Genomic DNA, 72,089 nt, shown 5'->3' with positions numbered 1-72,089 from the left:
TTAAATCTGTATAATGGCAAAAGGCTCTATTTTGAACAGTGGCTGTGCCTCTTAGGCTACGTTTACACAGGCAGCCCAATTCTGATCTTTTTTTCACTAATTGGTATTTTGCCCAATCAGATCATCTCAGAAAAAGATCTCATGTGAAAAGTTTGATGTGATTGGTCAAAAGACGAATTATTGCAAATAATATACACTTGAGGACTTGTGAGGCGTCTGTTTCTCAAACTAAACACTCTAATGTACTTGTCCTCTTGCTGAGTTGTGCGCCTAGGCCTCCCACTCCTCTTTCTATTCTGGTTAGAGCCAGTTTGCGCTGTTCTGTGAAGAGAGTAGTACACAGCGTTGTACCAGATCTTCAGTTTCTTGGCAATTTCTCGCATGGAATAGCCTTCATTTCTCAGAACAAGAATAGACTGATGAGTTTCAGAAGAAAGTTCTTTGTTTCTGGCCATTTTGAGCCTGTAATTGAACCCACAAATGCTGATGCTCCAGATACTCAACTAGTCTAAAGAATGCCTGTTTTATTGCTCCTTTAAACGGCACAGCAGTTTTCAGCTGTGCTAACATAATTGCAAAAGGGTTTTCTAATGATCAATTTGCCTTTTAAATTGATACACTTGGATTAGCTAGCATAACGTGCCATTGGAACACAGGAGTGATGGTTGCTGATAATGAGCCTCTGTACGCCTATGTAGATATTCCATAAAGATCTGCTGTTTCCAGCTACAATAGTTAGTTACAACATTAACAATATCTACACTGTATTTCTGAACAATTTGATGTTATTTTAATGGACAAAAAATTTGCTTTTCCTTCAAAAACAAGGGCATTTCTAAGTGAGCCCAAACTTTTGAACGGTAGTGTATATCAGAATTGGGCTGCCAGTGTAGACGCAGCCAGAGTTGACTGCTGGAAAACCAGTTTGGATTTAAATATCATTTCGGTATAATGGGTGTTTTGAGAGGTTTAATGCCTTAATATTTAATTGCGTACATTGATACTTTTGTCTCTAATCCATACATTTTAAGCCCCTTAATGTTATCATTAGCTCAGATTTTGATAGCTCACAGTTCAATATCCATAATAAATAAGTATGGTGACAGAGGGCTCCCTTATTTTACTCCTCTTGACAATTCAAAGTTCTCAGAGAAATAACTTATTATTTTACACAAAGGATTGTTGTACAGTATTTTTACCCTGCATATTAGAGTTTCTCAAGTAAAAAAATTCCAGGCACTTAATAACAGATTCTGGACGTACTGTATCAAAAGCTTTCTCAAAATTTTCTAAATAAATTATACCTGGATTCCATGCATTTTCAAAAAAGAAAATTGTAGTTGTCTAACGTCTCCAATATTTATTCCTTTTAAGAATCCCGTCTGAGTCCCGTCATGAGGAATAATGTCCTGTAGAACCTTTTTTAATTCTGAGCAATACATGTTGTCAATATTTTTGCTTTGCCACATTGAAGGGTGAGGTGCCTCCAATTTTGTACTTTGTACTGCCCCTGGTGGTTCCTGCTTCAGTAGGAGAGAGATCGGTTCCTCTTTTTTTGTGTCTGACAGTTTGCCATTTATATACGAGTAATTAAAACATGATAGTAATGAATCTTTCAGTAGTTCATAAAATGTTTATCTCTCTATTGGAATGTGATCGAGGCTAGGGGTTTTACCCATCTGAAAGGAATCAATTGTCATCGATAATTCATTTTGTGTAATTAGACCTTCACAAGAATCTTGTTTTTTGTCACATAGTTTAAAACAAATGGTAGAAGGATATCACAACTCATCGTGAAGCAAGGTTGGATGAACTTAACAATAGAACATATATTTACAATATTTTACTTTCTCATTCAAAATCTCCTTTGGTGAGAAGGATTTCTCCAATGTTTAACTATTTTCTGGAGGTCTTTTTTTTTGTTTATATATTGAAGGTTTCGTCATTTTTTGTTGTTCTCCATCCAATTTGTTCAGTTTTCTTTAGATAAGTGAAACTTGATCTTTCCTGATTAAATTCCTCAAACTTCATTTGTTTTGTGTCTAGACTTTTCAGTGTTTCTGTAATACATTTATCAATACCATTGATGTGTAATGTTAGATTTTCTATTTCTGTTGTAAGTCTTTTCTCCATTGACCAATACCATTTTAGTTTTTTGGGATGAATATTTAATTGAATGGCCTCTAAAGTCATCCCATACAATAAGTGGGTCCACTGAACCTGTATTGTGCAAGAAAAAGTCTTATGAATTCCTTTGTTTTTGTTAAAGTACTGTCAGTCAATAAACCCTAGTTAAATTTCCAATATGTTCCAAATGTTTCTTTGCAGTTCTCATCATTATGTTTCTCTGTTTAAAATCTAGCAAATGAACTGTTACGTTTCAGCACATAAATTAGCGCAATCATTTGAAAATTGAACATGTGAATCTGGAAATTTATTTGGTCATGTTTATTAATCTCAACTCAATTTCTCAAAATTTGGCAGTGTTTATAGTTATGCTACTCTGACAAAGTTCCATCTAAGCAATTTCTTTAGACTTATTTTGAGTATGACTCTTGTATAAAGCATTAATGAAACACCAGCATGCACAAAGCTACGGCTAAAGCTAGGTGATGCAATCTCATTTGAATGGTTTCTGGGCTTGTATCAGTGGGAAAATGCCAGTAAAACCAGTGGTGCATTCCTTTAGGGTCATCTTAGAGTTACAGTCAAGTATTAACATAACAACACCACCAAGCATTCACTCTGATGACATCATGCAAATGTCCTTTGTTCTCAACATTATTTTTGACAGATTATAAACTGATTACCCACAACTAAACACAGTGGCAATTACACTGTGGATGAGCATTACTGTTCTTCAGGCTTCAGTAAAGGAGCTATTCTGGCAGACTGGCAGCTTTAGATTTCAGTTGTGACTTATAACATGGGGGAAAACAGCTACCTAACCTTTACCATCAGTGTTGCGTATTACGTGGTGCTTGAAATCTTCTCCAAGGGCAGAGTAGTATTCATGGAACAGTTTTTCATCCAATGTCACCTTTGCCTGTAAAATGTACTCCAATGCTAAATATGACATATTAAATTGGATGCGTGTAGCCCAGAACAAGATGTGTGTTGGCAGCTCCTATTCTTGCTTTCAGGGGCTAAGTGTGAACTCTAATAAGGCTCCTGTTGTGTAGTAGAAGAGAAAATCTCAAGCTTTCAACAGAGAGGTATCATTAATTTGTAGCCCGAAGAAATGGTTGCCTTCTGACTGAGGCCCAACACCACTGTGAGAAGTGTATGCCCTTGGATGAAAGTGCCCTGTTTTGAGCATACAACTATAGTCTCAAAAATGATCAACCGGTTGCCCTATTGTTCAAAGAAATGGTCTGAGGCCAGGATTCTTCCAATTGCAGAACGGCTTTCCAGATAATGCTTTCAGAAGTTCTCACAATGTTCTAAGCATAACTGGGATGTTGTATGATAATTTTTGTCCAGAAATGCTGTGAGATGTACAGTTGAAGTCGCAAGTTTACATACACTTAGGTTGGAGTCATTAAAACTAGTTTTTCAACCACTCCACACATTTCTTTTTAACAAACTATAGTTTTGGCAAGTCGGTTAGGACATCTACTTTGTGCATGACACAAGTCATTTTTCCAAAAATTGTTTACAGACAGATTATTTCACTTATAATTCACTGTATCACAATTTCAGTGGGTCAGAAGTTTACATAAACTAATTTGACTGTGCATTTAAACAGCCTTGAAATACATCCACAGGTACCTGTGGATGTATTTCAAGGCCTACCTTCAAACTCAGTGCCTCTTTGCTTGACATCATGGGAAAATCAAAAGAAATCAGCCAAGACCTCAGAAAAAAAATTGTAGCCCTCCACAAGTCTGGTTCATCCTTGGGAGCAATTTCCAAACGCCTAAAGGTACCACGTTCATCTGTACAAACAATAGTACGCAAGTATAAACACCATGGGACCACGCAGCCGTCATACCGCTCAGGAAGGAGATGCGTTCTGTCTCCTAGAGATGAACGTACTTTGGTGCGAAAAGTGCAAATCAATCCCAGAACAACAACAAAGGACCTTGTGAAGATGCTGGAGGAAACGGGTACAAAGTATCTATATCCACAGTAAAATGAGTCCTATATTGGCATAACCTGAAAGGCTCAGCAAGGAAGAAGCCACTGCTCCAAAACCGCCATGAAAAAGCGACATGGGGACAAAGATCGTACTTTTTGGACAAATGTCCTCTGGTCTGATGAAACTAAAATAGAACTGTTTGGCCATAATGACCATCGTTATGTTTGGAGGAAAAAGGGGGAGGCTTGCAAGCCAAAGAACACCATCCCAACCGTGAAGCACGGGGGTGGCAGCATCATGTTTTGGGGGTGCTTTGCTGCAGGAGGGACTGATGCACTTCACAAAATAGATGACATCATGAGGAAGGATAATTATGTGGATATATTGAAGCCATCTCAAGACATCAGTCAGGAAGTTAAAGCTTGGTCGCAAATGGGTCTTCCAAATGGCCAATGACCACAAGTATACTTCCAAAGTTGTGGCAAAATGGCTGCAACAAAGTCAAGGTATTGGAGTGGCTATCACAAAGCCCTGACCTCAATCCCATAGAACAAAGTAAAAGCAAAACTGAATAAGCGTGTGCGAGCAAGGAGGCCTAAAAACCTGACTCAGTTACACCAGCTTTGTCAGGAGGAATGGGCCATAATTCACCCAACTTATTGTGGGAAGCTTGTGGAAGGCTACCCGAAACGTTTGACCCAAGTTAAACAATTTAAAGGCAATGCTACCAAATGTAAACTTCTGACCCACTGGGAATGTGATGAAAGAAATAAAGCTGAAATAAATAATTCTCTCTACTATTATTCTGACATTTCACATTCTTAAAATAAAGTGGTGATCCTAACTGACCTAAGACAGGGAATTTTGACTCGGATTAAATGTTAGGAATTGTGAAAAACTGAGTTTAAATGTATTTGGCTAAGGTGTATGTAAACTTCTGACTGTATGTCAACTGTATGTAATGTATTTCTAGAAATGTTCCTTGGGATGGAAGTATGCTCATGGATATGCTTTTCATGCATTTTTCAAATGTCAGGCCATGATCAAAGGTAACACAAGCCATTTTTAACAACAATTGAGAGTGTTCTGACATGTTCATAAGCTTGTTATGACCAAGAGCATCATGAGGCTATCATCTGCACAGCATGCAGAGCAAGGAAAATACATATGTTTATTGATAACATTTCCAATGAGTAACGCAAAGGACATTTTAGAGCAGAATCTTTAATGCCAAACTCAACTTTATTTGCACTCCGATTTGTCATCTAGTTGGACAAAGGAATGCTTCTCAGCCAATTTGTCAGCTCAAATGTGATGACTCACTTGCGATAAACGTGAGATTCCTTGTGATTTCTGCCTTCAATGTAAGCTCCCCTTTTCTACTGACTTCTCCGGGGCAATGGCATCTTTCTCAAGGCATTGCCTCTGGTCCTTTATTTCAGCAATTAGGCCAGAGACACACTGAGACGCACAAATACGGATGGAATCGTATATGACGTACATCATTGTCCATCAAAAGTACAACTCAAGACAACTATTTTCAGACGATTTGCCGCCATCAAAAGATGGACCATCTCATTCTCACTCCCATTGGAAAAGCATTGGGTCCATCTGAAATACTCAGACACAAAATACTCAGACAACAGTGTGTAGCTAATTCTGGTGGCAATATCTGAACTGTCCAGCAATGTTTTTGCTGCTCCAGGAGAGAATAGTTTCTTCAATGATGCAAGAGCCCACACCTGCCCGACCATCCAGCATCACTACTCTGGACGGTTCTAACTTAGAATATGTGGACAACTACAAACACCTAGGTGTCTGGTTAGACTGTAAACTCTCCTCCCAGACTCACATTAAACATCTCCAATCCAAAATGACATCGAGAATCTGCTTCGTATTTCGCAACAAAGCATCCTTCACTCTAGCTGCCAAATATACCCTCGTAAAACTGACCATCCTACCGATCCTCAACTTCGGCGATGTCATTTACAAAATAGCATCCAACACTCTACTCAACAAATTGGATGCAGTCTATCACAGTGCCATCCGTTTTGTCACCAAAGCCCCATATACTACCCACCACTGCGACCTGTATGCTCTTGTTGGCCTTCGCTTCATACTCGTCGCCAAACCCACTGGCTCCAGGTCATCTATAAGTCTTTGCTCGGTAAAGCCTCGCCTTATCTCAGCTCACTGGTCACCATAGCAGCACCCACCCCATAGCACGCGCCCCAGCAGGTATATCTCACTGGTCACCCCCAAAGCCAATTATTTCTTTGGCCGCCTCTCCTTCCAGTTCTCTGCTGCCAATGACTGGAACGAACTGCAAAAATCTCTGAAGCTGGAGACTCTTACCTCCCTCACTAGCTTTAAGCACCAGCTGTCAGAGCAGCTCACAGATCACTGCACCTGTATATAGCTCATCTGTAAATAGCCCATCCAATCTACCTCATCCCCATACTGTATTTATTTATTTATCTTGCTCCTTTGCACCCCAGTATCTCAACTTGCACATTCATCCTCTGCACATCCTACCATTCCAGTGTTTAATTGCTATATTGTAATTACTTTGCCACCATGGCCTATTTATTGCCTTACCTCTCTTATCCTACCTCATTTGCACATGCTGTATATAGATTTTCCTACTGTATCATTGATTGTATGTGTGTTTATTCCATGAGTAACTCTGTGTTGTTGTATGTGTCAAACTGCTTTGCTTTATCTTGGCCAGGTCGCAGTTGCAAATGAGAACTTGTTCTCAACTAGCCTACCTGGTTAAATAAAGGTTAAATAAAAAATACATGTACACAGCAGACCCAATGCTGACCTCCCATAATTGATCTGTCCCATCCACCTGCACAGTGGTGTAAAGTACTTAAGTAAATATGCTTTAAAGTACTACTTAAGTCGTTTTGGGGGGTATCTGTACATTACTATTTATATTTTGGACAACTTTAATTTTTACTTCACTACATTCCTAAAGAATATGATGTACTTTTTACTCCATACATTTTCCCTGACACCTAAAAGTACTCATTATATTTTGAATGCTTAGCAGGACAGGAAAATTGTCAAATTCACACAGTTATTAAGAGAACACCCCGGGTCATCTCTACTGCCTCTGATCTGGCAGACTCACTGAACACAAATGCTTCGTTTGCAAAGTAAGTTTTGTTGTTGAGTATCTGGCTATCCGTAAATTTTAAAAACACATTGTGCCATCTGGTTTGCTTAATATAAGGAATTTGAAATTATTTATACTTTTACTTTTGATACTTAAGTATATTTTAACAATTACATTTAATGTTGATACTTAAGTATAAAAACCAAATAGTTTTAGACTTTTACCAAAGTAATATTTTACTGGGTGACTCACTTTTTTCTATTAAATTATCTTTACTTTTACTCAAATGTGACAATTGGGTACTTTTTCCACCACTGCACCTGCATGAAGAATGACTTCCATGTTACGTTGCAATCACCTTCCCGTGTTGTTTTGCTTCAATGTTCGGTACTGTGAACATCATGGGTTTCTGTGTCAGTCACCTATCTCCAGAGCGGTGGTCGCTCTCACAGACTGGTGTGAATAATGCATATGCAGCTATAGGGGGCCTCGACAGGGCCGTATTAAATATGTATAGTCACCATAGAAGTGCTAACACAACTTACCCACCAAAACATCCTCACACCCTGTACCCTACCCATAGTCAACCCCACCAAATTCTCAAGGAATATACTAGTATGTATAATATATTATATCTCTCTTTGAAATTACAATTTTTATTATCCATCCTTCTGTCTTTTCTTCCACTTTTACTCCTTGTACACCCGTTCTTGCTTCCTCACCTATCTTCATTTCGCTCTCGCTCCCTGGCATTTCCCACCTCTCCCTCCTTCCCTCTCGCCCTCCCTCTTTCCCCCAGCCTCATCCTCAGATGGATTCTTCAGTCAGTCGACTGGAACTGGTGCGGCTCCCGGAGAAGCCTTGAGTGAGTGAAAGAGAGGGAGAGGGAAAGATAGAGGGGTGGAGGGGCTGCGCCGAACAGAGGTTGGGTCAGAGCGCTCCGTCGCTTCAGACAGTCACAAGAGAGAGAGAGAGAGAGAGAGGAGGTTGATATGTGACAGGATGTGGTTTCCCTGAGCTTGCAGAACATAGCCGATGCATACTTTGAGCATGACCTAAACGCACGCGCTCAAAGTGTTTGCTGCGCACGGTTAGCTAGTGAGCCTCTAGCGAGGATAGAACAAGCCAGCGGAGCTACTGATCCCATCCAGATTTGAGTCTTCTCGCTGTCTTTTTTTCCTTTGACCGAAAGCCTCCGTTCGCGCTGTATCGGCAGGACCTGAGTGAAGAATCGCAGAGGATCTGAGAGTGGACTGTTGCGTTGTGCTGTTCTCCTGTCAGTAGAATGTGTGTGTTTGTTCGAGGAGCCTTTCCAGTGGCTTTCTCTTGATTTCAACAGTGAACTTTCCAACTCCTGTAGTCAACAGCTTCTGATCAGGTAACTCCCTCTTCTTTGTACTTTAACTTGCATGTGTTTACCACTAGTCCACATCCTTATTTGTCAAGGCTTGAGAAAATAAATATGTAGCCTATAGGAAAAGACACTGATAAAGACCGACTGTACAACTCTTTGGACAGAAGTCACAGACAACTTAGTGTTCTAGTTGTTTATAGCGTAACAACCGTTCAGAGGCAGATTAATGAGGACGCATGTATCAGTCAAGGGATGCCGCAAGCCACAAGTTTGGCTTCTGTGCAATGTCTTACAAGAAACTCCTGATCACCAACCCACACTCCTCCCATACACACATGTGTACACACACATAAACACACGCTCATGCTCAGAGCAGTAATCATGCAGATCAATGAGCTGGTTGGTTTGAAGTCACATGTGCAGCACCAGAGGGGTGAGAATGCCAAAAATGTCTACCTGGCTCCAATCACTGAACCCTGATGGTATTTCAAGATGTGCTTGACATACAATATTTAACCTTAGCCTCTACTGCAGAGAGAGAGTGAGTGAGTGAGTGTGAGTGTGAGTGTGTGTGTGTTTGCCAGTGTGAGAGAAAGCAAGAGGGAGGGACAAAGTAGAGAGTTGAAGGGATAAGAGGTTGGGAGAAAGGAGAAGAGGGCATGAGAGAGGAATGCACACAGACAGGAAGAGTGAGAAGGAATGAGTGAGTGAGTGAGGAAGAGAGAGAGTTCTGTTTAAGTGAACTGTTAATCATTTCCAGCTGGTGGGTTGTGAGGGCTGCGCTGTTAACCCTTTATTGTTGCTGGGTCACGAGCTAGCACACACACACACACACACACACACAGAGCAAAATACTTTTTTTACCAGGAACCCCCAAATTACTGCATCACAGACTAGCCACAACCCATATATAACTGGCTAGCTCTGAATGGGAAAGTCATTGTGGTACATGCTCCATACTGTAGGCCTCATTTGAAACAGAGAATAATAGATGGGGCAAAAGGTGAAGCGAGGGAGCCGGAGCAGTAACAGTTTCATGATATAGTTACGTTGTCACATTGAATACTCGCCTGATATAATCAATAATCAATAATGAAACACTATTCTGTGTTTCATAAAGTTGTTCATGTTTACAGATTTTCTGAAAATTGACTTCAGTCGTCCAGCTGCGTTGACGTTCAAACTTCCATTTGAATCCAGTTCCCATATGTTTGCTACCGGACCAGGGTGTAGAGATTTATCTGGTACTGAGTTGAATTTGAATTGAATTGGCTTGAATAGAATTGGAAAGTCTTGCTTGATTTAAACCTTAATTGATGTTCTACTCTCCACAGCATGTAGAGTGCAGACATTCACAGAGGGAAAAGGAAAACGTTGACCACTAGTCTACATGTTTACTGCATTTTACAGTAAAGTACCTAGTTCTGTCTTCCAATAAAACATTGTTTAAACAAGAAACAAAACTGAGAATTACTGAAATAATATTTCCATATTGAAAGATTCTACACACACAATCCCACACGTACTGTATTTATCCCTATGTGCCTCCCTACAAGTACTTACCCACCGTATTTTAGGCCTTTTGGGTAAACAGCTTAGCCTGGTTAATTTGTGAAAGATGACGGGTAATTCTTTGCACTTCTCCTGACAGCGATGACAGTCTAAGTGGATTATACTCTTGCATAAGCATCACATCTATATCCTTTGAAACGCTTGGGTACATGATCTGTGGCAAAGATTGTTCCTTTTTCTTTCTTTAGGGATGGGCTTTTGAAGAGACCAATGTATTCAAGCCTTTGGCATAGCCTTAAATGACTAAGAATGGATATTAAGAGAAGTCCCTTTGCTGGAAGGAAAACATGGTGGTATCTAGTATTCACTTGTTTTGTAGTGGCTAAGCGAGGAAGAAAACTCCCCTTTGATACTGTATTTGTCAAAGGAAAATTGACTGGGTGGTCAAGAATTGCAGCAGTATTGATCAAGTAATGTTCAAGGACTTGTCGATACTGTATCTGAAAAGCAAAACTTGGCTTCAGTTGGCTGTAATAAAAAATGGCCTGCCTCCAGCAAGTTCGCATGAAAACTAATGAGCCATTCCTTGAAATCTTTATCCCTATGTTTTGGAAAATATAATATGACAAAATAATTCATGTTTCTATTATTAACGGGCTTTTCCTCTTTCGCATGATTATTTTCCTTCTTGCCGTGTGCCATTCACTTTGGCCATGATCTGACTCATCCATTTGCTATGTTTATCCATGATAGATTTAGAAATGTGTTGAGTTCAGAGTATTGTATAAATCCCAGTGTGAATAGATCAGATTATACATACTTTATCAAGATAATGACTGTCAAACAAAGCAAATGCAAAATACAGAACTGAAAGTCAGAGACTGGGAGGAAATTAGAGAGAAGACCTTACAGGCAGTGAGAGAAAGAGAAGGGAGAGACGAGAGCTTAGCCCTTGGAGAGAGGAAAATAGAGATATTGGTGTCTATTATTCTCCTGAGAGGGGAAGTAGTTCTAAAAGGGGCTGGTTCCCATGGCAATAGCTCCCTACAGTACATGTGTGTCTGGGTGCAGCATATGTAGCCGGCTGTGCCCAGGCCTTGAGATGATAGAGGGATGGCTTGGCTGGAACCAGAGAGAACCAACCACCGGGACAGCCAGGACACTCAGCCTGGAAGCACTGGAGAGGCTCAAGCAGACGCTTGTTTACTACGCTCTATTTTTACCAGCACTTATCTCCCCTTCTTTCAGCAAGGCTCTTTCTTTATGTGTGTCATTATGTCTTGTCCTTGGAGATTTATATTGAATATAATAAACTGTGTCTAGCTGTGGGTTTTCAAAAAAGCTATTCCAGTTTTCAGAGAAGGTATTTGGGAATGTGTTCTGGTCATTGTTTTCATCTTAACTACGGGGCTTTCAAGCTATGTAATATTAGCACAGGTCTAATTGTTTTTGTTGTTGTAGTATGGTCACGAACACAACCTAAATCCCAGCCCAACTCTGTTTTTCCTCTGTTGGGCCCCTTGCTCCTATCTTCCTTGTCACTGTCCCGCCCAGGTGAGGAGCCAAGGAAGGAAGTGAGGGAGGAAGTCCAAACAGGGAATGGCCCTTCTCCGGGCCCCTGAGAGCACTCTCCCTCCTGAGTGGACAACACAACAGCTGCCAGGAAACTGCGCCTTGTGCACAACTGCTTTATTTGTCACATTGAAGAAGCGGGGTAATCTGAGTTAATGTGGTAGACACAGGCAGAAGTCAGGGGCGGAGATGGGGGAAATGTAAGAGATGGCCGTGTTTTAAAGAGCGACTGCCCCTGAAAAGCAACTTGAAAACAGCCTATGTGGCATCGATGGGAGTCAAACATTTATTCGATTGTGAAAATTTACTACAAAGTGTAAATAGGATCATTTTGGTCGTAAAGTCAGTCTCGTCCAAAACAGAGATTTGTGAGATGATAGGAAAACAATTGGTACGTCACGGAATGAAGGGTACTGTCAATTTCCTTTGGGTTGGATATATTTCAATCCTGCCCACAGCTGGCAGCACCCAAGTAATCATCATTTCGGGCCACAGTTGCATGTGATCTGATCGTAATGCCCATGGTCAATTTGGTTTGACGTTCGATATCCCTATGGGGATAGTTAGGGACCAATAGTAAATTACCCAATTTACTGTACACGGGACAATATTTTTAAATGTCAATAGCATCAGATTTAAAAATGACTTAAAAACCTTAAACCAACTATAGATTTTAGAAATACAAAAATTGAAAGCATTTAATGAGAACTAAAATATGTGCAACATTAAAATATTGTTCCATTTGCATTGCGTAAGTTATTGACAGTCCCTAACTAGCCCCAGAGCTGTCCAATGTCAACTTTGCCACAGTCGCACACCAGCCGGCTGAAGATAATTGGCGAAAGAAGTTAGATAGCACTAGCTAGCCTAGGCGACTTCAAGACAGAAGACCTGATTAGACTATTTCAAGTTATTTAGAAGGATGAGTGTAACTGTGTAGTGTTTTGGCAGAGTGAATGTACATAAGCTTGCCACATGGGAACAAACACAGAAGAGCCCCCCCCCCCCCCCAAGACAACTCTTGTTTGCCTTCACTGCATTTCTTAATGACCAAGCTGAAAAACAAGGCCAAATCAGGAAGTTCAGCCCCCCTTTAAGTTTGGAGATGGCTAACTCTTCCTCTAATCCAGTGGGCACCAACCTTTTCTGAGTCAAGATCACTTTCTAAGTCAAAATGCAAGCCGAGATCTACCACTCAGATTTTTTTTTTAAGCATGACTTAAATAACGTAAGCCTATGCACCATTACCCAATTAAAACAGTTCTGTAGCATTGAGGTTTGTGCAATAAGCTATAAGCCCAATACATTGTCACTGCATATTGGCTATGCTTGAATTACCCTGCCAATGTTGTTCTTCTCAGACCATTTTGGAATGATATTTAAAATTAGGTATATGATCACACTGGTAGGAGATCATTGTATTACTTGTGAGGCACAGCAAAGTGAGCATGATCATTTGTTTATTTTCTAAAATATTTTTTTTATTACTGGACAGATGGTCAGTCTGAGGGGAGGGAAGGAGCAGCGGTGATGCTGCCTCTCACCTGACTTATCGGCCTCTGCGCTCCATCCCTCCACTGAGAAAAGGAGACAGTCTTCCAGCTGATGGCGAAACTCAAGTCACACTGCATTATTTTTGCCTCATTATTTTTACCTCATGCCTCATACATGTTATTCCTATGACCAGAGAAAGTGAAATATTCCTGCGTATTAAAATTGACAAGACGCTAATAATAACAACACAAGCTTATTGGAACCCTTTTCTAACATTTATACGCATTCATTGCAGCTGCAGGGCTGGTTGTAGCATGAGTGGAAGTATGGAGAACGTGCATTTGACAAAAGTGTTGAACAAAGTTTTGACAGTGCTGAATAAACATGAACTTACTCATAAAACAGCAGCTCTTTGCTGTATTTGTTGGTTTTGAAAGTTTTGAAATCTCAGAGTACCAACTTTGCTGCTTGTTCGAGGCTTCTTTTTACAGTCTATGGCTCGGAAACTGTGCAGACACGGTTATCTGAGCTATCTGATTGGTCAGCGATAGGCCTATAGGTGCACTTGATTTCTACCTTCAGACTTCCCGGCAGTAGGGCTGCTGAATCATTGTGCGGCTACCGGCAACGGCGCAAAACACATGTAGAAAATAGGAACACGAGGCTTTAGAGTTGGGTTTTTTACAGAAATGTTTGGTGATCAACTTAGAATCCGATCAACCGGTTGGTGACCACTGCTCTAATCCTTTCTTGTCCAAAGAGATCTTTTCATAACAAGTTGAGCTTTGTTCTCAAGATGTGTATCTTTATATGACACTTCCAAGAAGACAAATTATTTTATTATTAGATAGCATTATGGAAAGACAATGAATCATCACTCTTGTTATTTTGTTGCCCATATTTGGCAATATCCAGCCAAATACTTTTTWACAGAATCATCGTACATTATTAGCTCATGTATGATGTTTCCTCCCATGCAGATATAACATAAATCATGTGCTAAGCAACTGTGGAGAAGTAGGTGGTTATGAGGGATGTTTAACTATTGAATTTCAAATGTATTAAGGATCCACATTAGCTGCTGTCTTGGCAGTTTTGMGGGAGTGTGCAATTGGCTTGCTGACTGTAGGAATGTCCACCAGAGCTGTTGCCAGATAATTGAATGTTCATTTCTCTTCCATAAGCCGCCTCAATGTCGTTTTATAGAATTTGGCAGTACGTCCAACCGGCCTCACAACCACAGACCACGTGTAACCACGCCAGCCCAGGACCTCCACATCCGGCTTCTTCGTATCAAATTTTATTTGTCACATGCGCTGAAGGTGTAGATCAGGGGTGGGAAACTCCAGGCCACGGGGGCCTGATTGGTGTCACACTTTTTCTCCATCCCTAGCAAACACAGCTGATTAATCAAATTGCATTCTAAACTGAAGATCATGATTAGGTGATTATTGGAGTCAGGTGTGTCAGCTGGGCCTGGGGCAAAACTGTGACACAAATCAGGCCCTCGGGGACTGGACCCTGGTGTAGACCTTACTCTGCAATGTTTACTTACAAGCCCTTAACCAACAATGCATGGTCTGAGACCAGCCACCCGGACAGCTGATGAAACTGTTTGTTTGCATAACCAAATAATTTCTGCTCAAACTGTCAGAAACCGTCTCAGGGAAGCTCAACTGCGTGCACGTCTTCCTCACCAGGGTCTTGACCTGACTACAGGGGGCAACTCCTCACCATCGATAGCCACTGGCATGCTGGAGAAGTGTGCTCTTTGCAGATGAATCCCGGTTTCAACTGTACCGGGCAGTTGGGAGACAGCGTGTATGGCGTGGTGTCAGCCAGCGATGTTTGCTGATGTCAACGTTGTGATCAGAGTGTCCAATGATGGAGGTGGGGTTATGGTATGGGCAGGCATAAGCTACGGACAGTGAACACGATTGCATTTTATCGATAGCAATTTGAATGCACAGAGGTATTTTGACAAGATCCCGAGGCCCATTGTCGTGCCATATATCTGCCGCCATCACCCCAGTTCTTTCATGGCCTGCATACTCACCAGACATGTCACCCATTGAGCATGTTTGGGATGCTCTGGATCMACGTTTACCACAGCGTGTTCCAGTTCCAGACCAAAATCAACAGCCTGATCAACTCTATGCCAAGGAGAAGCGCTGTATGAAACAAATGGTGGTCACACCATATAATGACTGGTTTTCTGATTTTCTGATCCACGCCAATCTTTTTTTATTAAGGTATCTGTGACCAACAGATGCATATGTATTCCCAGTCATGTGAAATCCATAGATTATAGTCTAATTCATTTATTTCAGTTGACTGATTTCCTTACATGAACTGTAAAATCGTTGAAATTGTTGCAGGTTGCGTTTATATTTTGTTCAGTATATATCTGTCCTATAGAAGTACAACCGATCATTACTAATTCAGCAAAGAATCAATGCCTTTCTGTTTTTCTGACAATATCGAGCCTTTGTTTAGACTGTTGGTGTAACCCAAACTCCCTCGCTGTCAGTCTAAAAAGCAGAGGAGATTAACCAAAGCGGGCCCTTGGAGGCAGAGCTCAGACAGAGTGTGCTCAGAACATGCACCTCGACTCTGAGGAGAAGTTTGAGAGGGAAAACAGTCACTCTGAAAATCACAAACATCTCACACTTCCMCTGTCAACTCTAAAAATACCCCGGCCTCGCCTCACTCCCCCCGTCGGTCTCCAGGAGCTATACAAATAAGAGCCCCTCCGTTTTTCTAAAATGTTCAGCCCATTGTTTTTCTCTCTTCTACTTTTGTTCATACTTCTGCCTCTCCTGTACACTACATCACGGAGCCTCTCTCCGGAGTTCACTGGAACTTAAACAGAGCGGAGCACATCTGAGGTGAAAGAGAGAATATTAAAAACTATGGATATTTTACTGTAGTATTTGCCTATTTTCTTTGATGACAGAAAAATGTTGATGTCGTTGAGCCGAGTTGCTTTAGAGTTCAGTCCTGGGGGGCGGTTTAGGAGAAATTGAACACTTTTAGGGAAATGGAAGATCTGTTTTTTTGTTTATTTTCGCTTTGAAATGTGTGCTCTTGATTTGAGGCATGAGCCCCAGTTTAAAGACACAGAGGAGAAATTACACAATTCCCAGAGATGACTCACCGAGCTCTATTTTAAACATTTAAAACCAATTTTAAAACCTCTTTGAAACATATTTACAAAAATAGAAAACATCAGATCCTGCAAGCATTCCTTGTATTCACTGGCGTACTACACGCCCTGCAGCCCCCACAAGGCAGGTCATAAGCCATGACAAAATTGTTTAGAATGACAGGAAATAAGCTGTAAAACTGCTAAATTATCTGACTCATGGCAAAATGTGTAGAATGGCAGGACATTTGCTTAAAAAATGCTAAATTCTCTCAGCCTCATTGCAAAATATGAGTATGAGATGGTCTATAAAACTGCAGTATGCCGCTGCTTGTATTGACTTGAAAGCCATTGCTTGTATTGTTATAAATTATACATTTTATGCACACTCATGAAATTGATCAAAAAGAGACATAAAGATTACAGATGATATGCACATTTCATTTCARAATACAAACACGGATATCTATGTAGGTGTTGTCATGAGAGCCACTGTCTTCCACAACACTTTTGAATCTCTGCCATCTCCCCCTTCTTGTCACTTCTATTCAACAGGGTCTAATTACAGTGGCCTCACTCTCCAGACTCTACTTGCCATGCATTACCTAACTCGTCTCTCTAACGAACCATCTCCACCAGCCACCCATTTCCTCTTTTTCCCTTGATTGATTCTCACCTTTTCATTCTTCCTGCTCACCTCATTAACAGAACACCGGTTCGCTCCCCCCCACCCCCATCCTCCCATCTCCCCCATCCTCCTATCTCCGCCACGGCCTCTTGGATTAGTCCGCTGGCGGAGCCCAGAACGGCGTATAATTAGAGGGGAACATAATAAAGTGCGTTCCTCATCAGCTGGGGGGCCGGTGCCCCCTGGACCACCATCCCACCCTCCCGAGTTTAATCAGCAGAGTACAATGGGATATTACCTGTGCCAGCCTGAGCCAATGGAGATACAGCACCGCTGTCACAAGCCATTTCGGTGACGCCCGGTGCACAGGCTCTTTAGAGGCCCTTTTCCATAGTCTTTCATGGTTGTCTCTGTTAATTTGTACCCCAGGGAAAGAGGCTCCGGAACACAAGGAAAAATCAAGCTCATTTATGCCCTTTTTTATTTATTTATTTGGAGCCACTTATCCAGCATGTTTTTCTTTATAGGTTTCCCTCTGAGACTCCCTTGGGGCCCCGTACGTGAGGTGGTGTGTGTGTGTGTGTGTGGTGTGTGTTGTTGTGTGTGTGTGTGTGTGTGTGTGTGTGTGTGTGTGTGTGTGTTGTGTGTATTGATCGAGAGATTAATCCATCTCTCTCCTAAATTGGACATGTTTATGCTTTGGGACTGTGTCCAGTTTCACACACACACACGGTGGTCAGGTAGCCTAGCAGTTAGAGCATTGGGCTAGTAACCGAAAGGTTTGCTAGTTTAAATCTGAGCCAACAAGGTGATGGCAGACCCTGGCCATGACACCACTTTTCGAGGGTGTCTCAGTGGGTTAGGATATGCAACAACAACAAAAACATTTCCAATTCACACATGTATTAATTAACACTTGTACATGTGTGAAATAGGACAAATTATTATTATTATTATTATTGTTATTATTAACAACACACACACACATTCTTACAGAACCTCATTCTGCCCCATCTATTCCCTGTGTAGGTCCATACACACTCTGGGAGATGGGCTGTGGACTGAGGAAGCTGAAGCCACAGAGGAGAGCAGTCCAGGGAAGATCTACTCCACCCTGAAGAGACCACAGGTGGAGACCAAGGTGGGCGTAGCCTACACATACCAATACGTTGACTTCCCGTAGGGAAAGACGGTAAGACGTGCAACTTTCAGAGAATTCAGTTGTTATTTCTAAGCCATTTTCAAAACGTATTCGTCACTGTTACAGTAAGAATATTACATTTATAATGTTCTCCAACTCTCTTTTTACACACCAAAGATATCCTTAACCATCATATTATTAGGGGTGGCAGGTAGCCTAGTGGTTAGAGCAGGGGTCGGGAACCTTTTTGACTAAGAGAGCCATGAAAGCAAAAACTGGAAATTTATTTCAGTGAGAGCCATATAATATATTTTAAAAGTGATTCAACTAAATGTCAGTATAATAAGCCTCTGAATTTATTCTTAAATAATGTTGTTATAATACTCACCATTAATGCGACTCATCCAAAGCCAGGGAAAAGAACGGCGCTGCATTTATGTCCTTCACTTGCGTTTCCTCCACTTTGTTTGCCATCACGATGGTACGATCATGAACAGTTCTTGCCGACAGAGGCATGTCTTGTATCCGTTTAATTATCTTGTCTTTGTTCGGAAGATCATCAAAAAGTTCATTGGCTACATCCAGCATGAAACGTTTTAGCATACTCGCCATCTGTGAATGGTTTCCGTTCCTTCACTTTGCTAAGAGCCAGCAAAGCTAGCGGAATTATAGTCACCTTGCCGGGTCCATACGCGGAGTTGCTGCTGGCTAGCTTGCACCCTGCTCAGTAGCTCTTGGCACGCTTTCTTTCTGCTGTCTCCCGCAGGGTATTTTGATGCAAAGGTAGCATGGCGCGTGTCGAAGTGCCGCTTTACATTCGACCGTTTCATCGATGTAATTTTGTCATTGCAAATTAGACACACCGCAGAACCTGCTCTCTCCACAAAGGCGAATTCTTCGGTCCATTCGTCCTGAAATGTACGATACTCGTCATCTTTTTTTCTTTTCGCCATCTTCTTCGTCGACGGGTTAGCTTTGAGCTAATGACCGAGCAGACTGATTCAAAAGGAGGCGTTTACCTATTTTACCTAGCAACGGCCAACGTAGGCCAGTATCATTTAATTAAAATAATGGACAATTGCTCCTGCAGCCCTGAACAGGACATGAGCAGTGAAAAATCGATGGATGGATTAAAACAAGTGAGAATATTTTGTTTTATCTGCGAGCCAGATGCAATCATCAAAAGAGCCACACCTGGCTCGGGAGCCGAAAGATTGCTATATCGATTCCCCGAGCTGACAAGCTAAAAATCTGTCGTTTTGCCCCTGAACAAGGCAGTTAACCCACTGTTCCTAGGCCGTCATTGTAAATAAGAATTTGTTCTTAACTGACTTGCCTACTTAAATAAAGGTTAAATAAAAAAAATATATTGTTCAAGTTCAGTACCAGACATAAAACTAACAAACACAACAGGTACTCCAACCACAGAACACGTTCTCCACCTCTCACATCGTTAGATGGAAATACATTCCTCCACCATAATAGACTCCCTCTCCCACCTCCTCACACACCCCCAGCCCACAGAGGCCTTTCTTGTTGCAATTTGAGGTGTTTATGAGATGCAAGGTGGGTGTTGCTTCCTGAGACCTGCTCTGCTCATGGCTCAGGGGCGGGACCCATGGAAGCTGGGGATAAATATAGCCATCACTTTATTTCCCTTCAAGAGAAGTTACAATTCAAACACTGTGAATGGTGGTGGGCTGGTGGGAGATGCAGTCCTCTGGAGCTGGGAGATGTAGTGTGCTGTGCGTCGGCTGTGACAGTCTGTTAGACTCCATTAGCGAGTCACTTTGAAGGGGAGAGAATGGGTACTAAGATACAGATAGGGTGTCTGGGGCTGTATGCGTGCGTCTCTTTCTCTGTCTCTTCCGCGCTCTCGCTCTCTGTGTCTGTCTGTCTCTCTCGCTCTTTCTCAGTTCTCTGCCTCGCTCTTTCTTTAAAGCTGTGCCTGTTTATGTCTCCTAGGACTATATTGAGTCTGTGTAGTGTTTGGGACCGTCTGAAAATCCTTACATTATCAAAACAGTTTTCCAGGGTAACTGTTGGGGGATAACTTACTGTATGTAATTCTATTGTACCAGGCATGTGACTAGGCTACAGGTAGTTCCACAGTTCTTGCCACTGTTAGTGCTGTTTCCTAGAAAACACACAACATTTAATATGATCACAGAAGTGCACTATACGTACCCATGGCTGTAATATACTAACTAACCTGTTTATTCCTATTTGTAATGTAAATGTGGCCTCTGTGTATCCAGGTTCATACTTTCTTGTTCTAAAAAGTGTTTTGGTTTCAGCAACAACTAACAAAACACTTTCAACTAATCAAATCATTTAGATAACTATGAGAATTGAGGACAAAATTAGGACATTAGGAAGATTACAAATGTTCTTGTTTATTTGTTTCCAATCATATCCATAGCTCAATGTATCTCTAAAACAGGCACCATATAGCACTGCTAGTTACTTTTAGGGGGTTTTCACATATGCCATTTGGTACCCTGGTTCGGTGTCCTGGAGCATTTTGTGAGAATTCTACAGAATACGATTTGCTTTCACAAGACCTGAAAATAACAGTTTCAAGGTGCGGTTAGCGAGATGCACATTTTACATGACGTTAGCGAGCTAGCTTGTTTACAACGGGCAAAAATGTTCCACACAACTCACGCTGCCGTGTCACAATATCTGGTACTCTGGTTCTGGGTCTTGGACCCTTTTCTCACACAGGTRCAGGATCTTTTGGGTTTCACACATGCTTTATAGCGCGGACCAGGGTACCAAATGCTCCAGAATCAGGATAATAAGGGGATATGTGAAAGCGTCCCTTAGATAAATGACCAAATGATAGGGGGTCATGTTGAACCACATAAAGACCGGACCAAAATATGAAGAGCAATGTGTCATGAGCTTTTAATAAACTGCCACTGTAAATACCAGGCAGCCTTAGCTAGCAAGCTATATCTCCATGTTTATTGTCAGTTTATTGCACACATTCACCAAAATGGCCATGCTGCTACCTTTCATTTACCTTACACCATGACCCCATAGGGAAAGGTTAAAGTGAGTGCTGTGCTAACCGGTGTGGAAAGAAGCCATCTCACCCTACATACAGAGAAAAGGTCTTGGAGTGATTGGCACGTATTTTATTTCCAAAACTATGATTTCAAATATTTAAAATGTCAAGAGGATGAAAAATTGAAAACACACTTATGTTAGTCTCCAGTAGACAGCATATAGCTACAGAGATTTTGTCTTTGAAATCAAATCCAGCTGACAGACACARAGGCACGCACGCACGCACACACCATTTGATTTCATCTTGGCTCCAGACACATTATTTATATGCAAAACCCCCAGAGCCTGAAGTCCTCTTGTTAATATAAGCTTTTCTCACCGCTCCGTGTGACTGACGTATAGAAGCAGCGGCGTTCCGCCTGTGCTCTGATCGGAAGCAGGAATATGGAGCACGGAAATGAGAGGTCAGTGGAATTTTTGAACACCGTAGTGTGTTCTGAGTGGAGATTAGCCCCTGGATGCGGGGAGCCAGAATTTATCCCAGTTCACCACTCCGAGAGGGAGAATTGAACCACGGTTGGTTCTCGGGGAATGACATTGAAGTGAATTCACGGTCATCAGGTTTTACATTAGATTTCCATTATATTCTCACTGCATGGGTGAGGTGTTTGCATGGCTCGATTCCATTCAACATATTGTTTATAATGTAGAAACAGAAAAGACACGCTTAGGGTAGAAGTTGACACCAACCACAGATCTAGGATCCGATGACTGTATACCCCCTAACCGTAACATTAGAGGTATGACAAATGAATGAGCCTGTAGGCCTAATGATTATGGGTATTTTCTATTCCAAGACATGCACATGTAGGATGCACATCTGCCTTAAAGTGTGAATGTAGATGATAGCGATGGTTGGATTAGCATACTCAATCAATGAACCACAGATGGCTTTGGGTAGCAGACAGCTCCTACTAAGTTAAATCTCGGTAACCAAATACACTGAGTGTACGAAACATGAAGAACACCTTCCTAATATTGAGTTACAGCCCGCTTGTGTCCTCAGAATAGGCTCAATTCGTCGGGGCATGGACTCTACAAGGCYTCGAAAGTTTTCCACAGGGATGCTGGCCCATGTTGATGCAAATGCTTCCCACAGTTGTGTCAAGCTGGCTGGATGTCCTTTGGGTGGTGGACCATTCTTGATACACACAGGAAACTGTTGAGCATGAAAAACCCAGCAGCATTGCAGTTCTTGACGCAAACCGGTGCGCCTGCCACCTACTACCATAGCCCGTTCATAGGCACTTAAATATTTTGTCCCAATCTCTGAATGGCATACATACACAATCCATGTCTCAGTTGTCTCAAGGCTTTAAAATCCCTATTTAACCTATCACCTCCCCTTCATCTACACTGATTGAAGTGGATTTAACAAATTACAAGGGATCATAGCATTCACCTGGTCAGTCTATGTCATGGAAAGAGCAGGTGTTCATAATGGTTTGTACACTCAGTGTATGTCATACACAGTAAGTTTAACTATTCTGTAAATACTTCACATGTAAATACCCTTTGAGGTTTCTCGATACAGGAGGCATACGTTTACAGGTGTCCATACAGCAACAGATGATCGCTACTATGCTACTATGTAGTGCTGAATGTTCCTTACTATTGCTTTGGACAACTCAAGCAGTTGAATACCAGCCTATTGTTTTTCAAATAAAATGTGTTAGAGCAGCATTAAAAAGTCTGACATTGTAAAACTCAGCAGGTTCCTAATCATTAGGCTTCAAACAAGAGCAACTGCTGACAACGTTTTCATCAACAGGAAACGCATATTTCTGTACATTTCCTTCCTCTCCCCCTCTCACTCTCTACGTCCTATATCTGAGCCTATGTCTGAGGCAATATGTTTGAGATTAGCCTTGATTCTACAGGAGGAAATTCTTCTAATTCTGCAAATAATGTTTCCTGTGTCTAAGGGTCTGTCTTCTGTGGTGAACGGAACCTCATTTGCTATGTGAAATATGTGTACATACAATTATGTTCCTTCGTGGAGTCAAATAATCTGTTCATGATTTGGTTTTACTGGTAGCCCAGATATAAACCTGTCTTATTTAGCTTTCAGGAGAGTTCTCTTTCTCTCTCTAGAGGTGTGTGGGGATTTCTGAGTGTGGGATCTGTGTGCATTATGTGTTTGTGTGTATGTATATATACTGTAAGAGTGTGTGTGTGTTTGAGTGCCTGTTTTTACCAACCCCATTTTCTATCCTAGCGTCCATCCTCTTCCCGCTACTCTGATACACAATACCTCCTATACGCTCCCTCACAGCTTTATTGGGTGTTATGGTCCTGTTGCTCTGATCCAATATGACAGTATTGATTATGTTGAAATGCAATCTAGGCATAGCTAGCAGAGGAGTAAACAAGTTAAATTTAACCAAACACCTCTGCCCCAGCCTTCACACAACCCAAATGAGGAACAAAGATATTTGTCTGCTGTAAAAAGAGGATAAATTGTTTCCTCTCTTGGCTATTCTTGGACTTTATAAAAAAGGCATTGGGTTGTTGCTCACCGTTCACAGGAAGTGTCCTCATTCTGGAGAATCTTGACCTCACTTCCTGAAAGCTAGGTTTGAACATTTCTGTTTTCAAAGAAAGTCTTGGTTGAAGGTCCATCTCAAGGTTCATGAGACATTGGTTTTCTGTGAAAGCTTTCAATTGGAATGACAAGATACAGAATGTACTGAGAGTGTATGCATGTGCACACTTAAATGACAGAGCTGAACATGTACAGTTGTTTTTCATTCATCTTCGTTCTCATTCAGTTAGTGGGATTCCAGTTGTCGTTCAACAAATGTTGCTTAATAATTCACATGCACAGCTCGAGACTGCCATGCTACTTACTGCTTATCCTACAGCCATTCTCTCCCATTAACCACTAATGTAGAGCTTCAGACACTCTGTAGCTGTTTAAACTCCTCTGAGCTGGCGTGTTATGAATAGTCTGACTTTTCAAAAGCATATTTTTTAGTTATATCTCATTAGATCGATGTAGATATGGGGGGGGGGGGTTCTCTTCAGATTTCTGCTGTGAGAACCAACACAAGATTACACTGAGAAATCATCAACCCTCAAATAAACCTGAAGGACTAGAGTAGCCTACCCACTGATGACTTATCCTCAGCTATCGACAAACTTGGGAAAATGTTTGCTAAACGGTGTTCATTCGACTCCGTTGGGCTATCTGGGTTCTCTGAAAACCACACAGAAGAAAAGTATCGTATTGACAAAATGTCTTCTCTAAATAGTCATGTCAAGGTTTGAGCCCAACTCACCAACACACACTGGTTGTGTGTGCGTTCTCCGAGAGCCTGTCCCTCATCCTGTGTAAGCTGTCAATCGTACGTAGCACCAGTCGTCTGTATCTGTTATCTTGAATAACATATTAAAATGTTTTTCAGTCATTCTCCTGCATTTTACTTTTTTCATAACTCATGGGAACACGGGTCTTGTCCTTCAAGAATTCAGTACATTGCTTGTGAAGTATGTAGGTATCACAGCGTCAATTATATATAATAATCCTATATGTCTATAGCAATCTATTCTGGTAATTTACAAACAAAAGATGGGGGTGTTCCGCAGGCAGTTAATTATAATAAAGATCATAGACACATTCTGTAATTATTGCAGATCTGTCTCATATTTCACTCATACGTCTGAGTTGGTAGCGAGGTCCCAGGCATTGTTTCCATGGGTTCAATCATTATAGTGCCGGGTGTGGTTTCCATGACGATCTACCACCTGTTGTCTGGTGGAGCTCCCATCTGCTGGGAGACTGAGGTGTGAGTACAAGGCTTTCTGCAATGGGAGTTAATGACTACTGAAGAGGGTGTGGATGATACAGTATCTGTTTATTCATTTAGGAGAGCATCTCTTGATGTATCGTACTGGCGCCTTCAGACTCAGTCTGGGGAATCGGCCTGGGGCGGCAACCGAAACGTTGCAAGAACGCTGTCGTTCTGCCCCTGAACAAGGCAGTTAACCCACTGTTTCTAGGCCGTCATTGAAAATAAGAATTTGTTCTTAACTGACTTGCCTAGTTAAATAAAGGTTAAATAAAAATATGCCTCCCTAACTTATGTTACAGCTAATGCATCTCTATGGAAAATATGACGAAGAGTAGAGTTATTTATTAATGCTATGTAAGAGAATGAGATGATTCACACCGTGTATGCAGGTGCAGACACATGTTTTACAGTGCCGGCTGCACATAGAAGTGGGTCATCCACTCTATACAGTTGTGACACTTAGTGCCTTCTAAAAGTATTCACACCCCTTGACTTTTTCCACGGTTTTTGTTATAGRCGGAATTTAAAATGGACTCAATTGAGATTGTGTGTCACTGGCTTACACACAACACCCCATAATTTCATAGTGGAATTATGTTTTTAGACATTTTCACAAATTATTTAAAAATGAAAAGCTGAAATGTCTTGAGTCAATTAGTATTCAACCCCTTTGTTATGGCAAGCCTAAATAAGTTCAGGAGTCAAATTAGCTTAACAAGTCACATAATAACTTGCATGGACTCCACTCTGTGTGCAATAATAGTGTTTAACATGCTTTTTGAATGCCTGAATACTTCATTTCTGTACCCCACACATTCAATTATCTGTAAGGTCCCTCAGTTGAGCAGTGAATTTCAAAAACAGATTCAACCACAAAGACCAGTAGGTTTTCCAATGCCTRGCAAAGAAAGGCACCTATTGGTAGATGGGTAAAAAAAAAAGAAGCAGACGTTGAATAGTGTATCAATACACCCAGTCACTAAGATACAAGCGTCCTTCCTAACTCAGTTGCTGGAGAGGAAGAAAACTGCTCAGGGATTTCACCATGAGGCCAATGGTAACTTTAAAACAGTTAGAGTTTTAATGGCTGTGGTAGGAGAAAACTGAGGATGGATCAACAACATTGTAGTTACTCCACAATACTAACCTAAATTACAGAGTGTAAAGAAGGAAGCCTGTACAGAATATTCCAAAACATTCATCCTGTTTGGAATAAGACACTAAAGTAAAACTGATTTTTTTTTGCCAATTTCTGAATACAAATCGTTATGTTTGGGGCAAATCCAACAAAACACATAATCGAGTACCACTGTTCATATTTTCAAGCATGGTGGTAGCTGCATCATGTTATGGGTATGCTTGTCATCGGCAATGACTCAGAGTTTTTTAGGATAAAAAGAAACTGTAGAAAAACCTGGTTTAGTCTGCTTTCCAACAGACACTGGGAGACAAATTCACCTTTCAGCAGGACAAMAACCTTAAACATAAGCCAAATATACACTGGACTAGCTTACCAAGTTACAGGCTTGAAAGTATATGGCAAGACTTGAAAATGTCTGTCTATTAATGATCATTCAACAGCTTGACAGAGCTTGAAGAKATTTTTAAAGAATAATGTGAAAATATTGTACAATCTAGGTGTGCAAAGCTCTTTAGAATTACCCAGAAAGACTCACAGCTGTAATRGCTGCCAAAGGTGATTCTAACATGCATTGACTCAGGAGTGTATACTTATGTAAATTAGATTTCTGTATTTCATTTTCTGTACATTTGCAAGCATTTCTAAAAACATGTTTTACTTTATCATTATGGGGTGTATGTAGGTGGGGGATAAAAAAATACATGTAATCCATTTTGAATTCAGGCTGTAACACAACAAAATGTGGAATAATTCAAGAGGTATGAATACTTTCTGAAGGCACTGTATGTGGTCTCTCAAGAGGCCTGCGCTTAGCTGAAAAACATGTAACACCTCATTGATAGTTTTAGGCTGCCACATTTCTATCATCGGACATATTCAAGTTCACAGCCTTTTAGATGGGGCTTGTACTGAGCCCTGAGGTATACCAATAGATTCAATACTACTGTACTGAGGTGTTCTACTCCATTGGGTTATTATTTAAAACATTTTTTAACCTTTTATTTAACTAGGCATATTGAGGTATTGAGTTGTGGTGGTGGTTCTCCGTACCCTGTGTACTCTTCTGTAATAATTATGGAGGCACGAAGGGCACTACGTGAGATGTTGAAACTGGTGATCCCAGAGGAATGCCTAGGGCTGTTTGCATGTCATTATCAATGTGGGTACCCCCTTCCACCCACCCACGTACAGTACAGAAACACAGACACACACACAACCTCTGCCACCAACAGATACCCAGACAGACCTACCATACAGCATTTACAGTATCTCTCTCAAACAGTGCAATCTTTCATGACGTGAAAAGATATGATCCCCATAGTCATAGTGGTGGTGATTTATACATACAGTACTGACCCAGATGGTAGGCATTATAGATGAACCCTCTCTAAGACAGATTCCCAATGTTTTCCTAAAAAGTAATACTCTCACAGCTGGAGCTGTGGTCGTTGGTATCCCTCCCCAAAACATTCCCATACATTATATAAACCAAGAACAGAAGCAAAGAAGATTATGGACTTGAGAGTAAACAGAAATGCATTTGATGCCAGGAACCTGTAAATAAGGAATGGAAATCTAGCCTTGTTGAAGGGGTCTAATCCTTATGTTAACCACAAGCTACTTTGTCAAATTCTAATCTCCATATTTTACGATTATAATTTTGGATCTTACAATCAATTTGCATCGAACACTTCTCATATTCAATTGTGGCTTCTTTCAATGGAACCCTAATGTCAGAAAATGTTATGGAAATGGACTCCAACCTAAAGGGAGGAAGGAGAAACTCATGTACTGTTGTGGTGCCAGACTTGGGTTCAAATAGTATTTGAGATCTTGAGTGTTTACTTGATCCTGCCCGGAGTGCCAGGTGGGCAGGTTTTTCACTTTTGGGATTTMTTTTCGATTGGTTCAATTGCACCAGGCAACCTCTATCAAACACAGCTAAAGTATTTGAAAGATTCAGAATGCTATTTGAACCCAGGTCTGCTGTGGTGCACCACTGAATGTCGTCAATGGATTCATATGGGCATTGATGAACGCCTGCTCATTTAACACTGCTTGTCTCTCAAGAGCTGCCCGTCTCCGAGCAACAGGGCTGTCAACGGATCTACTTTCTCAGAAACCTCGCTTCGGAGACTTCCTGTTAAGCAAATCTGATGGAGGGAGAGACTTAATTCCAGAGAGACCTTTTTTCCTATTTATAAACCTTTTTACTAGCTGCACAAATTACAGGTCGTTTTCCCTGCATCAAGTCGCCGAGTGCCTTTTCATTTCGCCGTCGTAACGTACAGTGTTTAGACATTTTAAAGAGGGAGCTTTTGATGAACTCTTTGTGCTTTTCCACTCTTTTATAGGCTTATGTGTGGTTGTGCTGAGATTGAAAGTAGCAGGGGATGCATATGTACATGGTGATCTAAAGTAGCAGGGGATGCATATGTACATGGTGATCTAAAGTAGCAGGGGATGCATATGTACATGGTGATCTAAAGTAGCAGGGGATGCATATGTACATGGTGATCTAAAGTAGCAGGGGATGCATATGTACATGGTGATCTAAAGATGGACGCTTAAATGCACTGTCTAGACTTAAAAGTACAATTAAATGAGCATTTTAGCAGTCCTTGGAGACTCACTGTCTAGTCAAACGACACACTAAACCTAAGCTCCTCATCGATTATGCCTGCTTCAGACAGGTCCAGTCTCTTGATGACCGCCTACTCTTCTCATGATGCAGTCTGTTACGGTGCCACCGTGTAAGCTGTCATAAGACTGACATAACCTGTAACAACATCTAGCAGGCTAGCAGTGACTCTTCCTCCTTCTGGAACATGACCCCTGGCAGTAGTTCAGTTTTACATTATTAGAATGTGTCATCTGTATCTGAGAAGGGATCAGGAGCAGCTTGTCTCCCACTTCGCCGGAGCACAAGGTGTGAATGCCTGTGTGTGCACGTGTGAACGAGCGAGRGAGCGTACGTGTGTGCGTGTCTGTCTCTTTGTGTGTGTTTGAGAGATTGTGTGCTTACCTTGGTTGGTGTGCCTAAGTCTTAGAGAGTGTGCATTTTTGCTTACCTCTGAGCGAGTGGCGGCCAATGCACGGCACCAGCAGGCCTCTCACAATGACTCATTAGTTAGGTAATTAAGGCACAAGGCTGTGCCCCCGGGGCTCCACAGTGGAGCACTGTGAGCTAGGACTACTAATGAAACTGCTAGTCCCAGAGAAGAAAGGGATGGAGGGAAAGTATGGTCCATAGGTTCTGCTCTCAACACAGGAGGGTGGTGGGGGGGAAGAAATGGGGAGAGGTGCGGACAGGGGACCTGACCTATGAAAGCTAATGGGGCAGGGCAGGGCCTGGAGAGGGCAGATGGGTCCAGAGGTTGTGCTCAGTGGAAAGAAGGGTTTAGGGAGACAGAGTAGACCCCATAGGTATTCCCACAATACACAACCATGTACTCCCGTTAGTGGAGTAGAGAAATAGTGAAGGGGTGGCGGCTATTGTCATTTTGAGCACAGTGCTACATTAGTCATTGTCATTTGGATGACATATTGTAGGATTTCAGGATATTATACTCTACAGTATCTTGTTTTGTCATGCAAAACACCACTTCCATACCCTGAACTCAAAGCAGCTAACTTTTTCAGTTGAACGACACTATAATCTTCAAGTTGTTTGAATATGATATTGTCCATAAGCAAAATGAGTTCTTAGTGTGGTAGGAAAATAAACCGCGCTTTAATATGATGAGGGGAAATGATGCTGAACAGCAGATCGCAAGAAGAATGTTTTCTCTTTTCCCTGAGTACTAATAGCTCATTTATTCCGCGTCTATTTTTTTCCCCACTCAAGGTTCATYCAAATCGTATTGAACCATGTCCCCCAGCGGAAGAGTACCGAGTGTCGCTTGAGCCCACACGCTCAAATCTCTCAGCTTATTCATTTCTTATTTACTCATTTATTTTTTTACATATTGACTGATGGAAGTGTAACAGCCGAGCTCAACGGTGCTTACATGGAACTGATGGTAGAGGGCGAATGACACATCTAACACAATCAATTCAAACTAAAGCTGGAAAGACTTCAAACTAGCTGCACTTCGTTTCATTTGACCTGTTTTCTATTGATAGTTCTTTGTATATATCCATAAAAATGATGCTGATTCATGATTTCAACTGGCTGAGAAAAGCTGCCTTCCTGTCTGTCTCATCCCGACTCCCGACACGTTCATTAATATGGGACAGCTGGAGATCCAATTTGAATATTGAAACAATGTTGCAAATGTTGGAGAGGTTTATACAAATCTCCACTGTTGAAATCTAAATGTTAGTCTAAAAGAAATGTGAGATAATGTCTAGATGTTTTTTATAGTGGAGATCAGGTTTATAAATTGCCTGGCTGGGCTGATGAGACTGCAGATTGCGCAGTCAGATGGAACAGAGTAAATGGGCATTTTAACATCATAGATTTAGTCTTTGGTAACTTGTGGATAGACATCGGCTGGAATGTGGTTTTAACCAATCAGGATTAGACCCACCGTTGTATAATATGTTACATTTACAGTGCCATCAAAAAGTTATTCATACCACTTGACTTATTCCACATTTTGTTGCGTTACAACCTGAATTCAAAATGGTTTAAATATTTATCTACACACAATACCCCAATAATGACAAAGTAAAAACATGTTTTTAGAAATGTTTGCAAATGTATTGATGATGAAATTCAGAAATATCTAATTTACATAAGTATTCACACCCCAGAGTCCATACATGTTAGAATCACTTTTGGCAGTGATTACAGCTGTGAGTCTTCTGGGTAGGTCTCTAAGAGCTTTGCACACCTGGATTGTACAGTATTTGCACATAATAATAAAACAAAATTCTAGACAGCTATTTTGGTATCACTTTACTTGACACCTAGCGTCATAACACATTATGACACGGTCATAACAGCTGACAACTTGTCATAACCTCACACAATATAGTCATAACACTGTCATGACATATTAAGACCTGTTGTGACATATTGCATTATTTTATGGCTGGTTATGACACCTACATAAGTGTCAAAACACACAAAACCTACCACACAAGGCAAAATATTCCATTACACCATTGCCTACATGTCAACAGTATTTTTATATAATAATAATTGATGTCAGATATGCACCTACCCCAATAGTATGTTGCTGATAACTGGGATGAATGCAGGGGCAGATTTCAGGAGCAGGACAAGACAACCTCTGTTTGACTGATGACTGACGATTATGATGACACTTTCATAAAGTGTATTTTCTTAGTCCAACTAAAGTGACACAGGATGGTCATACTACTTCTTGATAGTGAAATAAAGTGTAAAAACATGACTTTAAAATATTCATTACAACAACAAAGGATGTAAGAAACAACCTTTCAAACAAAAGGAAACTTCTTGGCAGGAAAAAAATACATTTGAATTTATGTGGGTTTTGAAACTCTTATGTAGGTGTCATAACCAGCCATAAAATAACGCAATATACTGTATGTCACACCAGGTGTAAATATATGGGTCATGACAGTGTTACTACAATGTTGTTGATCCATCCTCAGTTTTCTTCTATCACAGCCATTAAACTCTGTAACTGTTTTATTGGCTTCATTGTGAAATCCCTGAGCGGTTTCCTTCCTCTCCGGCAACTGAGTTAGGAAGGACGCCTGTATCTTTGTAGTGACTGGGTGTATTGATACACCATCCAAAGTGTAATTAATAACTTCACCATGCTCAAAGGGATATTCAATGTCTGCTTCTTCTTTTTTTTACCCATCTACCAATATACGCCCTTGTATGCCAAGCTTTGGAAAACCTCCCTGGTCTTTGTGGTTGAATCTGTGTTTGAAATTCATTGAAACACCTTTGGCAGTGATTACAGCCTCGAGTCTTCTTGGGTATGATGCAACAAGTTTGGCACACCATTCTTCTCTGCAGATCCTCTCAAGCGCTGTCAGGTTGGATGGGGAGTGTCGCTGCACAGCTATTTTCAGGTCTCCCCAGAGATGTTCGATCGGGTTCAAGTAAAATAAAATAAAATAGTATTTTTCACATGCGCCGAATACAACCGGTACAGACCTTTACCGTGAAATGCTTACCAAGCCATGAGGTTGAAGGAATTGTTCGTAGAGCTCTGGCTAGGCCACTCAAGGACATTCAGAGACTTGTCCCGAAGCCACTCCTGCGTTGTCTTGGCTGTGTGCTGAGGGTTGTTGTCCTGTTGGAAAGTGAATCCTTGCCCCAGTCTGAGGTCCAGAGTGCTCTGGAGCAGGTTTTCATCAAGGATCTATCTGTACATTGCTCCGTTCATCTTTCCCTCGATCATGACTAGTCTCTCAGTCTCTGCCGCTGAAAAACATCCCCACACCATGATGCTGCCACCACCATGCTTCACCGTAGGAATGGTGCCACGTTCCTCCAGACATGATGCTTGGCATTCAGGCCATAGAGTTCAATCTTGGTTTCATCAGACCAGAGAATCTTGTTTCTCATGGTCTGAGAGTCCTTTAGGTGCCTTTTGGCAAACTCCAAGTGCGCTGTCATGTCCCTTTTACTGAGGATTGGCTTCCATCTGGCCACTCTACCATAAAGGCCTGATTGGTGGAATGCCGCAGAGATGGTTGTCCTTCTGGAAGGTTCTCCCATCTCCACAGAGGAACTCTGGAGTTCTGTCATAGTGGCCTATGGGTTCTTGGTCACCTCCCTGACCTAGGCCCTTCTCCCCCGATTGCTCAGTTTGGCTGGGCGGCCAGCTCTAGGAGGAGTCTTGGTGGTTCCAAACTTCTTTAATTTAAGAATGATGGATGCCACTTGGGGACCATCAATGCTGCAGAAATATTTTGCTAACCTTCCCCAGATCTGTGCCTCGACACAATCCTGTCTCGGAGCTCTACGGACAATTCCTTCAACCTCATGGCTTGGTTTTTGCTCTGACATTCACTGTCAACTGTGGGACCTTATATGGACAGGTGTGTGCCTTTCCAAATCATGTCCAATCAATTGAATTTATCACAGGTGGACTCGAGTCAAGTTGTAGAAACATCTCATGGATGATCAATGGAAACAGGATGCACCTGAGCTCAATTTCAAGCCTCATAGCAAAGGGTCTGAATACTTATGTAAATACATTTATTTATTTATTTTATTATAAATTTGCAAAGATGTAAAAAAATGTTTTCGCTTGGTCATTATGGGGTATTTTGTGTAGATTGATGAGGATTTTTATTTAATTTAATACATTTTAGAATAAGTCAAGGGGTCTGAATACTTTATGAAAGCACTGTATATCACTATAATGTGTTGTGTAGTAGGACCAAGCTGATTGAGAAGTATTTGAAACTTGTTTGGATCATCATGTTCTGGAGGATGACTTACACACAAGAAAATGCATTAATGTGGTCAATGTCAGGCAGTTGCCATGTAAAGAAGAACAACTAAACAAATTACTTTTTAAAAATAGTATCCAACAGTTAAACTTATTTTCACCTAATATGGCCTGTCTGTGAACATAACCTGGGGAAGTAGTTCATTTTTTTAAATTCCCACATTTTGTTTTCTCTTCATTGTTAAATGGGAGTATTTTGTTTGATGACTCTGTGCTAACAGAATTTTACAGAAAACCAATTTATTGGCTGTCAGCCAGGAGCCTTTTCTTTCATTATTTGTCAAGGTACGATTATTATTTTTTTCTGTTAATGTAAGTTCAAATAAATTCTGGGTAAACAAAAAAGGGAAAAGTAATTGGCTTCCTATTTGTTGATAACGTTAACCAGACTGCCTCAGTCTGACTATGGGCTTTTCAAACAAGGGCCCTCACATTTACGATATTAAACGCAAACTTTGACTTGAGATATATACAGTGTGCTCCAAAATTACTGGCACCCCTGACTGGCAATGCACAAACAATACTTTAAAAAATATAAACAATATAATTATAGAGATAAACTCAAAATACCAACATGTGAGAAATACTGTACTTTATTCATGTTCAATGGACACCAACCAAAATCATACAATTATTTAATTCAAAATACATTTTCACCAAAAAAAAGTTTCATAATAATTGGCACTCATTTAGTACAACCACCTCTAGCAAGGATAACAGCATTGAGTCTTTTCCTGAAATGTTTGACAAGGTTAAGGAACACATTTGGAGGGTTTTGGACCATTCTTCTATGCAGATACTTTCAAGATCCTTCACATTCTTGGGTTTGCGCTTATCAACTGCCCTCTTCAACTCAGCCCACAGGTTTTCGATTGGATTGGGTTCGGCAACTGAGATGGCCATGGCAGAACATGATTCTTGGGGATTTTGTTGCTTCTCTCACCATCTTCCTCCCTCTCCTGGGGGGCAAAATGATTTGCAGTTTTGTGAAAAACAGAGTTTAAATGTACTTGGCTAAGGTGTATGTAAACTTCTGACTTCAACTGTATGTGTATATATACATGAATATAAATAATACACACACACATATACAGTTGAAGTCGGAGGTTTACATACACCTTGGACAAATACGTTTAAAAACTCTGTTTTTCACAATTCCTGACATTTAATCCTAGTAAAAAGTCCCTGTCTTAGGTCAGTTAGGATCACCACTTTATTTTAAGAATGTGAAATGTCAGAATAATAGTAGAGAGAATTATTTATTTAGGCTTTAATTTCTTTCATCACATTCCCAGTGGGTCAGAAGTTTACATACACTCAATTAGTATTTGTAGCATTGCCTTTAAATTGTTTAACTTGGATCAAACGTTTCGGGTAGCCTTCCACAAGCTTCCCACAATAAGTTGGGTGAATTTTGGCCCATTCCTCCTGACAGAGCTGGTGTAAATGAGTCAGGTTTGTAGGCTCCTTGCTCGCACACGCTTTTTCAGTTCTACCCTCAAATTATCTAGAGGATTGAGGTCAGGGCTTTGTGATGGCCACTCCAATACCTTGACTTTGTTGTCCTTAAGCCATTTTGCCACAACTTTGGAAGTATGCTTGGGGTCATTGTCCATATGGAAGACCCATTTGCAACAAAGCTTTAACTTCCTGACTGATGTCTTGAGATGTTGCTTCAATATATCCACATAATTTTCCTGCCTCATGATGTCATCTATTTTGTGAAGTGCACCAGCCCCTCCTGCAGCAAAGCACCCCCCCAGCATGATGCTGCCACCCCGTGCTTCACGGTTGGGATGGTGTTCTTTGGCTTGCAAGCCTCCCCCTTTTTCCTCCAAACATACGATGGTCATTATGGCCAACCAATTCTATTTTAGTTTCATCAGACCAGAGGACATTTGTCCAAAAAGTAAGATCTTTGTCCCCATGTGCAGTTGCAAACCGTAGTCTGGCTTTTTCATGGAGGTTTTGGAGCAGTGGCTTCTTCCTTGCTGAGCGGCCTTTCAGGTTATGCCAATATAGGACTCGTTTTACTGTGGATATAGATACTTTTGTACCCGTTTCCTCCAGCATCTTCACAAGGTCCTTTGCTGTTGTTCTGGGATTGATTTGCACTTTTTGCACCAAAGTACTATTGTTTGTACAGATGAACGTGGTGCCTTTAGGTGTTTGGAAATTGCTCCCAAGAATGAACCAGACTTGTGGAGGTCTACAAATTATTTTCTGAGGTCTTGGCTGATTTTCCCATGATGTCATGCAAAGAGGCACTGAGTTTGAAGGTAGGCCTTGAAATACATCCACCTCCAATTGACTCAAATGATGTCAATTAGCCTATCAGAAGCTTCTAAAGCCATGACATCATTTTCTGGAATTTTCCAAGCTGTTTAAATGCACAGTCAACTTAGTGTATGTAAACTTCTGACCCACTGGAATGGTGATACATTGAATTATAAGTGAAATAATCTGTCTGTAAACAATTGTTGGAAAAATTACTTGTGTCATGCACAAAGTAGATGTCCTAACCGACTTGCCAAAACTATAGTTTGTTTAACAAGAAATCTGTGGAGTGGTTGAAAAACTAGTTTTAATGACTCCAACCTAAATGTATGTAAACTTCCGACTCACTGTACATACATACATACATACATACATACATACATACATACATACATACATACATACATACATACATACATACATACATACATTGCACAGAATCAAATCTGAATTTATCTACCTAAAAAAGCGATGTAAAAAAAATATGGATAACAGGGTCTTATCGCCAAATAAACGCTCTCACCGCGCCACACATTTTTGTTAGACCTTGCATTACCCTGCATTAGGCTTCAAATAGATGTTTGAATGATAAATATACATATCGGTTGGTCACCGTATAAAGGCTTTTGGATTAGATTTCAGGAGCAGCTCTTATAGCGATTAGTGGCAACTTAAGAAGACCCCTATGGGTGTGTTTCCATTGGCTCTTAATGAAAACCATATTCTATATTTACTCATCTCAATGGAGTGTTCAGAAAGTAAGCAGAGAGAATTCTAGTCACGTTATTATATATCCACCATCTCACAGACCCGGCATACATACACAGCACAGAACCAAGCCTCAAGGGAAAGGGCAAAGAGTTTGTGAATCACCAAAACGGGAAAATAAAATCACAGAAGGATTAATTACATTTCCAACGGCAGTAGGGCAGAAAAAAATTATGTTCCACACATTTTGAGAGGGTGGCCTATTTCTTTTCTCTGTCATGCATTTTAGCTCTGGGAGCTCCTGTATTGTGGCGGAGTAGGACAGAGAGTGATTGAGAAAATGTGTGGATATTTTTAGCCAACCAGTCACTGTCCTGAGGGGACAGAGGCTTTTTTTGTAGCTGTTTCACAATGAACCTCTGGTTCCATGCCCAGGAGAGACTTCAAATCCTCACTGAATCAGCTTTCATCTCCTCCACAATGCTGCTGTTTCCTGGTTGGCAATACAAGGCTTGCTCCACTGCTCCCCTTTCCTCTATTGTTGTACTGGTGATATACTGCAGGGTTTCCCAAACTCGGTCCTGGGGCCCCCCGGGGTGCACGTTTTGTGTTTTTGCCCTAGCACTACAGAGCAGATTCAAATAATCAAAGCTTGATGATGACTTGGTTATTCAGGACCGAGTTTGGGAAACTCTGATGTATTGTAAGACATACTATTGTGTTACAGTAGTGTACTAAGACTGGTAGAACAATTGAGTTATTATACTGTATTAGTTCACAGACACGCACAGTTAAAAGTGAAATCAACCAAAGTAATTGGCAAATAGAAACAGGCACAGTAAGTCTTTTTGATTTGTAGTTTGACTGGGAAAACACCGTAATTTCATTTCATTTGAGTGAACCCGTGTATATACCACCATCGATTCAACCACAAATGCTGAAGTGAGAGTTACGCTAATATTGTCCTGAGCATTTCTTTGTTGATGTATTATATAGTGATATGAAGCTGTGAGTATTTCTCTATGACCAAATTATCCTTCCCTGACCTGACCATGACCTCTCATTTACTTTCCGTTCCCGACGTTCCCATGGACTTTGCCTTTTTATTCCCACTTTATGCCGCACTGATTCCAATTACCAGCAGTGACATTCCCACAACTTGTTTCACATGTGACAGATCAAACAGACAGACAACCAGACTCTGTACCCCTCCTCTCCTCCTCCTTCCCTCCATCCTGCTCTTTGTCTTGACTGTTTCCCACGCGGGCCAGCTGTTTGGACCGCTTTAAATGTCGCCTCACAGTGCGTTCTGGGAGCTGTGGATGGCTTGGCTGAGCTGCTTGGATTGTGCTGATACGACTAGGCTTAAGGAAAAAAGAAGAGAAAATNAGTTGTTATATTAATTCACAGACACTCAGTTAACACAGTGAAATGTATCAACCAAAGTAATTGGCAAATAGAAACAGGCACAGTATGTCTTTTTGATTTGTAGTTTGACTGGGAAAACACTAACTTCATCATTTCGCTTCAGTGAACCCATGTCTATAGCATCATCACTCTGTTGGATCTATTCAACCACAAATGCTAATGTTACACAAATTTTGTCCTAAGCATTTTCTTGTTGATGATATGAAGTTGTGAGTATTTCTCCATGACCAAATGATCCTTCCCTGACCGTGACCTCTCATATACTTTCCGTTCCGACGTTCCCATGGACTTTACCTTTTTCTTCCCACTTTATGCCGCATTGATTCCAATTACCAGCAGTGACATTCCCACAACTTGTTTCAGGTGACAGATTACAACAGACTCTGCACCCCTCCTCTCCTCCTCCTTCCCTCCATCCTGCTCTTTGTCTTGACTGTCTCCCAAGCGGGCCAACTGTTTGCACCTGTTTAAATGTCGCCTCACAGCGTGTTTTGGGAGCTGTGGGTGGCTTGGCCAAGCTGCTTAGATTGTGCTGAGACGACTGGAGACGACTAGGCTTAAAATACACCCCCCCCTTCCTTCTCCACCCATGTCAAAATATCTGGTCACTCAGCGAGTCTACTATCTTGTTAATTCCAAGCGTCTGTCTTCACCACTCCTATTGGGAGGTTAAGCCCTGTCGAGAAGGCATCAAAGCTCTCCTCAGAAAGCGGCTCGTATCATAGAGCTAAACAATCAGCTTTGATTGGATTTTTATCCTATCTTATTAACTCTCAGACCAGGGAGCCAAAGCCAAAGGCATGATGCTAATTGCCAAAACAAACTGAAAATGCTCCCGTGGATCAACACTGACATCCGGTCCTGCTTACGTTTGGGTTGTTGTACTGCAGTAAAGTATTATGACATTTGATAGGGATGTTTTCTGTTTGGCAATAGGGTTGACCTCCCTCTGTATCTCTATTTGACATGGTCATGGATGAGTTCAACCAGATTCCATTTGAATGTAACCTTTTTGTGAGACTTTTCTTGGTTGTACATGATAATTTCCTGTGTATGTTTTAAAGTCCTAAAGAAATCCAAAAGCCGAAACGCTTTGGTTCTACTTTTAACAATAAAGAAACTTTTATTTATTGAATTCCATTGTCCTCCAAAAGTTGCTGAATCTCCTTTCTGTTTATCACGTTTACCTGAATTTGAGTATCATTCACTGGAGGAGGAGGAGGAGGACTACTACTACTACTAGTACTACTACTACTACTACTACTGCAGTCATTACTATCACTACCATGACAAAACACCTGAACCAATCACACACATGTTCTTCAGAAACTGTACCTTGTCTCGTTCCCTGTCTTTCAGATGGCTCATCTACACTGTGTCTTTCGTCTGTGCGGGAGCTCCCAGCCCTGCTCCAGGACATGTACCAGCAGGGCTTTTCCCTGGTTGCCGTTCACCCCTTCATTCATCCCTGTGGTTCCGACGCAGTCAGCCCCCAGCACCAGCTCTACAGGGCCGTGCTGATCCGACTCGACGATGGGTACGAGTACACACACATTGCACTTATTCAGAGCATCTACATTGACATAATTAGCATAAGCCTTATCCAGGGTCAATACACTTGTGTTTACGTAATCTTTGTCATTACGTAATATGTATAGCAAATAAAAATGTATATTACCACATGGATGTAGACGTTGGTATTACAGAGGTTGTTTTGGGCTAGCTGTCACAGGGCTGTTGTTTTGGACGTTAGCAAGCAAATAATCTCTTTCCGAGCTTTTGATGCTCCGGCCAACATGTGGAATGGGCCAAAGTCACAGCTGCACCCCACATCTGCCCTCCACCCAGGCCCCTGTCAGTGTTGCAAACCCTGGGTGAGAGTCAGCTTGGATCAGGGCATGGTTTTACTCCAAGTGTATGTGAAGGGCATGGCGGGGTGAGGCTGGTGGTGGTGGTTTCCGGCTGAAGCACCGTGTGGCTCGCGTGCCCCGTGTTCTACCAGCTGGCTGCTATGAAGAACAGCGGTTTCATGCGTGTTTACTGAGAGTGTTAGGCCACATGCAGGTCTGTCTCTAGGAATGACTGCCTGTGTGAAGTAGAACCAGACACTCACTAGTCACTTTCCCCACAGAGAGGTTAGAGGGGCAGCAGTTAAACCTCTCACCCTCCCCTCTTAACAGTGTTTTATGGCCTAGTCTGTTCTCTCTTGTGGATCCAGAGCCCTGGGGTCAGACAGTGACGCCAGACTCCATAAATCCCCGGACTCTCCCCTCGTTGAATTATGATCCAGGAATTCACCTCGAGATTCCTAAAATAAATAATTCCAAACATGGACAAATAATTCCTGCACATTCCTCAGTATATTGGGGTTTAGGCTCCTTGCCCTGTTGTTCTTGTTTTGTGCTTCCTGGTTGCCTAGTGTTGTCTTGAAAGGATCAAACCATTTGGCTGGTACAGGTGGAGGGTTTAGTTAGTTGTAAAGCACAACAATCCATCCACTCAGGTGGCTCTTGCCTTCTTTCTAAAGACAGCCTGTGCCCATTAATGAGCTCCTAGGGTCTAGGGAAATACATCACACCTCTCTCCCACTGTCTCTACACAAAAAACACTCACAAACAAGTTCCAGACACTAATCCTATGCTGGGAGCACATAAATATTGATTCTGTATGAAAAGGGATGGTTGAATGGGCAGCAGCATGGGGTTTTTACACACCGACATGGTTGCCTTCCTCTGGAGGAAAAAAGAGAATATGAGGAGAGGAATAAAAAGCGATAGAGAGAGAAAACAAGATCACAGCTGGAGTGTGAAAGAGCAGGAGTTAGAAAGGGGAAAGAGCTGCCATCCTTTGATGGCTCCGACCAAACCGTCCTGCTTTATCACAGCGTCTGTCACCGTGGAGACGGCTGCTCGCATCAGCACCAGCCCGGGGGAGTTTTTTTTTTTTTTTTATCAACCAGGTAGCATCTTCCTCTTCTATTCACTTGTCAGTCCCTTGAATCAGGGAGCGAAAACTGCAGATGACAGCGCAACCATTCATCACTCTCCCAAAGCAAACAGACCCAAAAGTGTCTTCTTCGCTCTGCAGTGCGCTATGCGTCAGCTTGATACAGACAGAAGGAGAGACAGACAGACGGGGAGAGATAGTGTGTCTGTGAGAGAGAGAGAGAGAGAGAGAGAGAGATGGAACAGGGACCAGAACAAGAACAGCAGCTAGGCTATGCTTAGCAGCAGCTGGATGTGCTGTGTTTAGTATGCACACAATGTCTCTTTGGATACAATCCCAGCCAATTTTCTACAGTATTAGTCTCAATTGTAAAGCATCAGTGAACAAGGATATAGCTGCACAGTAGTGTGACATTGCAAAAGCTTCTAGAGCCAGGAATTACACAGGGGCAGGTAGCCTATATAGAGCTGGGAGCCAGTATTGTTCATGTTAAACACTGTCACCTGGAATGACTATTCAGTTAAAGATACACTCTCAAATTTTTGTACCGTTTCAGCCGGTCGTTTTGAAAGTGGCGCTCACGAGCCAAAAGTGGTCCCCTTTATTTGTGTACTGTGTCATCAAATTGTGTACTACAGTACATCATTCATTTTGTATGATATTTCATGTCCTGCAAAGGTTGTTTTTTTGCAATGATATGTTTTCAATCCAATTTGTACTATACGTTCCGAATTTGTTGTGCTTAAGATCCTGGAGTGCATCTTTAAGTAGGCCATAACTTTAAAAGCCTGTTGTCTCTGACTGTGATTTGTCGCTGGTGACCTGCTCAAATCTGCAGAACAGAGAGAATGGATAGGACCATTTTAATTTTCAAATGTCAACTGTCAAATTTCCCAATGTTCAATTTGGTTGGGGCGTAGCCGGGTTACAGTTTAGCAGGCAGTGTCTGATGGGATATATTCATCATCTATTGGATAATTGTAGAATTGACATGCGCTCGGGGAGAGAGCTGTATGGACCAGAAACCATTAGAGGGGATTCGTCCAATGAAATGATTAATGACTCTGTGAAAGCTGACATTAGACAAGATGTGCTATATTATTAAAGGCCAGGGATGAAAGATTGCTCATCACAGGTTCGATGGTGGATCCTGACCGAGCCGTTGTCATGGAGATTGTGATTTTTGAATTGCAATTTTGGCGCCCAATGTGAGGGCTTCTGGGTTTYAAGCTACATTCTGGGATTCAACAAACTTCAACACGCCCCACCTTATCAAGAATTAAAATAACCATTCCCAGATTCCAAATCCCAGACTGTGCCTTTAATACTCCCTGTGGTCCGGGATACAGAACCTTGAACGGTTGAACCTGACTGACAGTGCAGCTGAATAGATCGCAGCAGCAGCAGTCTGCATAGAGAGTGGGAAGTCCGGCAGACGTACCACCAGGAGGAGGCTGCAGTCAGGCCAGCTGCAGGCTGGAGCCAGGCATGCGTTTGACACTTACTCTAGCCACATGTGGCCTGGTGGTTGACAGCAGAGCTGTGGGGTTGAATGCAAGTTACCTGTTTCACACCGAGAAAATGGACTGCGGGTGATTTTTTTTTTTAAAGAAGTACGTGCCTCTAGAGAGGCGATGGGAGACTTTTTGAATGTACTTTTCTCCCACTTTGTCCTTTATGGATTTGAGCCCTCCTCAGGTTTACAGATCCAATCTGCTTTTCATGATTTCCAATAACAGAACGTGGAAAACGAATAGCAAGAATTCAGCGGTTTTCCTTTATATTGAGGCTTCACGGTGCTGTGAATTGCACAGTAAGTTTGCAAAAACCTCTACCTGATTCAGAGCATCCAATGTGCAGATTTCCCTTGACACAGTTTGCTACTGACATTTGATCTGGGATAAGTTGAATAATGATGGGTGACTGGTGTGACAGTGATGTCTGACTTCTGTGGGTTGTTGTTGACTGTGAGAGATGACTCAGGTTCCCGCTGTGTTGTGAAGTCAGTGTGACAGAGAGAGAGAGAGAGAGCTAGGCCTGGGCTGCATGTGATAATGTTTAAAGTCTCCTTACACACACAAATACAGGTACATACTGTACACACACACGCACACACGCTGTGGCGAGGGTGGAAGGGCCCCATCCGTGTTGTCAACAGGATGAGAAGTGAAGCAGAGCGATGGAAGCTGGGGCATTGGCCTCCCCCAGGGCTAGCTGTYGGATTTCCTCCAGAGAAAATAGAAAAATACATATAAATAGATTCCATCCACCCACAATACTGAGTGGAAAAACAAGACCAGATTTGTATTTCATTGGGTTTCCTATCGCACCCTAATGTGCCCCTTTCAATCCTGATTTGTMTCTACGTTAAGTGGTTCTTTTTTTTTGTCATACAGGCCAACAATTACATTAACACGGCTCATATGTGATTTATTAATATGGATGGGCATAAATTCTTTGCATAAATCTATAAATACTTCATTTCCAAGGATTTCGATGTGCAACCATTTCAGATATGTATTCCTGAATGTGGTGTATGTCTGTATCGTGTAAGACTGAAATGACTGTGGCTGAAATGTGTTGTTCTCCTCTCTCCTGCTGTGTGGGCTGCTACTGCAGGTTGGAGAAGAGCCAGTCGAGCTGTGCTCCCTACCGTCTGCAGCTGGAGCAGTGTCTGTCTACCGACCAGGTGCCCACCCCTGAGCTCATCCAGGGTTATGTCAAGAAGGTGAGCCTCAGATAAGGCCCTGGCACACTACTGAGACGAGCTGAGCCAAGCCAAGCTGGCCTGGTTAGTGGTTAGGCATCCACAACTGTGCTGAAAAGGACATCGATGTGAACGAAAATATGAAGTCGGCACAGTTTTGTTCGGGTGGCATGATCGTGTGAAAAGGGTGTAGTGGACTCAGATCACGGACACAACTGACCAGCCTATAGGTCCTAAAGACTCTGTGGGCAAAACATCTTTGTTGTCTTTATCTTGACTCGCTTTCCACAGCCAGTAGACGAGACGGTCCTTAGTTTTAATAAAACATTGGTGAGTGGAAATGGGTTATCAGTTCAGCCGGCCAGTCGCCTGAGGACCAGAGTTTCATTCTGACCTTCAAACTCTCTGTGCCTGGAGCACTCTCTCTAATATCTGGAAAATAGGAAATATGTAGCCTATGTAGAACTGGAATATGAAAGTCTTTACAGAGGCCTGCTCTCATTCTCAAGCAAGCTGATGGCCATGACCATATCATATTAGGAGATATCACAGAAACATATGATGTTTATCTGTTTATCTGACCTGAGCACGTGCAATACACAATAGTGTGATTTTCCATTCAATGCGGACCATTTCAAAGGCTATCCATTACCTTCACACCTGAGTTAACACACACACACGCACACACACACACACACACAACAGTAGAAATGATCCCTCTCCCTCATTGACTGGCAACGTTACCCTCAAATGAGATACAATATTTTTCTTTTCATCTTGGCAATTCCATTTTGCAATTTGGCTGGGAATAAAAATGTGCAAGTGCTGAGRGAACGTTCGATAGATATTAAACAATGCAGCTAGGAAACGATGTGACTGTTTTACAATTTAATTTCATAGAGGATAACCTGTGATATGGCACCCATGCTGATTTGATTTGGATTCTCCTGGTCCCCGGCTGCAGATAGCAGAATGTACTGCCTCTGGCTGGATCTTATGACAGAATGTGAATGGAGAATGGCATCATTAACATTGCTTGACAGTTAACATTTCAATTTCATTTGATGGAAAATCCCAATATTGACATAAAATGCCAGATGACAATGAAATGGGAAAAGCAATTCTTGATTTGGGATGCTGTCCTGCCAGGGCTGGAGCCATTGCAATCCAATCAACTCTAGTTCAATTTGAATGGCTGATGCTGGGAAGAGGGGTGGAGGGAGGGGGAGTGCCTCTATAATTATATGATAATACCAGGTATGTAAACAGTTCCCCTGGAATCCATTTGGTTGATAAAATAGGGAGTAAATGGGGGAAATTCTGGGGGAAAAAATAGCTATGGTTCTATAATGGTAGAACTTAGCAATGTGTGCTTATGTTCTAGGTTGTGTTTCAAGGTTATCACCCATTTTTTAGAAAGTCCATTGAGCACTAGCTACAACTTTGATCTTACTCACGATTAGCCAACGTGATCTTKAATAACAGTCCATCATAAKAGAGCATACAGTATGAAAGGTTGGTATTATTAAATAGTATTTGTAAAAGTCAGGTTGTCCACGGATCTCTCTAAGGCGGTTGTTTGCTATCTGTCTCTCCAGCAGATCCAGGATGCTGCAGACCAGGGGGTCATGTTTGTGGGCTTCATCCAGGAGCCGTGTGGGGTACGAGGTACCCAGACCAGAGAACCAGAGACGCCCTCCCTCTSCCTCCACTCCAGCCCCAGTTCCGTGCTAGGCTCCCTGAGCAGCCGAAGCCCCACTAGCCCCTGGGCCAATGGAGAACCAGGAGCCCAGGAGCAGGCAATGGACAATGGGGCCGATGAGGACCAAGGCTCCTTATGTAAGGGTGGGGAGGGGGAGGACCAGACTAGGGACACTGGGGGGAGTGAGACTACTGTCGGGGAAAGCAACCATGATGGAAGATCCTCTCTTCCCATAACACCATCCACAGACAGCGAGCAAGATCATGATCAGGATGTTATAGTGGAAGACACACTGACACACAACAATAACAAGACAAACGTCGTGGAACTGAAGGAGAAACCAAGCCGTCACACTCAGAGAGCCAGTGGTGAGTATTGTCAGATTTCCATTCGTTACTATGTAATTGGATTCATATACAGTATGCCAGGCAAGATTCAACTTGAAACAGCATAAATGGTTCTTCAATTTCCTCACACTGTGGTGCAGCATAAAGTGGGATTCAATTAGCATATTTCAGCATCTTAGAATACCAGATGGACAGCTCTTCTCTCTCTCCCGCTCTCGCTCACACATTCTCTTTCAACCCCAGTTGGAAAACGTGCTCATAAAATGTGCATGTGTGTTGAATGCACCCGTTTGTGTGTGTGTGTGTGRGTGTGCATGTGTGTGCCCATACATGTTTGGCTCCCTGTAGACACAGCACCGTGGTCCATCTGGACGTCCCTCCAGTGCATATTGCAGTGAGATAATTCCCCCCCCACCTCACTCAGCCTCCTCCCTCATCCCCAAACCTCCACAGTCCATACCACCACCACAGCATAGCCAGCATGGTGTGTGACCATGTGCCAAGTGCCCTTGTCCTCTTCGCTAATGCGCTCACTGCTGAAATTGACTCAAAGTCTCAGTTCTGGGTGGCTTTMCCCCTATAATCGTCCTGACTCCTGATTCTGTTCGTGTACAGTAAACAACAGCAGAATGTGGAACAGGGAACATGGTCACAAGCCAACAGTCAGAAGTGAAACTGGGACATGAAACCGACGTGCTCTAAAATAGCATCAAAGAGCGTTGAGGTTATTGAAACTTAGTGCTGAGAACATTCCTGTGGGATCACAGGTGTGAGAGGAGGACGTGATGGTATATAAAAAGACAGAGATTGGACAAACATCACAATGGTCACTCACACACATCATTATTGGTGTTACCGCTTAGAAATGAAGCAGTATGAAGCTAACCACTCTCCAACTAAAAATCATGTTGCAGAGGAAGCTGGCCTACATGTTGAGCGTGTATTTATTATGAAATGTTACATTTAATGTTAGTCCTGATTAAATCAGTGTTGTGGAGGGTGGATTAGCAGAACAGATGCTGTCATGTTCAACAGTGGTTCTGCACAGTACACATTATCAGTTAGGATTATGGGCCTGACCTTGTCACTTGGACAGGCATCCATCAGGTCAGACTTTAAAGGGACCCATTTGGAATGTTGTAATTGCGTTCAGGCGCTCGTTTACTCGTTAGTTGTCAATTTTCTCAAATGATTGGACCACACAAGGTATCGTCTCATAGCAGGCCTGTCATCTGATATTTTCCATGTGACTGTGGCCTGGCAGGTCACAATAGCCAATACACCCTACTGTGTGTTATCGCCATCCAATTCTCAGGGCAAGTCAAGGGCGGCCCTAAAATATTTGTTTTACTCTGATGCCCCTGATGCTAAAATTGTCGAGTCAGTTGCGTTGTGAAGTGGTTATCATGTGGGAATGATCTGACAGGTATGAATCCCTTGATTATCTTTAGCTCCAGGTTATACCTCTACCGTAACTCACGTTTAACCCTTTACATACAAAGCTAGCTGTCAAATGGAAATAACACATGCCACAAATTGTTCTAAGTGTTGTTATAAAATGTATGTTATACAATTTACCACGATTGTCTTCTCTTTAAATGCGTTACCATTGAGCTGTCTGGTTTAGTCGGATGCATTAGCGCAAGGTCTCTGTCAGCTATGCATGAATTATAAACGGTCTGTGACACATTGCAGACGCAGAGCATTTAGTGGAATGGTGAAGCTAGCAGTTCCTCAAAACCGCTGGCCTTGAACGAGTAAACATCAACTTTAATATTATGTGAAAACCTCATTTAAATTCAGTCTTTTTGAGGGAAAACAAACAGAAAAATTAAGATTTGTGGAGCGACTTTGTTGTAATGGCTTGGTTTTCAACAAGTTTGTAGTTTCTCCAACGTATGCAGGGAGAGTTGTGATGCATTATTGTCATTCAGTTGTGATTCTGGAGCTTTGAAGAGTGGAAAACGACAAGATTTTGGGAATTTGGTGGCCAGCTGTCACATCAGTCAGATGTGGCCGAAAGGAAATGGTTATAAATGATTCATTCTTCCTGGGTGTCTGACTGAATGACTGACAGAAAACCAGAGCAACTGAACCATGGTCCCCTCTGATGTACTGTGTGTGTGTGTGTGTGTGTGTGTGTGTGTGTGTGTGTGTGTGTGTGTGTGTGTGTGTGTGTGTGTGTGTGTGTGTGTGTGTGTGTGTCTTTTTGAGTCTTCGTGGGAGTCTAACACATTCTGGCCCTTCGTCTGGTTCACATGGGGATGGCAGATATTAGCATTAAAAAGAGAAGATTATGCCGCACTTGATTTAAATGGCTGCTGCCAAAACAAAAGTCCATCCAAATGTGTATGCATTGGTTCATATTAAAGGAGACCATTTCAATTGAGGCACAAGCCTTTGGTAGGGGATTGTGGGAAAATGATGAGTCAACTCTGTTATGTGTTATTAATCACCTCTATTGTGGGGTATGAGTTAACTCTGTTGTGTGTCATAAATCACCTCTGTACGGGGTATCAACTCTGTCACGTTATAAATCTCTGTTGCTTGACATGTTTCATATCAGCACAGTCTATAGCGATGGAGATTGAGTGTTCTGTGTTCTCAGGGGTGGAGCTGCTAGCCCTGTTCAACCACCCAACTGACCGTGAGGGCCAACTGAAGTACTACACTGGGAAGGTACCGCTGAGGGTTCAACTCCGTGACGAGGGGGTCAAAGGGGTGGAGGCCAACTGGCTGGATCACATGACCCAGCACTTCAACAACGGGGCCTCACTCGTTGATGGATACTTCCACCTGGGCAACGACAACGGTAAACAAACTATCCAACGTCCACTTCATGTTTTTACACACAGTACTTCTGTGGTATAGTACGAGCAAAGTAATTGGCCTCTTCACAATATCTCAGTCCTTTTTTCATCCGTCTGGCAAACCTCTTATTTTGTTCCACATTAGTAAATAATGTWAAAAAAATAATAATAATAAGACAAAGGAAATTATGACTTAGCTATTGCCAAAATATCCTGTCCCCTTTTCAAACTGTTCAYTCTGTGCTGTTGTTGTTCTGGTAGTGTGCTGTGCTACTCCTCTACTGCACATTGCACTCCATGTCTAGACCCTGGGGCATGCCACTTAATTCTGATGGTGACACAAACCCCCAGCCTGAGTAAATAAGAGTCATAATTCATTCATCTCCTAAAGTGAACGCATCAGCGCCTCTGAAACACAGATAATTAACCTGATGGCAAATGAGTGCCTCCTTGCATATTTTATCTCTTTAGAATGGGTTAATGAACCGCGTTATTATAATTCCTTATTTCTAGTAGGTTATTCTAATATATTTACCATGTTTTATGTGTGGTTAAGATATGCATCTTATATTACAGCATGAGTGTATTCTAAAAATACATATTGGCTAGGCCGTGTTCTGTATTGATCTGGAAATGTCAGCTTTCTATCAGAAGTAGCTTGTCGAGTATACTGTATCGGGAACAGCCTGCCAAACCCTTTTCAAAACAGACAAGTTTGTCGAGATGAACGTTGTGTTCGTGTGACCCTCTTGGGAACTGTGAACGGTAGGATATCAAAGCCAAGACAACATCACGTGTTTGTTGCTAATTACATCAAACGGAGGAGCGTCTGGTTTTAACAAGCCTGAGAACCCATGGCCGTGCAGACAAATTTAGCACCTCTTTGAGATCCATTTCTGAATCCATTAGAGCATGAGAAGAAACTGTTCTCCCTGGCGCTTGAGACCGTCTCCTCTCTGTAAACATCAAGGGCAGTCTGGAACGAGAAYCAGCACAATAAAAGCCTGTCAGTGGCGATGACACTCGGTTTGATTGGAGATGATAATGACAGTCACAGCAGAGCACCAGAAGTGCAAAGTAAGTGTCTCTGATTGTCATCATGTCCTCTGTCTCGGATGTAGTGCAATACAACTGTGTACTAATGCTCTGCATGGTCCTGTTATGCCTTGTTTCCTGAAAGAGGTCTTGTTGTTCCTGTTGTTAAGCTCTTCCTCTGAACTGTTTGGTCGTGCATCTACTTTCACGATGTCCTCCCACTTTACATGACATCACAGMCCTACCAAAGTAACCACCAGTGGAATAACCTATATATGTAACAACCCTAAAACAAGCAAATGTGGTTACCGGTAGGCAGTTACTCCTTTTAGGTTCTCTTTGAAAACAGAATTAACAATGCTAATAACTATGAATGTCCCTGTACCTTCTAGTTACAGAGGAATCATCTCTCTGCAAGGTGAAGTTTCCCTTCATTGCTCTGTACTTGTTTCGCTGTTGTTTACTCCTWCAGTCCTACGCCTCTTCGAATACATATTCATGAATTCCCCCTGCTCGGCTGGCCTTTTGCTAAACCCGGCGCTACCTCCCGACTGTGGCTGGCTGTTGACAGCCTGCCTGGTATGGTCCAGGGGAATACCACACATGCTGTCTCTCCTCCTGCTCCTCTGCCCTCGCCCCTGAAGAGATGGGTTTCCATGGTGAAGCTCACTGAGGAGGTGGGGAGGTGAGGAGGGGGAATAAGTCCTGTTTAATATCCCYGCGTGGCTAGGTGGGATGGAGGCYGGAGACTGGTGGGAGTGGGTTCAGAGAGACCTCGCCGGCACGGAGGGTTGGATATTAGTTTGTTATTGAATTTGCAGATCGTGGGACTGGTAGGCAGCTCCTGTGTAACGTTAATGGCCCCGCCACCCTGCGGCGTCATGAGAGGGGCATTAAAGATTGATATCAGGCCCAGCGTGTCACAGTACCCCTGCCGCCCTACGCCATGGCTGGAGTTCTGAGGGGGAGCGGTTTGTTTACTGGTCAATTGACACTAATGCTGTTGATGGGAGGTGTTMTCTTTGTTACACTTAGCTTATGCTATTTCCGCCGCGACAATGAGGATTTGTAGCTGGCGCTATTCATATGCATGAGAGAGAGATTACTTAACAGTGAACAGAATTGAGGAAAGTTGTGCTGGCAATTTTTATGGCCAAAGATTGGTTGTCCAATAGGGCTTGAAGGTGTGTGTTTATGACTGTGAGCAGTGGTGCAAAAAGTACCCAATTGTCAAAGTAAAGATACCTTCATAGAAWATGACTCAAGTTAAAGTCAACCAGTAAAATACTACTTGAGAAAAAGTCTAATAATATTTGGTTTTAAATATACTCWAYTATCAAAACTAAATATAATTGCTAAAATAAACTTAAGTATCAATAGTAAACGTATCGTATCTCAAATAAATAATGAAACATGTTCAATTTGYTTTAAATAATGCAAATACAAAGTGTTGGAGAAGAAAGTAAAAGTGCAATATGTGCCATGTAAAAAAGCTAGCGTTTAAGTTCCTTGCTCAGAACATGAGAGCATATGAAAGCTGGTGGTTCCTTTTAACATGAGTCTTCAATATTCCCAGGTAAGAAGTTTTAGGTTGTAGTTATTATAGMACTATTTCTCTCTATACCATTTGTATTTCATATACCTTTGACTATTGGATGTTCTAATAGGTACTTTAGTATTGCCAGCCTAATCCCGGGAGTTGATCTCAAAGTCTATGTCAACCTAGCATCAGTCTCTTTGTCACTTAGTGCCTGTCTTCAGTCCTAGTTAGGTTGGTGCTCCGTGTCAGTCGGTGTCACGACTCACGCCGCCATTGTCACTATCTCTCAGTACATCTGTCTCACTCTTTGTCTTTCAGTTCACTCGCTCTGTCTTTCAGTTCACTCTCTCTGTGTCAGAGATAGTATGTGCACGTCTCACTCAGTATGTTCAACCTCAGGTGCCTGGAGAGGATAGGCTAGTCGATGAGAATACATTGTCCCATTGCGAATGAACACGTGTTTCACTCACTACATTGTCAGTCAAGACTCAACTCAAAATGTTATGCTGTTATTTGTGTTGTCACTACATATCCTCCAAACCTCTCAACCCCACGGTAACTCAGTGTCTGGCAGCATCATGCCAGGAGCCAGCGTGTTCCTCCTTAAGCAAAGGGACTCGATCCCTGTGTGCATCTCACCTGAGTGATCCCAGTGCATCGGCAGGCCAACCCAATCTCCAAGAGGGCTTTCCAATTACACGCCAAACAGGGAGACGTCTGATGAACAATGGATGGGGGGGATGTAAAGGAGGGGTAGGGTGGAGGGAGGGCGGGAGAGGGGGGAATGAACAACGACAATGTCTGTATTTGAAAAGAGCCAATAGATGTCTGAGCGATGTCTTCAATTGAGCGCATCCAGCAGCCTTAAATGGGTTTTCTGGGGGGAAATAAAGGACCCTGTCGTCCCTCCCTTTCCAGCCAGCCCTCGTTCCCCCATTATTAGGGCAGAGTAATGAAATGTGGAGTGTCCCATGGTGGAGCCTGGGCCGCACAAACTCTATTAGTGTGTAAATGGTACAGGAGTAATGAGAAAGCACTCAGGCCAACTGAGAGCCCTGGTCTGAAGGGCAAGAGGTTCTGGCACACTGCTCAATGGAATCAAAAGAAATGCGGGATGGAGAAGAAGTTCACCAGCTCGCTAATGTTCCTATCCCAATAATGCCCAAACTGGGAACGTTACCCTTGTCCATGGGGTTCAAATGAAATGGAGTCTATAGAAAAGCWATTTTGTGGTACCATGGCCCTGTCTTGGTGTATTAGTCCTTACATGTAAATATCTACAATATGTAAAGCATATCATTGTTTTCAGATGAATCGTGTTATGTGTCAACAATCTGTCCATAATGTCTGTCTGTTCATCTATAATCTCTCCAAGCTTCTTCCCTGAAGGAAACACTCTCTCTTGTTCTYTCATAGCTACACAATCCATATCTGGCCCTTGCTTATACAAATGGTCCATGCTGCAGCCCTGCCTGGTAATAAATGGCCCAGTGTCTGTGGGTTGCTGGTTGGCTGCGTAATGTCATTAACTTCCCTCTCCTCTTTGCACGGCCTAGAGGCCTGAGAGCCTGGGAGCCAGACAGACAGACACCCTCCATTCTGTAAATACTAACTCCTTTATGGCCTCCCTCTCCATTTTCTACAGATTTGCAGCCTAAGTCAGTGGAAAGCGTCTTCATCTTCCAGGAGGGGACGGAGGGCGGCGACCAGAGCGTGACCACCACGTACGACGCCATCGTTGTGGAGCAGTGGACTGTCATTGACGTGAGTGGGATTTTTACATGGCTCGGAGCGTTTGAGTGTTTAATGTGAGAGTCATCATATGGAAATATTCCCTCTAACCATGGTGGCTATGGCACATGTGTCACGGTGGCTTGATGGCTTATCTTATCAGCAGCAAACAAGCCCTTATCTGGCCAGCGATTAAGTCCCCAGTTTGCGCAAATCCAAGTTGGAAATGGATTTCTGTCTACTTCTGAAGGGTTTGAGGCTTTTCTATATGGCTGTGGTGTGTGTGTGTGTGTGTGTGTGTGTGTGTGTGTGTGTGTGTGTGTGTGTGTCACTGTAATCGAGTTTAGAGTTTGAGGCTGTCGAAGTGTGAAAATAGACTTTTGTCCCCTAAATGTGACTGGAAAATTGTCCAGCTCAGAGAGGTAGTCGGCTCACAAACACAGAATTTAACCCTTGAAATCAAAATGCTCTTAACCCTTTAAAATTACTAAAGAATTCAGACTACACAATATTCGCCGCCTTAAAATGTCATGTTTGTTCAGCGTCCCACACCACACAAAAACCTAGGCGCTTGTGTCTTGTGAAGGTTATACACTGTACGATTTTGAAAATCTTAAAGTATGTAGGTATCTTTATGCTAATACTGTGGTACTGCAATAATGTCTTAAAGACCAGCAATTCTTTTGTCAACTACTGAGAAATAACATGGATTTTATAGACTTTTTTTAAGCACCTTTGGAAGTTAATTGAAGGACAAAGCAACAATGTGTAACAACTTTAGATGTTCACATTAGAGTTCCAATGAATCCAATCAGAAGTGCTGGCCAGGACTTATCAAGAGCAATTTTGCTCGACTAATCTCTCCTAAAGTTAGCTTGATAACACTATTTTACAAAGGATGATCAGACTTCATACCCGGCACATTCATTATGATAACTGCTTAAAATGTATATGCAAATTATCCTCACCGCTCATTGTCGTTTCGGTGCCAGAATAATTACTTTAAAATTATGCAGAATATTGATTGGGATATTTTTCCCCAGCGCTCTCGTTCCCATCTTGCTGAAAGACTGACAGGTGGTTGGTTTATGAGCAGGAAAACAGGAAAACAGGCTGGTTCACTGAGAATTCAATCAATATTGTTGTGTTGAAGCAGGAAGTGCAGCTTTTCTCAGAGATGTTGTTCTCGRATGGCACAGAACATGTCAAACTTCTGTTTTAATTGATAGCAAGCTTCTAAAACGAATCTGACTTTTAACATAAATGAGGAGTTATTACAGTATTTTTTTGCYCAGTTTTCACAATCACGTTGGTAGAATGTGGTATGATTGGTACAGTGTAGATATGTGGAGCTGTTTGTGGCCAAACGGTTTGTGGTTTGTAATCTAGAAAGTCAGACCTTCCTCAATGTCACTAATGTCACATTTTTGTGGGAGAATGGGTCATTTCGACAGCAATTTATTTGTTACTTTACATTCACATTAGTCAATATGTATTCACCATATAAGAATGTATACGTTAGACCATTTAATCAAGAAAAGTCAGGCTAAATAATAACTGTACAGATGCTCAGAATTCTGCGGTCTAATGGATGGACATTCTACTTTAGCCCATCAGAAACATTCTTCACATTTTCTTCAACAAATGACTATGCTCTGATGAAGGTCGACTGACAAAGCTCGGCTACAATGAAAGAAATTTGCATCTGACTGGAAGTGTGCAAAGACTTTTTTTCCAATTTCTACAATAAATGACTAAATTAACTGAATAAGACATACAGTAGATGTGCATGGAGCCCACCAAATGAATAACTAGACATKATTTCRTACACAATGAAACTAAAATTAGGACTGTCTCTCGTATCAAAAGGAAAATCAATAGGAAAGTTCAGCCTTGGATATAATGRAATGCCTACCTTATCACTGAGCTCTTACAGCTGCAACAAGAAGTTTCTCCTTGAGACCTATAAGAGATGTTCTTTATAGATTTTGCAACCTTGTTATTAGTTCCTATTCATGGAAGGGAATGAAATGCTTAGTATACCGGCATGTTAGTGTATTTCTAGCACTCTCATAGTTTCTAGATAAATTATTTAACAAATAACATGCGCGACAACTGGAAACAACAGGAAGTGGATGTGTGTGAATATCATTTATGATAGCACTACTGCTAATATTTAATGTCTAACTGTGTCCTTTGAGGATTTGGAATGCATGTGGTGCAATGTGGTCAACATTTGGGCTATACTGTACATTACTTGAAGTTTTATGAGGTGTTATACTTAAGTGATAATGCCAGAGAAGCTGGTGTTTGGAGGATATATTGGCACGTATGTTGTTAGGCGCGAGACAAAGTCGTGCCAATATATCCTCCAAACACCGACTTCGAGGGCGTTATCACTTTTATGCAACGGGTTACCAACACATTCAAATAATGATTTACATAATTGTATTAAACATGTTATTTCGTAGATTTTTTTTTATACCATTTCATCCTTCCACAAGATATAGTCCCGACACAAATCTAGGGTTGCTACCCAAGCCGGCTGGTCATTCGTTCGGTTGCCAGAGACGCGACCCAGTCGCTCAGTCTTTTTGTTTTGTATGTATGGATGCGACCCAGTTGTTTGTTCTAAACGTTCCATTGAAATACTGACTTGCAACGTTCTTATCCCTTGCTTGTTAGCTAGCTAACTACGGCTAACTTACAGTCATGTCAAATAGTGCAGCCAAAGTAGCTGCATTTTCACTTGTTTAAGCTGTTTTCTAGTTACATTTATTTGTATACATCCATAAGAATGAGCTAATAAGGCGTGATCAGTACACTATTGTTCAGAGGAGCTAGCCAACAACACAGCTAACACAATCACTTCAAACATGAAGCTGGAAAGACTGCAAACAAGCTGCACTTTATTTATTTTGACCTGTTTTCTATTGACATTTCTTTGTATATATCCATAAATATGATGCTGATTCGTGATTGACTGAGAGAATCTGCATGTCTGTCTCATTCCGACAAGTTCTTTACAATGCAACAGCTGGAGATCAAACTTGAACGTTGAAACAACGTTGCGAATGTCGGAGAGACAAACAGGAAGTTTATACAAATATCCGCTGTTGAAAACTAAATGTTAGTCTAAAAGAAATGTGAGATAATGTCTAGATGCTTTTTTATAGTGGAGATCAAGTTTATATATTGCCTGGCTGGGCTGATGAGACAGTGGATTTCCCAGTCAGATGGAACGGAGTAAATAGGCATTTTAACATCATAGATTTAGCCGGTGGTAACTTGTGAAGTAGACACCGTCTGGAATGCAGTTTTAACCAATCAGCATTCAGGTTTAGACTCACCTGTTGTATAATGTGTCATAAACACATTCTTGGCAACTTCATATAGCATAGATGCGGTAGAGGTCAATGGAACTCAGACCGTGGGGGATAGAATGGCGCCGGATTGGTGCACCTTCAATAAATCTAACAAAGTGGATATTCGTCAAATCCGTCGTGATTGTAACAGGACCACAATGTGGTTACTAAAGTCCGATTTGGATATATTTGGCTGCATAACATTTAGAAGTTATTCCTTTTCAGGTTTAGAATAAGTGACTGCTTAATGCTAACTCCTGTTCGTATAAGCTGGTATAATAGCTACAGTACCATACAGAAATAGGTGGTGGCAGTCCAAGTCGTTTTTAACTGGAATGCAGTTCATTGGTGATGACATGAACATGTGTTGGGGTTGACATCCATACAATCATTATACACCAATTTTTACGTCAACATGGTGTGAAATACACATATAAACAATAGCCTAAATGTATGCTAATTTTGCTGGTGGGAAATGAGGAGATTCGGAATCTTTCCACAACCGCATCTTTCCCCCACGCGTTTCCATGGCATTTCCATTGTTTTGGTCGAGTTCCTTTGACCTCTTCACTGCATCTATTCATAATATGGCTGTGTGTGAAACATATATAGGACTTAACATGATTAACTGTTTAACACTCAATAATGTTTTTCTAAATGCTCATTAAGATGCCTTACTACAAAAAAAAAGGTCATACTAAATGCCTTCATCTATTACATTGAACAACAAGGGCGTCATGTTTTCCCAGTGTTACCTCAGTTTCTCACAGGCTATATTACATTTAACCCAAAAGTGCATGGCCATTATCCGGAGAGGCGTTATACAATTAACTCTACCAGTAACAATACTGTGTGCTTGAGGCACCAGTTAACAGCATTGACATTGTTGTAATTCGTTCCTAGCAATTGTATAGATGCCTGAGCTTTGAAGAGCACTACTTCAGAAACCAAATTATGTCAAAAAAGGATTAAAGACCAACAACATAGCGTAAAGATGCCAATAAAGGAGAGTGAATGGAGAGTGCATTTCAGACAGAGGACACTGTGTGGCTGTGTACGTGGGTGGGTGTTGAAAAATGGGTTGTAGAGAATCAAAGGACCATGAATGTAACAAGAAATCTTAGGTGCTGGCTTAAGGCTACAGAATGTCCGGTCAGAAGGATGAGGCGGATGTCCAGGTTAGGGGGAGTTTAATGGAAGGAGATGTGTGTGTGAATGTGTGTTATCTGAACTCATGGTTCAGATAACTGAGAATCATGTTCAGTGAGAACTGACATTAACTATGTGGTTCTGAAAGGAAAGCGGGGAGAAAGAAAACTTAGCCTATAGCACTGCTATAATATGAACAATGTGGCTGTATAAGCTAGCACAGGTAAGTATATAACAGCGAAGGCTTAGTCACATGGCAATAGACTAAACAACCTATTGGACTTGTACACATGAAACTCAGGCAAATTTGCTCAAATAAACATTACAGTAATGTTGAAATGTATACATAATATAAATACAATTAGCATGAGTGATATATTTAGAATAGAAGATAGCATTGCTCATTTATGGTGCAACAAGCCACTAATCGCTAAACAGTCATGCTAAAATGCTCATGCATTCCAATGCAAAATGCTAACGGGAGTGCTAGTGGGAGTGCGAGCTAGCTAACAAGCTCAACACATGGTAATTGTTCACAATAAACCACAAAACTTAGAACCACATAACATGACACAGATCTCAAGGCACTTACGTTTAGATGCACGCACAACTAAACATCAGACATACAGAGATTCATTCCGCAGGGGGGAAAACTATAGAAGTGCTCATCAGGTTGGGAAAAGCACATTTCTGACGACACAGCGTGCTTGGGTCATAGACCAACTGAAACTGAAGTCCCGGAAATTAAGGCTGCTGATAGGCTGAACGAGATGTGGTTATAAGTATTTGGCGTGACCTTGACCAATAAGACACTAACAAAAGTGGGGGTCCTATGAATAGGAGACTTGAATAGGAGACTAAGCTGCCCGACTATAGCTAACCATAAAGGATGCCTAGAATCAGCTGACTGATGCAGGTGTCATCAGTCAGAGGGCCTCTCATGTTAACTTGTAGTCTAGACTCTAGTTCTCCCAACATTTATCTGTCATGGTGCTAAGTTTGACTTAATTGATGTAATGAGCTGAAATATGCCATCAATCCTATTGGTGCTGCCCGATTTGAGCAGCCAATTAGCATGCAGTGGGTGTTGCAAAATGTTGAATAGCCAAAATTGACAAAATTATATATCGCTGTCGGATGAATACCTCGTACCTATAATTCTGCACTTTTTTATTTTACATGTATTGGAAAGCAGTAACTCCCCTCAATTAATTCTGAACATGTCATGACTCTAGGACCAAGAACATGTATTCAAAATTGCTTCTGAAGTTTCATAATGTTATGTTCATTAATGAGGAAATATGGCAGTTTTTTTCCATTTCCTGAAAAGTTTCTGTTTTGGAGACGAGGTTTTCATCCATCAGCACCAATTTTTATTTTTTTATTTCACCTTTATTTAACCAGGTAGGCCAGTTGAGAACAAGTTCTCATTTACAACTGCGACCTGGCCAAGATAAAGCATAGCAGTGCGACAAAAAACAACAAGACAGAGTTACACATAAACAAATGTACAGTCAATAACACAAAAGAAAAATAGGAAGATCAATGTACAGTAGGGAGGTAGGCAATAAATAGGCCATAGAGGCAAAAATAATTACAATTTAGCATTGATACTGGAGTGCAGATGTTGTGCAAGTAGAGATACCCTCTTGCTCTTTTGCACCCCAGTAAGTAATAATATGGGGATGAGGTGTGCTATTTACAGATTGGCTGTGTACAGGTAAAGTGATCGTTAAGCTGCTCTGACAGCTGATGCTTAAAGTTAGAGAGGGAGATATAAGACTCCAGCTTCAGAGATTTTTGCAATTCGTTCCAGTCATTGGCAGCAGAGAACTGGAAGGACAGGCGGCCAAAGGAAGTGTTGGCTTTGGGGATAACCAGTGCAATATACCTGCTGGAGCGTGTGTTACGGGTGGGTGTTGCTATGGTGACCAGTGAGCTGAGATAAGGCAGGGCTTTACCTAGAAAAGACTTATAGATGACCTGGAGCCAGTGGGTTTGGCGACGGATATGTAGTGAGGGCCAGCCAACGAGAGCATACAGGTCGCAGTGGTGGGTAGTATATGGGGCTTTGGTGATAAAACAGATGGCACTGTGATAGACTACATCCAGTTTGCTGAGTAGAGTGTTGGGGGCTATTTTGTAAAAGACATCGCCAATGTCAAGGATCGGTAGGATAGTCAGTTTTACGAGGTTATGTTTGGCGGCAGGAGTGAAGGAGGCTTTGTTTCGAAATAGGAAGCCGATTCTAGATTTAATTTTGGATTGGAGATGCTTATTGTGAGTCTGGAAGGAGAGTTTACAGTCTAACCAGACACCTTGGTATTTGTAGTTGTCCACATATTCTCGGTCAGAACCGTCCAGAGTAGTGATGCTAGTTGGGCGGGAGGATACGGGCAGCAATCGGTTGAAGAGCATGTACTTAGTTTTACTAGCATTTAAAAGCAGTTGGAGGCCACGGAAGGAGTGTTGTATGGCATTGAAGCTCGTCTGGAGGTTAGTTAACACAGTGTCCAAAGAAGGGCCAGAAGTATACAGAATGGTGTCGTCTGCGTAGAGGTGTACCAGAGAATCACCAGCAGCAAGAGCGACATCATTGATGTATACAGAGAAAAGAGTCGGCCCGAGAATTTAACCCTGTGGCACCCCCATAGAGACTGCCAGAGGTCCGGACAACAGGCCCTCCGATTTGACACCAATGGGTCTTGGGGAAATTAGTAAGAACCTACATGATCTTTAAAAAGTTATCTAAGCATAGATATAGCTTGTTATTTGGCTATTTATTTTAACACATACCGGTCAAAAGTAAACCAAGGCATGTCGATAGTCATGTAGCAGCCGGTGCGGCATGAGTCCACTCCTATGGTCAGAATAGTTTGATGAGGGATGTGAAAATTATGCTGATGGCTTGTGGATGAGGAAGTTCCCAGAGAATTTTGCTCACCGAAATATGTGACTAATACGTTCGCTTGGTTGACATCTAGGCTAACTACAATGGTTAAATGTCAAAATGTTGACATATTCTATTGAGACTGTGTTGATTATTATTATTATTATACTGTATATGGTGTGATTAGTCTTCATTACAGCTTTTGGTTTTCGAAAATGTTCTCAATCTCTCAATGATTGACATGATTGACAGAGTAGGGACTTTTAAGCCTCGTTTCAGGATACCCTGTTCATTATCCATAAAAATATGAGATTGTGGTGGAGGAAGTGCAGCCCGGTCCAAAGACAAAGTGATAGCTAGAAGGCTAGAGGAGGAGCCTAGATCATTTCCCTGGGCTGATAGACCAGACTATGGCCTGTAAAAACATTAAGGTAGAATTAGACTTATTGCAAAAAGGGATCTGTCATGTCTTCTCAAATAGAAACGGTGGAGAATTACCTCAAAACAATAGAGCTCTGTTTTCTTTCATCCAACTCTTAGTGAACTTTGATCACAAGAGTTGAACTCAACCCCACCCTGCTAGATTTACTCTATAACACTGTTCTGTTTTTAAATATTAGCCTCTACCTCACCGTTCTCCACTCTTGATAATGTAGCCTTTTACCACCCTAGCTTGCACCCCACCCTATGGCTCTATTTTTATATATAGATTGTATTTAACACACAAATCAGAACACAGAGTTACTGCTAAGGCGCCGGGTTCCATTTCTCATGTGCTGATGCAGCAAGGTGACCATGGTGAGATCAGGGGGAGGGAATCTTCCAGAAAAATGATTCACTCTGTCGAGTCTCAGTTACGCTTAGGAATGAAGAGGGCCATTAAACAAAACTTATTTCCCAATTTACTTTGCTTTTATGGCTTTGAGAAAGTGACCATTTCTGGCAGAGGTTCCAACACAAACCCTAAAACACAGTTCTCACAGCTCTGGATTTTCTGAGGGATGCTGGGACGGCAAATGCCAATGTAAATAACAGTTTCAACAGAGCCCTCTCTACCCTACTGCAGTGTTTCTCGAACAATGGGTCCTGGCCAATTCTCACTGGCTTGTGGCTTAAGACTTGTTTCTGGTTCTAGTTYTTTTGTCTATCTGTTGGATTGGGACCCACTGCCCTCAGCCTGTACTGTAGATGCCCGTATAGCACTACAATGTGTGCATGCATATGTTGTATGCGTGTCTTTTCATATCTGACACGTGCTGTGGTTTGTCAGTGAGGGCAGATGCAGAAGAGATGGAAAACCACACAAAATCACATGTGTGAGCAGAAGCGTTAGCGCACGTGTGCGTGTGATGAGCGTGTGTCTTTAACCCAAATCCCAAGTGCACTACACTGTCATACCAGCAATCAATCTAACAGAAATGCATGTATTTTGGTATGCATCATACATAGTTCATCATCGGTTGTCAAGAGCTTGGGAAATCGTGGCTCTTTTGATGGGGTTTTAATGGTTTATGTTTTTATGCATGCATACATTTATGCATGTGTGTGTGTGTGTGCGTGCACGCGTGTGTGTGTGTGTGTGTGTGTGCGCGCGTGTGTGTGTTTTCGTACGATGTGACGAATATGGAATTTTGGGTAACGATTACTTGTCACGCAAATGGACACGGTTAGTGTCATAATTGTCATTTTTGTTCAAATGTTTTGAGCATCATAATACATCTCTGAATTATAGCTACGACAAACATAATGAATACAACCCAGCTTTAGTAGCACCCCTCTCTCAAAAACAAATAGTTTAGACCTCTTGGAACTTTTGGAAATGAAGCTTCTCCCAACGGTGCCGTTCTGCTCGTAAAATGACTACCAACTTTACCCACTTCATGTAAAAATGAAAAACTGCTATTGGGTCATTTATATCTACTTGAGTATGAAGTTGAATCCCCCCTTCTCTTAAAAGTATTATGTATTAAGACTATTATGATCATTATTTTTGAAGTTCACAGTTATTGTCCATAATTGTCAGTTATATGATTATACTATAATTGTACCAGCCCTACTCGTACGGGTGCTTGTGTGTACGTGTATGCAAACACTATGTGTATAGTAGTAGTATGTAATATTCATGTGTTTGTATTCTCTGTTTAGGGCTTGCAGGTGAAGACAGACTATGTTCCCCTGCTCCAGTCTCTTGCCATGTACGGTTGGAGACTCACGTGTGTGCTGCCTACACCCATCATCAAGACCAACAGGTTACTACTTTCACTTTCCAAAACACACTCTCACTAATATTGAGTTAGGGCCTGAATGACCACCTCCTGGTTACCTAACTCTGGTATTGATTGTTCAACCTGATTAACCCTCTGGAGATGAAACTGCCTTCTCTTTGATTTCAAAGAGCACCCATCTCATTTAGACAAAGCGATGGTCAGCCCATATCACTGGTCAATTAACAGCTCAACTTAAATGGATTGCGAAATCAGTCGGAAGAACTCAACAGGTTGTTCAACGAAAATACTAACTGGCCCCCCAATTGGCGGGTTCATACGTAACAGCGCGTGGTGCGAGACAGTTTAAACCCACAAATGAGTGTAACTGGAAAATCCCTTCAGAGAAATGTAACGGTTCTCCTGCTCAGCCTCTGCTGACTCATTCATCTTATATGAGGACTAAGCACGCACACATTCGCTAACAGTCAACAGCTCAGTCATCTATCAGCAGCCACAACATGTCTTCAAAAATACTTGTCTCGCACCTGAAACCCCACTTTACACAGTCACAAGCACTCATCATTAACACAAGGCAGAACACGTCCAATCCAATATATACCCATTGAATTGATTCTTTAAGAATAAAACGTTTAAATAAATGTCTTGTGAGCTTAGTTCAACTGTCGTACCACATCAGAACCCAAAATATAAGCTTGTTTTACTCCAATGTTTGTAAACAAAGTAAATGTAAACAAACACTGCATAGCCTAAAAACATGTTTAAACTATCATTTTAATATCATGGATGGTCAGTCCTTGCATCCATAGAATTTGAGTGGTAACATTTCTCCAGCCCCATCCCCCCGCTTTTTACTGAAACAGTGCTGGGGAGAACGCTTTGTTATTGTTTCAACTACTGATTGCCGCTATTAGTCAGTGTCATGAAATGTGTTGTGTCATGCTTATGAAGACTCCAAGTATATGCTTAGAGTTCAACACGGTTACAGTTATAGGTTTACCATGCGTACCCTTGTCTCTGGGGGTCGTGTTTGTGACCGTTCCAGAGCATAGCTGATTAATTACCTCTCTATTTTCATCCCTTGTTTTTTCATCACTCTTTATTTTTATCCCTCTCTCTCAAAATGCAACAACACAACAGCGCAACATGGCTAATTAATCAGAGGGCCGGCCTAGATACAGCAACGCTCATTTCTCTCCATCTCTGAAGCACTCGTCTCTTTGTGCACAGCAACGATAGCTGTTGACCCATTTCAGATTAGCTTAGTCATTACACTTGTATTATGTTGACTCTTCCATTTTCACAACTATATTAAGCTAATGCACATTGGGATACTGTCTGAGGATGAGCAAAGTGCACTTCCTCTGAAGCAGTCCACACGGAGTCTGTTATGCAAAGACCTACTTACACACTAGTTAGCATCTAAAGTGAACATCCACCGGGACTCAAGGCTTCTTTAATCAACGTAACATGAATGTGAAGGTGCACGTGTAATTACAGTATATTTCTGCCACATGGAACATGTGCTTTATAATACCATTATAAGAAATACTTAACATTACCACAGGTAACCACTAAACATGATACACCATGTTCCCTACCACTGTACCAAAGAAAGTCTTGTTGCTGGTATATGAAGTTTATATTCCAGTACTGCAGACACAGACAGCTATGAGAGGACTGTATCAGCAAGACACAGACAGCTATGAGAGGACTGTAGCAGCAAGACCCAGACAGCTATGAGAGGACTGTATCAGCAAGACACAGACAGCTATGAGAGGACTGTAGCAGCAAGACCCAGACAGCTATGAGAGGACTGCGAGCAGCAAGACACAGATAGCTATGAGAGGACTGTAGCAGCAAGACCAGACAGCTATGAGAGGACTGTATCAGCACAAGACACAAGACAGCTATGAGGGGACTTGTAGCAGCAAGAACCCAGACAGCTATGAGAGGACTGTAGCAGCAAGACCCAGACAGCTATGAGAGGACTGTAGCAGCAAGACAACAGACAGCTATGAGAGGACTGTAGCAGCAAGACCCAGACAGCTATGAGAGGACTGTAGCAGCAAGACACAGACAGCTATGAGAGGACTGTATGCAGCAAGAAACCAGACAAGCTATGAGAGGACTGGATCAGCAAGACACAGACAGCTATGAGAGGACTGTATCAGCAAGACACAGACAGCTATGAGAGGACTGTAGCAGCAAGACACAGACAGCTATGAGAGACTGTAGCAGCAAGACACAGACAGCTATGAGAGGACTGTAGCAGCAAGGACACAGACAGCTATGAGAGGACTGTAGCAGCAAGACCCAGACAGCTATGAGAGGACTGTAGCAGCAAGACACAGACAGCTATGAGAGGACTGTAGCAGCAAGACCCAGACAGCTATGAGAGGACTGTAGCAGCAAGACACAGACAGCTATGAGAGGACTGTTAGCAGCAAGACACAGACACTATGAGAGGACTGTAGCAGCAAGACCCAGACAGCTATGAGAGGACTGTAGCAGCAAGACACAGACAGCTATGAGAGGACTGTAGCAGCAAGGGGCCTGTAATTTTCAAACGGATCTGCTCCGTTCTACTTTAACGGGCTTGGGCTTTTTCTGAGGACTCAGGTTGGCTTTTCCGCTTTCATTCAGCAGGAAGCTGTCCGGCAATCTGACAGCATGGAAAATAGGTTATTGGAAATGCAGGGTAAGGAGGGAGGGATGGGAAATGGGGGTGGTTTAGATAGTAAGCCTCTACAGGAGATCTGGAAGCCCATTTGATGTTGTGGGGAAGATTTGCAGCCAGCGCCATACCGTTGTCACCCTATCATACATTTCCGTTGTTCTTCATATGCCAAGTTAAGGATCCAGCTTAACTCAAAGCTGCTTCTTCCCCGTGTGTATAAGAGTACATATATTTTAACGGATGAGGGATTCCAAGAGAGGAAGTGACAGAGAGAGCGATCTGGAGAGGGAGATCAGGGGATATACAAAAGAGAGAAAGGGAAAGGATAGAGAAAGCCTATATGAAGCTCATACAAGAGGAAGAGGCAGAGAAGTAAAGTGAAGCAGACAGATAATTAGCAACAGCAGGCTAAAGTAGGAAACCGAGTCGATACGTGCGTGTCAAATGGAGAGATGAAGGAGAGAAGCAGAGTGAAGGTTAATGCGTGTGAGATGGAAGGACGAGAAACGAGCAGGAGAGACAGGAAGCCCGCTGATGACAGAACCTCCTCGGTGGATTAGTCCGTCTGTCATCTGTACTGTATGGATTATCCATGAATTAACACAGAATGTGACATGTGCCTGGACAGGGATTATTTTGGAGAAGTTTATGAGGACAAACATGTTTTGGGGAAGCCAGTAAACATGGTCTCGTTCTCTTGGTGTCTGAGCTCTCTCCTAAGCATAGAACAGATTCACGTGTACATACATCATTGCTCCAAATTCCTTTTTGGTTTCTCGTATTATCAAGAGAGGACAGAAAGGGAAGAAAGCAGAATGATCGAGGTTGACCACTGCTATGTAACTCACTTCTCACGGTGGTAGATGTCAGCTATTAGTATAGCATCAGGACTGACCATACTAGTCACACAAACCATTATAAGGTCTACTCTGGAGTGTGGAACTGGAGCATTATAATACAAACTGCATTTTCCATTCCTCTCTTCCTTGCTCTGAAATGACCCCAAGTATTTCTAAAAGAGCTTGTGGCAATGTGATTTGTGTGACATGGATTTCTTTATCAATGGTACAGGCATTGTCCTCTACAAGTAAAGTAACTATCAAGGAAATAGCTATGGTTTACAAAGTTATTTGTATTTCAGTTCTAATTATATTCTCTCTACCTCCCTCTATCCATATTCACCTCTGCCTTTTATCTCTCCATCTCCCTATCTCTCCCTCTACCCTAGTGATGGAAGTTTGGCCACCAAGCAGGTAGTTTTTCTGCAGAGACCTGTCCTTCCCCGCAAGAGGGGGGAATACAAGGTACGTGACCTCTCATTCCTCTCAGTGTTTGTCTTGGCACATGTGGGTTGGCTCGCAGCTTGTTCACTAGCCAGAGCAGCGCTGCAAGGCCAACATCACCCCTCACCACCCCGGCCCATATCACACTTGTTTTTATTTTCACATAGATAAATATGCACACTGCCGGTCAAATGTGAATTAACCCCTTTCTTCTTGAGATTTGAGCCATTCTGTGGTAACTACGGCAATGCATGTTGAGAAAGTACTTTCCATTTGACCCTAGATAGTACTGATATAACCTCTAGATTTGACCTTTGTCCTTTGTGGAATGAATCAAATGCTGATATTGCCTGTGACCTGAATTTAAACTCTGGTCACCAATGGCAATCAAACTGATGGGCAATAACCCTGGCAGAGACGAGCAGAGAACGATAATGCAGATGTTTGTGTGCAGGTAACATGCTGTTTACCTCAGTATACTGTAAGTCTCAGCTAAAAGAGGGTCAATGGAGGCAATCTCAGAAATATTACCAGCCATATTTTTTTGTTTGGTCTGTACCCCTGAAGGCACCAATCAATTCCCTTGAAATTACCATTTCATTCCCCACAATGAGAATCATTTTAATTGGTTCTTTCCTTGTTTGCTATTATGTCCATTTTCAACGGTCTGTCTGTCCGTCCGTAATATAGCCAATAGAACAGCAGTTTAGAAACGTTCTTACACAAACATCCTGTCTTTCAGAAACTGATATTCAAAAGCAAGTCTAACAAGAACTCTGTTAAAGATGCTTCAAAAAACAAGAAGAAGAAGAAAAACAAGCAATCGGCAGCAGAGAAAGATCTGGAAGATTCCAAGATTCTTGACGACGGGGAAAAGGTGGTCAAAGAGAGCAGGAACGTGAAGGAAAACAAGGCGAACGAAGAGGAGACGGTGAAAGAGACGGAGGTAGAGACTGTGTGTAAAGAGGCGGAGGCTCCCTGTGAAGTGGAGGAAGAGAAAAAGGTTGAGGCAGAAACTGAGGAAGGGGTAGAAAGCTGGGTAGAAACTGGGAAGGAGAGAGATGGAGCTGCAGGAAAAGATGACAAGAGTGACAAAGAGGGGAGAGTGGAGGAGGGAGAAGAAGCGGGGGCAGAGACTGAGCAGGAAAGACAGGGGGAGAGAGAAAATGAGGTGGCAGTTGATGATGAAACCGAAACTACCAAGGGTTCAGAGGTGGAGGTGGAGACCAAAGAACAAGGGGAGAAAGGGGGAGGAGCTGAAATGGAAGTGAAGGAGCATGGGGTTGAGACTAAGGAAGAGACAAATGGAGGGGAAGAGAATGGAGAAACGGAGAATGTTGCCATGCAACAAGACCCACCTGACCAGGAAGAACATGTAGTGCAGGAGGAGGTGCAAAAGGTAGTAAAGGATGAGGGACAGGTCAAATTGACCAATCAATGCCCTGAAGAGAGTCAAAGGTCGGATGTGTAAACCTCTTCAGACATCACACCTAAGGGTTCTCCTACCCATCATTCATGTACCTACCAAACATCATAACCTGAGATAGGGGCTCCACAAAGTCACCATTGAACAGCCTATATTGCAGCAACATCCTCCTACCATGTAATCACTCTATCCTCTGCAGCAGACATCTCTCCACAATGGACACATCTCTACCACAGATGGACAGGCAACAGTCTCTCTCACAGCCTCAGACTGATCCTATACCTACACATAATGAATGTACATAACTGAGAATGATGCGGAGGAGACTAATGTACGAGAGTCACTGGATATAATGGACAAATTGATGGGACCAATGGGGCTTGGGTCTGAAGAAACAGACTTTAACCAGGCAAACTCGCTTGTCCTTATTTGTACAGTACCATAGTGGTACAGTTACTGTATGTCACATGGGTTTAGATGAGGAGCACTGTGGGAAATGTAGTGGCTGTTGTTGCGACAGGCAATCCAATGCAAGGTGAATGGAACTTGATTTACTTTTAGCCTGTAATGTAAAGTACTACAGATGATGCTGATAATCACTCTGATTCTTATAGTAGGTATGARYCATTCGCCTTGCATTCCYWATGTGTCAWTATCCAAGCCAAGTKAAGMGTTTGATAATGGAGTAKATCTCCATTGAATGTGTGTGGATTGAGTGGAAGTGAAGTGTGATGAGAACCAAACTTGGAAATGTTGAGTCAACTTTGAGAGTTTACACACGTTTGATTTTAATAGCTTTTCCAATCAATGGTCATTAAAAAGTACTTGGCAAGGTTATGGGCTGGGCCATGACTGGATGTTCAAGATAGAAACGGAGCACAGAGGAAGTAGAAAAACAAAAATGATTGAGCAATTTGGAATAGCTGTGTTCGAATTGCCATTTTCCATTGACATTGGCTTTAATATTTCACCTCAAGCCTTTAAAGCCCCTCTTGACGGTGTCATTTCTGACAATACCAAAATCATAATGTAGTCTTTCAAGGTATCATGTTGCTTTCCATTTTAAAGTGGTGCTGCATCGATGCTGTGTGGAGAAATCATTAACCGGCTAATGGACTTTGTCAGCGGGGTGTCAGTCAAGTCATACATTTATAATGGGGGTCACTTACGTGGCTATTGACAGTGGAAAACCTCACCTCGAAAAATAACAAATAGCACTTCATTTGGATTGTGATTTTCATAGGGATTGATTTTTCTTGTGCTGTAGTTGCTAAGCAAAGTCTGTAGAAACCTGTATGTTTACAGATAAATATAGGCTTGTCGTCGTTTTCTAAATGTGGTATTTTTCTGAATAACCGACTGTTCTGAAATGTTCATCTCAGTGGCAGATGTATTGTATAGAATTCCAAACTGTGACCAGGATAGCCTTATTATGATACTGGGCCTAAATCGTCAAGTACAATTGTCAGAAGTTTGACAAATATCAAGGTGGTTTCAGTGTTATAGCCTGAGAGGGTTGCTACAATCAGTGTTTGAAGGTAATATGAAGGTAAGTTCAGTGTTCTCTGTTTTAGAATTGAACGGGAGGTAAGGAATTTGGCTTGTTTTGGCGTGTTGTTGATTTAAAGGGGAAGTTTCTGTGTTTGATTTGAAGTTAGGCTCAGTGTATTCTGTCGTGCTAACGCTAGCTGAAGTGTGCTTTCTAACGCTCTGGAGCTGGAGCTAGCTACCTCCTTAGGCAAATTGGGGATTTGTAGCTATGGGGTCATCATTGCCAACTTTTTCCACCATATGGTCCATGCTGTGGGCGTGAGGTCATTACTAATGGCCAAGTGGTCAGGGGTCATGTTTGAACCATGTTTGATGGATTTTCCACAGCTGCTACTTGTTCGAGTACAAAGGAGTTTGCCCACATGTCAAATAGCAGATTTMATATGAAGTCAGGATATTTTTTATTTTGTGATATTATCTGTGGTATTGTTTTTTCCAGCAACACTTCGCGTTAGGCTATTATGAGCTTTAATAAGCACTTGTTTTATTCAACACATTTTATTTAGCTTTGCGGGTTACCGCTAGAGAGAGAATAGAAATGACTTGTCAGTTTTAATATTTGTGAGACTAGGACAAATATGAATAAGAAATGGCATTCTAAAACACCCCTCTGTGAAAAGTGAAGAGATTACCTGGAAACTGAGACATATTTCCCCATTGGGTTCTTATCAAGTCATTTTTTCTCTTTAGATTTAAACTAATCACTTTCTGCCCGGATATAAGATCATGTAGGATTGTCATATTTCCTTATTCATACATTGTTTATTATGTGTTCATCAGTTCTGTTGTTCATACCAATTTGAGTCTTTTTTTTAATATATATCTGTGATCCTTGTTCCTTTGTATATTATTTTACACTGAGACAATACTGCCTCTTCAAGTACAATGTACATCAAGTTATGGTAGGAAAGTGTGGAAAAATACAGCCAGGAACTATCAGGTGATCTCATGCTTTACATCATTGTATTTTAACACCTACAGCATTCCGGTAGGACACCATTAACATGGACAACTGTAACCTCCACAGAGTTGGGTCAAATGACACCAGGTCCTGCATCCGTTTGTATTACCTGGGGGTCGTGAACTCCATGCCCTCATCTCTTGTGATAAGAGATGATTAGTGATTTGTACATTTGCTCAGCTTTGACATAAGTAGACTCTGGGGAGAGTGGTAGACTACATTTTTCCTGATACTGAAAAGCAAGGATATGGAGAGAAAAGTGAAGCAGGATCTGTCACTTCATCTGTTAAATTATGCTGAATGTTGTTTACTTGCCCTTCCGTGACGAGGGAGACCTGTGACTAACATAGACCAACCTCAGCCTTGTCGAGAACAAAAGCCTCCAACCCACTCGTGAAAAAAAAGGTAATCTACTATTTCCTGTCTTTATGTAACCATAATTGTCTAAAGCTCAGCAGTCAGTGGCAGTGCAATTGTTCTTGATAATGCTGTGCAAATTGTGTGTTCCAGGGTTCATTTCCTGTGTGCAATGATGTGAAATGGACAGATTAGAAATGACAGAAACATGATACAGTAGGATGGCAATCTCTTTATGTTGTCACTTTAGCTTGCTCGTGGCCTCTGGAATTGTATTGTTAGGTTTCATCTCCGATGTTACTGTTAATCATCTGCGCTGCCATTTTGAATGTTGAGTGTCTTTGATCATCGGCTACCGTCACGCACTGCAGTGTTTGTAAAAACAAAGGTATTCTTTGTATTCACTTTTCATGGAAATGTCCACATCCCTACTGTTCATGACTGTACAATTTGTATATTATAAAAGTATTTATATTTAATGTGGACCTGTGGTGTTTTATGTTTCAAGGTGAATTTTGAAAACCAATGCATTTTGGCATGTTTGGGGTCATTCCTAAACTCAAATCATTACCCAACACTACACATTTCACTCATCAGTGGTCTTTCAATTTTGAAGTATCTTGTAAAGCTTTATGTGCAACCTTCAATGTCTTAGATTCCGTAAACACTAAAATGCACCATTAGACATTAGAATCACATGGGTGGTTAAACATGACATTGGCCAGTGAGAAAAACAAGCTGAGACATGTTTTGTTCAGGTTCAGCTCTAAGGGCTCGATTTAGACTCAGAAAATCTATACCTTTTTTTATTTATTAAGCACTTCTCAGTAGTTGGTATTCATACTTCCCGTATGCAGGTGTGTAACAGGCTTTGCAGGTGTGGCTACCTTGCATGCACTGAATAAATGTAATTCAACTGCTGAAAACCCTCCCACTTGCTGGCCAACAGATTTTCTCGTGGAGTTTTCATTCAAAAGGGTTTTCAGTACATTTATCTAAAACCCGTTAAATATGGTGTACCTTTTAATTCGAATTTTCTCGACAGACGCTGAGTGTGCAAAACATTGGGAACACCTTCCTAATATTGAGTTGCTCCTCCTTTTACCCTCAGAACAGCTTCAATTCATCAGGGCATGGACTTTACAAGGTGTCAAGCGTTCCACAGGGATGCTGGCCCATGACTCCAATTCTTCCCACAGTTGTGTCAAGTTGGCTGGATGTCTTTTGGGTGGTGGACCGTTCTTGATACACAAGGGAAACATTTGAGCGTGAAAAACCCAGCAGTGTTGCAGTTCTTGACACACTCAAACTGGTGCGCCTGGCACCTACTACCATACCGCGTTCAAAGGCACTTAAATCTTCTTTGGTCTTGCCCATTCACCCTCTGAATGGCACACATACACAATCCATGTCTCGATGGTCTCAAGGCTTAAAAATCCTTCTTTAACCTGCCTCCTCCCCTTCATCAACACTGATTTTAGTGGATCTAACAAATGATATC

The 72,089-nt window shown here is 41.9% G+C and overlaps 1 protein-coding gene across 1 annotated transcript; it reads left to right on the top strand.

Annotated features, from left to right (window-relative positions):
- The first annotated feature begins 17,959 nt into the window (after window positions 1–17,959).
- Window positions 17,960–71,067, top strand: LOC111958918 (raftlin). The gene is given in 11 exon segments (XM_023980268.2): window positions 17,960–17,984; window positions 17,987–18,085; window positions 18,088–18,102; window positions 39,243–39,420; window positions 43,449–43,557; window positions 45,135–45,606; window positions 48,194–48,397; window positions 52,616–52,734; window positions 62,251–62,354; window positions 66,239–66,314; window positions 67,036–71,067. Coding segments are annotated over 11 exon segments (2,130 nt in total). The 3' UTR covers window positions 67,765–71,067.
- Window positions 71,068–72,089: the final 1,022 nt, after the last annotated feature.

Source organism: Salvelinus sp. IW2-2015, linkage group LG35 (genome assembly GCF_002910315.2).
Source record: "Salvelinus sp. IW2-2015 linkage group LG35, ASM291031v2, whole genome shotgun sequence".
NCBI classification, from domain to species: domain Eukaryota; kingdom Metazoa; phylum Chordata; class Actinopteri; order Salmoniformes; family Salmonidae; genus Salvelinus; species Salvelinus sp. IW2-2015.
Note: the sequence above shows the minus strand (reverse complement) of the source record. Positions and strands in the feature narration are given on the sequence as shown.